General features: G+C 61.5%; 8 protein-coding genes across 10 annotated transcripts in view; 5 read left to right on the top strand and 3 right to left on the bottom strand.

The window, feature by feature from the left end:
- Positions 1-6819, top strand: part of EVI5L (ecotropic viral integration site 5-like) — a 27569-nt gene extending 20750 nt beyond the window's left edge. Inside the window, exons 12-19 of the mRNA XM_012641506.1 lie at positions 1325-1465; positions 2724-2852; positions 4194-4334; positions 4414-4569; positions 4669-4815; positions 4933-5028; positions 5103-5198; positions 5309-6819. Of these exons, the coding sequence (XP_012496960.1) occupies positions 1325-1465; positions 2724-2852; positions 4194-4334; positions 4414-4569; positions 4669-4815; positions 4933-5028; positions 5103-5198; positions 5309-5587 (1185 nt within the window). The 3' untranslated portion in view covers positions 5588-6819. The remainder of the gene's footprint in view (positions 1-1324; positions 1466-2723; positions 2853-4193; positions 4335-4413; positions 4570-4668; positions 4816-4932; positions 5029-5102; positions 5199-5308) is intronic.
- A 3067-nt stretch (positions 6820-9886) lies between these two features.
- PRR36 (proline rich 36) lies at positions 9887-13818 on the bottom strand. The gene is made up of 6 exons (XM_012641230.1): positions 13548-13818; positions 13339-13438; positions 12992-13104; positions 11064-12898; positions 10553-11015; positions 9887-10398 (listed from the first exon to the last, which is right to left on the bottom strand). Exons 1-6 carry the CDS (start codon positions 13813-13815, stop codon positions 9887-9889), a joined length of 3291 nt encoding a protein of 1096 aa, XP_012496684.1. The 5' UTR covers positions 13816-13818.
- A 5012-nt stretch (positions 13819-18830) lies between these two features.
- Positions 18831-27126, top strand: LRRC8E (leucine rich repeat containing 8 family, member E). Of its 2 annotated transcripts, XM_012641455.1 has the most exons (3): positions 18831-18928; positions 23536-23678; positions 24297-27126. In XM_012641455.1, exons 2-3 carry the CDS (start codon positions 23541-23543, stop codon positions 26544-26546), a joined length of 2388 nt encoding a protein of 795 aa, XP_012496909.1. In that variant the 5' UTR covers positions 18831-18928; positions 23536-23540; the 3' UTR covers positions 26547-27126. The 2 variants fall into 2 exon arrangements, with proteins under 2 accessions (XP_012496909.1, XP_012496910.1); XM_012641456.1 differs by lacking the exon at positions 23536-23678.
- Positions 27127-28865: 1739 nt separating this feature from the next.
- MAP2K7 (mitogen-activated protein kinase kinase 7) lies at positions 28866-38131 on the top strand. 2 transcript variants are annotated; one of them, XM_012641454.1, is made up of 11 exons: positions 28866-29058; positions 33776-33917; positions 34031-34097; positions 34209-34322; positions 34411-34530; positions 34641-34748; positions 34830-35009; positions 35088-35168; positions 35273-35415; positions 35896-35941; positions 36054-36312. In XM_012641454.1, exons 1-11 carry the CDS (start codon positions 28935-28937, stop codon positions 36186-36188), a joined length of 1260 nt encoding a protein of 419 aa, XP_012496908.1. In that variant the 5' UTR covers positions 28866-28934; the 3' UTR covers positions 36189-36312. The 2 variants fall into 2 exon arrangements, with proteins under 2 accessions (XP_012496908.1, XP_012496907.1); XM_012641453.1 differs by having other exon boundaries at positions 28935-29058; positions 34031-34322; positions 36054-38131.
- TGFBR3L (transforming growth factor, beta receptor III-like) lies at positions 36193-41309 on the top strand. The gene is given in 7 exon segments (XM_012641229.1): positions 36193-36310; positions 39225-39478; positions 39480-39653; positions 39731-40036; positions 40639-40765; positions 40875-41036; positions 41242-41309. Coding segments are annotated over 7 exon segments (1209 nt in total).
- A 1827-nt stretch (positions 41310-43136) lies between these two features.
- SNAPC2 (small nuclear RNA activating complex, polypeptide 2, 45kDa) lies at positions 43137-46031 on the top strand. Its single transcript, XM_012641452.1, has 6 exons — positions 43137-43329; positions 44164-44277; positions 44406-44474; positions 44708-44854; positions 44918-45083; positions 45174-46031. Exons 1-6 carry the CDS (start codon positions 43147-43149, stop codon positions 45503-45505), a joined length of 1011 nt encoding a protein of 336 aa, XP_012496906.1. The 5' UTR covers positions 43137-43146; the 3' UTR covers positions 45506-46031.
- A 1997-nt stretch (positions 46032-48028) lies between these two features.
- Positions 48029-48277, bottom strand: CTXN1 (cortexin 1). Its single transcript, XM_012641450.1, has one exon. The coding sequence runs from the start codon at positions 48275-48277 to the stop codon at positions 48029-48031; it is 249 nt and encodes an 82-aa protein (XP_012496904.1).
- Positions 48278-49397: 1120 nt separating this feature from the next.
- On the bottom strand, positions 49398-61052 carry TIMM44 (translocase of inner mitochondrial membrane 44 homolog (yeast)). The gene is made up of 13 exons (XM_012641449.1): positions 60832-61052; positions 58380-58475; positions 56841-57011; positions 55955-56035; positions 55331-55480; positions 55106-55245; positions 54700-54785; positions 53984-54076; positions 53774-53898; positions 52523-52573; positions 50672-50761; positions 50309-50419; positions 49398-49951 (listed from the first exon to the last, which is right to left on the bottom strand). Exons 1-13 carry the CDS (start codon positions 60874-60876, stop codon positions 49832-49834), a joined length of 1359 nt encoding a protein of 452 aa, XP_012496903.1. The 5' UTR covers positions 60877-61052; the 3' UTR covers positions 49398-49831.
- Between the last annotated feature and the right edge of the window lie 3608 nt (positions 61053-64660).

The following is a 64660-nucleotide window of genomic DNA, read 5'->3' as shown; positions in this document are numbered from 1 at the left end:
CTTCCCAGCCCTGCGGCGTCCCCCGCAGCCGTGGGCACCACCGACCCTCCCGCTCACACGCGAACCCCTCTCCAGGACGGAGCTGGCTCTGGCTTTGGTCTTCCTCCGGGTCTTCTCCTGCTGGTTTTCTCTGGTCTTCACTCCTCTCTCCCCCGCTTCTAGAGATAGTCCACTGCGTTAGTGACAAGTGGTTCTTGTCTGTCTCTCCCCCTCTCCTGTCCCCGCAACTTCCGCTCTGCCTCCTCCCCCTGTCGCTGGGAACCCCCTTCGCCTGGTAGGAGAGCGCTGCTCTGGCTGATAGGTTAATCCAGGTACTGTAGCTCTTCGTCGCCTCTCCGGGTTCCTTCCTGGCCCCTCCCCTGGTCCGTGCACACGACAGCCAGTAACCGCCTCTTCCCTGCCATTCTGGGGGCAGGCCTGGCCATGCATGGGGACAGCTGGGGACCGCTTCTGGGGGACACAGGCTTTCTGGGGGGGCATGTGCGTTGGGAGAAACGCGGTGTATGTGTGGGTGTGTGTCTGTGAGTGTGTCTGGGTGTGACTGTATACGTGCATGTACAGAAAGCTTCCTCCCTCCAGGGGACACGGGTAGGGACACAGGAGGGCCAGGGATCCTAAAGGCGTATCTGCTTCAGACCCTGGCGCGTGCACTGCGCTGAGCACACCCATGCACACACGCCCCTCTGGTCCCTCACGCTGCTGCTCTCTGCTCCTACCTGCAAAGCCTGCCACCTTCTCTCGCTCACCTGCTTTCTGCTGCCGCCTCATCTCGAATGGCTTTATCTGGAAGCTTCCACCCGCCACCTGGTGGCTCCGAGCCTGGAATGGGGGGCCCAAATTTGGGGGGAATGAGGTGAGGAGAGGGAGTGTCTTAGCCTCAGGCAGTTGGAGGCCCCAGAGGCCAGAACTGGAGAAGGCGCCCCTGCAGGAGGTGTACTCCAAGGCTGGCCCCGGGGAGCCACTCCCTGAGCACTGGGACCTCCGCTGTCCCCAGACCTCCATGCTCACGGGCAGAGCCCAACGTGAACGGGCAGAGGGGGCCTCTACTGTGCCCTTGGCCCTGGAGAAGGACTTGTTTCTCCTCTCCTGGGGCAGAGCTCGGCTGGGTCCGTTCCGCCCGGGCTCCTCTGGGTTTCCTGTTCCTGCCTGTCCCCTAGCCCCGTCCCCAGGCTCGGTGGGGCGCCCTATCCCAGGCTCTGAGTGCGGGAGGCCTCCCCCTCTCACTTCCACCCACCTCCGCCCTCTCTGGGCCTCCCCCTGTGGCGGGAGGCAGGGCCTGGGATGGGAGCCGCGGGTCACGGCCCGCCATCCTCGCTGTGCTCAGGGGCAGGTGACACGGGCGCAGGAGGCGGAGGAGAACTACGTTATCAAGCGGGAGCTGGCGGTGGTGCGGCAGCAGTGCAGCTCGGCAGCGGAGGACCTGCAGAAGGCGCAGAGCACCATCCGGCAGCTGCAGGAGCAGCAGGTACAGGGCGGGGGTGGAGTCACGCCCTATGGCCACGCCCCTAGCCCACGCCCCACGGCCTCCCGGGCTCAGATTGGCCCTGGCTCAGCGCATGGCCTTCCTGTTCCTTTCCCTGGTGGGGGCACCCAGAGACAAATGCGGACGCTGCCCCAGCAGCGAGAGGCCCCAGAGTCAAGGGGCATTCTGTGATTCCCAGTTCTCGCCACCCCGTGGGGTGTCCAGCTTCAGCACAGAGGCCCCTGAGAACCAGGCTGTCCCTGCAGGGCCCTAGCAAATGGGAGTGTCACTCTTTGGGGAGGCCTTGCATCTCCCCAGGGTCTGAAGGATTCTTGGGCTTCCCTGTGTGCCAGCAATGAAGGGAGGGAGATCCCTTCCCCAGTGGCCAAGACATTGTCCTCAGAAGAGAGTGGCAGAGCAGTCGGGGGCTGTTTGGGAGCTCTGAGCTGACAAAGTGGGGGGAGGAGGCACCCTGCATCGGTGGTGGGGCCTGAACTCTGGATCCAGTGGTGGGTGGGCCCATAAGCCGGAGTTCGGTGCAAAGAGTCCCCTTCTTGGGAGGTGGCTTTTAGGACTTCACCACAGCTGTACCCAGCAGGCAGCTGCAGCCCCCAAGTCTGCCATGTCCTTATACATGCCCTGGAAGGGCAGGGAGACATCCTGTAGGCCCTGTAGGCCCCGCTGGCACTGGCCTCCACCTCCTTCCCCATCGAGGGCCTCCTGCTCCCTGCCCTGGACAACTGTGGCCCTGCCTCCACCCAGATGGGCCCAGACCCGGTGCAGAGCCCCTGCCAGGCCGCGCCTCCTCTAGGCCACCTCTTCCTGCCTGCAGCAGCCTCCCTTTGGGCCTGAAGACGTGGCCCTGGGCCTCACCTATCTCTGCATCCTACCAATGCCAGAGCTCAGGGGCAGCTGGTAGAGTCTCTCTGACTGGCGTGCCACAGGCGGGACGAGCCCAGCCTCGGTTTCTCTAACAGCCCAGCTGGCCTCACACTGATGTGGCCCATGGGGGCAAGTGAGAAACAGTGCAGCTCCGCCTCCCCCTCCCCAGGAGCAGTGGATCAACTAGAATCCCTCTGCCAATGCCTGAGCCAAGGTCTCCAGGCCTGGGGTGGGGGGACTTCCTCAGTGGACGAGCACCCTGTGGTTTCTCCAAATCAAGGACCCACACCCCACTGCCGGGCCCTGGTGGGTCAGGCCTGGGCCCACAGCCACATGGCGTGGCAGCTGCCCATTCCTCAGCAGCCCCTGCCTCCCTCAGGAGAACCCGCGTCTCACCGAGGACTTCGTGGCCCACCTGGAGACAGAGCTGGAGCAGTCGAGGCTGCGGGAGACAGAGACGCTGGGGGCCCTGCGGGAGATGCAGGATAAGGTTCTAGACATGGAGAAGGTGCGACTGGGTGGGCAGGAGGGCAGGTATTGGGGGGCCCTGGGGAAGAGGAGGAGGTCCTGCGGAAGCTTTCGGGGGTGACCATGGGTCAGAAACCCCCACTCCTGCCCTGTCAGTCCCTGCTGTGGTGCCCAGGGTACCTCTCTGCCCCTCCCCCATGGTCTCACAACAGGGTCTGGGGGACAGGAAGTTGGACCCCTCACCCCCAGACCCTCCCAAGCCATGGAGGTACATGCACACACACACACTCAAATGTACATGCACAGGAGGACATGCTCATGCCTAGTCACCCACAAACACACTCAGCACACCCCCCTCACAAATGAGGCAAACACGTGAGCTTCCCGGGTACCCCGACCCACCTGTGTGTGTCTCCCCCAGGCCCTGAGTTCTGGGAAAGAGGGAGGGAGAGGGGGACCGGAAAGCCCAGGGCCCATCAGTGCCGCTCCCAACACACTCCCATGGAGACACCACCCAGGGGCAGACTGGGGTCCACCCTCTCCTGTCTTCAGCTCTGGAGAGAGTGCCAGGCCTCCTGGGTCCCTCCTCAACTGCTTTCTGACTCTGCATTGACTCAACTCCCCCACGGAGCTGCCAGAGCAAGGGAGGTGCCCGGAACCCACTCACACCATGCAGGAGCCATGTCCCCCTGCAGCCTGCACTATTTTGGGGCATCCCCCAAAATGGGGGACTGACAGACCATCATCCTCTCATCCCCCCCACCATCCAAGAGCTGGGCTTCCCTCCCCCCTCCCTCCACATCAGAGAGCAAGGTGCCTCCAGTACATCCTGCTAGATCTGTCCCTCCCCTAGATCCAAACAACAGTCACTGGGACCTGTCCAGCAAGCTGGCTTTTGGTCCAAGAGGCTGGAGCACGAATCCCCCATCACTGAGCTCTGGGATGCCAGGACAGGGCCTAGGCTGGCATTCAGCCTGTCCCCAAGGAGAGGGGCTTCTGGCCTGGCCTGGAGAGGATCTGCTGATGGGCCCCAAAGGGGGTGGATCTCAGACCCCCTGGGGGCATGAGCCCAGGCCTTGGCCCTCCCCAGGCCAGCCTGGCGTTCTTAGCAGTAACACTTATGGAGGACCCACGATTTATGGGGTTACCCTAGGACAGCCTGTGAGGGTCCGTGCTGTTATTGCACCCATTTTACAGCCGAAGTTCTCCACTGGGTTCCACAGGTGGGGTCTGCACCCCGGCGGCCTGGGCTGGGGTACTGCCCTCCCCCAGCTGAGCTGCCCAAGGCAGAGCGCAGAAGGGAACGTGGCGGGGGGTGGGTGGTGTCGGTCCTGCAGGAAGGAGCTCCCCCAGGCCCTGACCACCTCTCTGCCCCCCGCAGAGGAACAGCTCGCTGCCTGACGAGAACAATGTAGCGCGGCTGCAAGAAGAGCTGAAGGCGCTCAAGGTGCGGGAGGGCGAGGCGGTGTCCTCGGCGCGAGAGCTGAAGCTGCAGCTGCAGGAGCTCTCGGACACCTGGCAGGTGAGGGCCGGGTGGGCGCCTCTTCGGGCCACCCCTCTTCGGCAGAGGCTGACGGCCAGCCGCTCGGCCCCTCCCCCAGGCCCATCTGTCCCGCGGCGGCCGCTGGAAGGAGTCCCCGCGGAAGCTGGTCCTGGGCGAGCTGCAGGACGAGCTGATGAGCGTGCGTCTGCGCGAGGCCCAGGCCCTGGCCGAGGGCCGTGAGCTGCGGCAGCGCGTGGTGGAACTCGAGACGCAGGTGGGCTGGAGCATCAGCCTGTCAGGGGAGGGGGCTTGGTGTCAGTGGCCGGCCCCTGGGCTAGGCCGTGACCTCCACCGTCTGCCGTGCCTCGACCAGGACCACATCCACCGCAACCTGCTGAACCGCGTGGAGGCGGAGCGCGCGACGCTGCAGGAGAAGCTGCAGTACCTGGCGGCACAGAACAAGGGGCTGCAGACGCAGCTCAGCGAAAGCCGCCGCAAGCAGGCGGAGGCCGAGTGCAAGGTGCCGCCCCGCAGTGGCCCCGCCCCGCAGTGGCCCCGCCCCGCAGTGGCCCCGCCCCGCACTGGCCCCGCCCCGCACTGGCCCCACTTGACCCGCCCTCTCCCCTTGCACCTGCAGAGCAAGGAGGAGGTGATGGCCGTGCGCCTGCGGGAGGCGGACAGCATGGCCGCGGTGGCCGAGATGCGGCAGCGCATCGCCGAGCTGGAGATCCAGGTGAGCGGCAGGGTCCCGGGCGGGGGCGGGGGCAGGCCCTGCTCTGAGCCCGCGTGACCTGGCCCACCCCGCAGAGGGAGGAGGGCCGCATCCAGGGCCAGCTGAACCATTCGGACTCGTCGCAGTACATCCGCGAGCTCAAGGACCAGATCGAGGAGCTGAAGGCCGAGGTGAGCCGGCGGGGGATGCGGGGACCGGCCGGGCGTCGTGGAGGAGGCTGCCGCTGGGGACGCGGGGCCGGATGGTCGGGCCACGCCTCCAGCGCCGGTCCCCGCCCCAGGTGCGGCTGCTGAAGGGCCCGCCGCCGTTCGAGGACCCGCTGGCTTTCGACGGGTTGAGCCTGGCGCGGCACCTGGATGAGGACTCGCTGCCGTCATCGGACGAGGAGCTGCTCGGCGTAGGCGTGGGCGCCGCCCTGCAGGACGCGCTGTACCCTCTGTCCCCACGGGATGCGCGCTTCTTCCGCCGTCTCGAGCGGCCAGCCAAGGACAGCGAGGGTAGCTCAGACAGCGACGCCGACGAGCTGGCCGCGCCTTACAGCCAGGGCCTGGACAACTGAGGACGTGCCCGGCGCGCCCGGAGGCAGAAGGCCGCAGCCAGGGGGGGCGCCCGGAAAGTCCGCGGTTGCGCCCTCTGTGTGTGGCTCGGCCACCCCTAGGGCGAGGCCCGGCCAGACAGCGCAGAGGGTGGGGCCCGGCTTGGGGCTCCTCAGGACCCCCGGGCAGGCTCTCCCTCCCGGCAGTGTTGACCCATCTTGGGGGTTCCTGGAGGAGCTGCCCTCTTAACAGCGAGGGCAGAGGGCAGGGGACAGACGACTCAGAAGCCCCAGGACTGAACGAGCAGGAAGTTCCCTCTCCCAGCAGGCTCCCTTTGGGACAAGGGTGGCCCCGCTGGGAAGGGCCTAGGAGGTAGGGGAGGCCTGAGGACAGAGAGCCAGCTCTGGGCTGGACATTAAGCACCCCACAATGCTCCTCGGGACAGAGACCCTTGACCAGCCCCTGGCCACCTCCAAGGGAGTCTGGCTGCGGGGGGCAGAGAGCCAGGCTGGGCTTCCCTGCCTGGTGCAGACATCGTGGCCCCTGCAGCAGAAACCAAAGTCCCCAGTACTGTGTGCAGGGCCACGTGGGATGTGAGTGGCCAGCGGGAAGCAGCCCAGGCCCGGGCAGAGTCTCCTGCTTCTCTGAGGCCAGAGCAGCTGGAAGGAAGTGAAGAGATCCCTCTCCCTGGCGCACATCCTCCTGCGGGAGACACTTGCATCACCCGTCCTGGCCAGTGATGGAAGGGCACCTCTCCACGGGGGTCCTCGGCCTCCATCCACTTCCCTCTCTCCCTGTGTCCCCAGCCACCCCCTCCACCTCAGGCCAGGGCCAGGTCCCGGGGCAGGAGCTTCCCAGTGGAGTTTCCTCCCCTTCCCTCCTCCTGGTGGCCCTGTGGTCTCTGCTGAGTCAGAGCTGAGAATGGTGCCAAAGTCCAACGCTGCCCCCCAGACCCCTCCTCTCCCCCCACCCTGGGCCTGGTGATCCCCCGGGGCTGGCCCTCTCGGTGCTCGTGGAGCCTCGAGTAAAGTAGCGTCACAAGCAATCTCCCTGGCGCTTCCTGGGGTGGGGACTCCTGCTCAGTCCCCCCTTTCTGGTCGCCCACTCTTCAGTGTTACAAAGCCTGGGGACCAGGGCGGGCACCCGAGGGGCTCTCCCATGGGCTCCCCACACTGCCCCCCACCATTTTGCACACTGCCTGTTCACACTCCACATGTCGCCCAGGCGGGAAAGATGGAAAATAAAGTGTATTTACACAGTCTCGGACAAGGGACGCTGAGTGGGGCAGGCCTGGGGGTGCCCAGCGCCTGGTCCAGCAGAACAGTGCCAAGCGGGTGGGCTGTCCTTGCCCTCGGGAGCTCCCCACAGTGTGATAGAGGGGGGTTTGGAGAGGAAAGGGGGGCAGTCACTATTGGGGCAGGGTATGATTTCCCACCTGGGTGACTCAGCTTGGGCCCCCTGAGAGACACGGAGGCACACCGAGGTGCTGGCTTCAGGAAGAGCAGGACCTGGTCGCATTCATTCGTTCATTCATTCATTCAGCACACACTTCCGGAGGTCTCCCGGGGCGCTTTGCCCTGTGCCTGGCTCTGAGGCGTCCCCAGTGTAGTGGAGGAGACCGGCACAGGGCTGGGGGCTCCTGCCTGTCACTAACGTATAGACAGATGTGCAGGGAGGTCAGGAAGGCTACCTGCAGCCTTTTCCAGGGGCAAAAGCATAAAGGCCAGTCCAGCAAGAGGCATGCGATGTCCAGGAAGGAGGAACAGGGGAGGCTGGGCATGGCCAGACCAGGAAGGGGCTCTCACCTCAAGGGAGAGTTTGGGCTTTGAACTGAGGGTCACTGAGAGCCCCTGGAGGGCTTAGGTGAGGGGGCACTGTCAGGTGAACCACGGTGTTGGGAGGCTGGTGTGGAGACCAAGCTGCCAAGCTGAGTCAGGCAGTGGGGACAGTAAGTGGGAAAAGAGGATGGAAAGAGACAGAGTCCTTTGTGGGGTTCCCCACAGAGCAGAGACAGAGTCCCCACTGGTGTGGTGGGTGGGGCAGGACAGAACCGGGGGTGACAAAGGAAGGCTTCCTAGAGGCAGGAACTTAATTGGGTCCAGGCAGATGTCAGGCAGGCCCTGCCCCCTGCACCCAGTGTGGACCCACACAGCACCCTGGGAGCCACTGCCCAGCAGGGCGTGACACTGGGTATGAACCAGGACAGCCAAGTCCCATGTATTGTCCCATCTCATTCGACAGCTCCTGCCGCCATATGCATCATTCCCATCACATGACTTAACTCTGAGACCCCCAACAGTGACAGTCGCTGTCTGTGCCTCCTGCTCCCACAGGGTAATTCCACCCCAGCTGGCTCCCCAGGACAGAGCAGTGTCCCCAGAGGAACACTGAGGTTCTGCACTATCCTTCCTGGGGGCTGGCCTTGGGGTCCTGTCTGTCTGGCATGTCAGGAGTCAGCCCCCCACCTTGGGCTTGTCTCAGAGGGGAAAAAAGGGCACCTGCGTCCCCCTCCCGCTCGCCCAGCGGGAAGGACACGCCTGTGATTTGCCACCGAACTCCAAGCTGGAGTGAGGGAGTCTGCCCACCTCCTTCCCCTCCATTGCCTCCGAGGGGATGGAGATGGCAGTGCCCCTCTGGGACAGAGCCCATTCCTCCTCAGATCCCAGGCTGGGAGGTGGCCACATCTGGGGTGGGGACAGACAGGAGTTGGTGGCCTGTGCCTGACAGGAACCTGGCCACAGGGTAGAGTAGGAGGACCAGGTCTAGGGGCAGAGACAGGGCTTAGGACTAACACTGGGTCTCACTCCTTCCTTTACCCACCTGGGGTTGCTCTCTGTCATTCTTGGTGCCAAGCAGGAGACCTTGGGGAGAAAAGGCCTGGGAGAATTCTAGGCAGGGTGCGATGGCTCACACCTGTAATCCTAGCACTCTGGGAGGCCGAGGCAGGAGGATCACTTGAACTCAGGAGTTCGAGGCCGGCCTGAGCAAGTGCAAGACCAGGTCTCTACCAAAAATAGAAAAATTAGCCAGGCATGTTGGCATGTGCCCGTAGTCCCAGCTACTCCGGAGGCTGAGGCAAGAGGATCCCTTGAGTGTGAGGTTGCAGTGAGCTACCATGACGCCACTGCAGTCTAGCTGGGGGACAGAGCAAGACTCTGTCTCAAAAAAAAGAAAAAGATTTCTGATTGGAGGGGGCGACTGAAGACGCGGCGGGGGGGCCTGATGAGGACGCCTGGCGTAGGGGACATGGCAAGAATGCCCGTGGGGGTGGGATACACAGTGACACGGTGAGGGTCCCTGGAGAGGACAGTGCAGCGTTAGGACAGCGGGTCTCCCCCCACCCCCCAGTCCTGGGAGAGGCCACTTCTTCCTGCAGACCCCTAGGGGGCAGTTGCCCACGACCCTACACCCGCCGAAGGTCCTCTTGAGTAGCTCCTGTCCGAGTCTCAGGCCTGCCATGTGCACCTCAGCCTCTTTGGTGAGCAGAGAGCGGTGCGCCCCGGGCTTGGGATGGAGCCGGAGGAACAGAGGACGCCAAGGATCCCTTCATCGGTCTCGGCCTGCAGAGTTCCCACCTCCAGGCCCCCTCGAGGGGGTCCCTGCCCACAGCAGAGCAGTGCTCCAGGACGAACAAGGTAAGGGGTCGTGCTACGAAGAGAGGCCACGGGAAGGGGTCCCCGTCCCCACCCCGGCGCGGGGCAAGCCATTCCCGCTTGGTCCCCAGGAACGCCAGTTCCTCCGCCCGGAGTGCGGGAAGAGCTTCGGTCGCTCCTTCTTCTCAGCCATGCACCGGCTCGTCCACTGGGGCTCGCGGCCCAGCTGGGCCCCTCCTGCGCCTAACGTTCCCCCAGAAGTCGGACAGGAAGAAGCAAAGCCACGCAGTTCAGCCAGAGTATCAACCTGCTCACGCACAGCCGCCCCCAGCCCCGGGCGCCGCCGCAACAGCGAAGGTGCGCAAGCTCCGGTGTCCCAGTTTTATTGCAAACTCGGGCCGCGCGTGGTGGACAATACACGGGACACGGGGCGGGGCCTAGTCAGGGGAGTGGGGCCGGAATGGAGGGGAGCAGGGGCGTGTCCTAGGGCAAAGGGGCGGGGCCCGAGGGGAGGGCCTAGGCGAAAGGTGTGGGTGGGTCCCGAGCCTCCTTGGCCAAAGGCAAGGTTGGAGCCTGGGCCTAAAGACTCAGCCTCTCGGGAGCTGAGACCAATCCCCTGACGGCGACGGCGGGGCTCCAGGGAAGTAGGGGCGTCTAAGACAGAGGCGTAACCAGAGGGGCGGATCCTAAGGCAGGGACAGGGTGTCGTAGGCGGGGCTGGAGGCTGGCTCAGTGGAAGGTCTCCACCTCCACTACGGTCCAGTCACCCTGCGGGGAGGCCACGTCGTCCGGTGAGAAGCTGGTGACCGAGGTGATGCTGGCACGGGACTCGTCCAGAGGAGAGAGGAGTTCGGCCCAGCGGCCCAGTTCGGCGTCGCTGAGAGCAGTCCGGGCGCCACCTGTGACGCCACCAACCCCCGGTCCCCCTGAGCCACCGCCGCTGCCGCCCGCGGCACCCTCCGCCGCAGCCAGCAGCAGCGTCCGGCTCAGCAGGTGCTGCACGACGCTCGCCTGCAGCGCCCCCAGAGGCAGCTCGCCCAGGCGCGTTGACTTCGGGCTCCGGGAGGGCGCGCCCGCCCCCGCCCCGGCCGCTGCCTTCCCGTCGCCCGCGCCGGGTACGGGCCCCTCATCCAGATCGCCTGGGGCGGGGGTCGCCGACTCGGGCCCTTCGGCCTCGTAGATGGTGCAGAGGCCGTCAGCAGAGCCCGGCCCGGTAGCTGGAGGCCACTGCAAGGGCGCCCCTGTGGGGAGAGACGCGGGGTGGGCCGAGGGAGATAAGCCCCGCTCCCGGGCAAGCCCCGCCCTCTTGCCTCAGCCCCCACCCCCGGACCCGACTGTCACGCCCCCGAGCTGCAAAGACCCGCCCACAGCCTTGCAGTCCAGAGCGCCTCTCACCTGGGACGCCGCGAAGGGCCAGCGGCGGAGCGGGTCCTCGGCTCCAAGAGGCAGGGTGGCAGGCGGCCAGCTCCGCGTCGGCTGGCGGGGAGGCCGCAGCGCCGCCCTCGGGCCCGCTGTCGTAGCCGCGCAGCTCCTCGGGCGTGCTGGTGGCGCTGCTGCTGTGGCCGGCCAGGTCGGGGCCGCTCAGCGTACTGGACGGGCTGCGCGACGGCGGCGGCGGCGGCGCCGGAGCCAGCGCCAGGGTCAGCCGCGGACCCGAGATGGAGGCGTCCGGACCCGGGGTCGGGGGACGGCGTGGGGCCTGCAGAGGTGGTGAGGCAGGGGGAGAGGGAGGGGCCTGCAGAGGGGGCAAAACCAGAGAAGGCGGGGCCTGTGGAGGGGGCGTGGTCAGGGGAGAGGGCGGGGCCTGCAGAGTGGGCAAGGCCAGAGCAGGTGGAGTCTGTGGAGGGGGCGTGGCCAAAGGAGACTGAGGGGGTGAGGCAGAGGGAGACAGAAGCGCCTGCAGAGGTGGTGAGGCAGGGGGAGAGAAAGGGGCCTGCAGAGGCGGCAAGGCCAGAGCAGGTGGGCTCTGTGGAGGGGGCGTGGCCAAAGGAGACAGAGCCGGTGAAGCAGGGGGAGAGGAAGGGGCCTGCAGAGGCGGCAAGGTCAGAGCAGGTGGGGCCGGATTAGGGGGCGTGGTCAGGCGAGAGGGCGAGGCCTGCAGAGAGGGCAAAATCAGGGCAGGTGGGGCCTGTGGAGGGGGTGTGGCCAAAGGAGACCTAAGGGCCTGCAGCAGATGGGGTGAGGCAGGGGGAGAGGGAGGAGCCTGCAGAGGGGGCGTGGGCAGAAAAGAGGGTGGGGCCTGCAGAGGAGACGAGGCCAGAGAAGGTAGAGCCTGCAGAGGGGATGTGGTCAAGGGTGATTTTGGGGGTGAGGCAGGGGGAGAGAGAGGGGCCTGCGGAGAGGTTGAGACAGAGGGAGGAAGGGCCGGCAGAGAGAACAAGGTCAGAGAAGGTTGGATTTGCATAGGGGGCGTTGGCAGGAAAGAAGCTGTGGCCTGCTGAGCAGGTGACCCCAAAGAAAGTGAGGCCTGCAGAGAGGACAAGGCCACAGGAGAGGGAGGGGCCGACACAGGGGGCGTGGTCGGTATCGGGGGCGTGTCTAGTGGAGAAGGCGGGGCCTGCAGTGAGGCTGAGAGAGAGGGAGAAATTAGAGGAGGTACCTGCAGAGATAGTGTGGTCAGAGGAGAGGGAGAGGCCTGCAGAGGGGATGTGGCCACAAGAGGAAGGTCCTGTGAGGGAGGCATGGCCATTGATGGGGGCGTGGCCTGGGGAAGGGGCGGAGACAGGGAAGGACTGGCCCGTGGAGGGGGCGTGGTCAGAGCAGGAAGGGCTGGCAGAGGGGGCGAAGCTGGAGAAGAGGGCGGGTTCAGCAGAGACCTTGCGGGAGAAAGAGGTGCTTGTAGAGGAGGCGTGACAGGTGGCAGAGGAGCCGACAGAGGAGGTGTGGCCACGGGAGAGGGGAGAGTCGGAAGAGAGGGCACAGCCGGAGAAGCCTGGGTAGGGGGCGTGCTCTGCAGAGGGGGTGAAACTGATGGAGAGAATGGAGCCAGAAAAGTGGCTGTGGCCAGGGGACAGACGGATGCCTCCGGAAAGGCTGTACCCAGGTGTGTGGGTGGAGCTTGCAAAGGGGGCGTGGCCGGCGGAGAGGGGAGGGTCTGCAGAGAGACTGAAGCAGAGGGAGAAGGCGGGGCTAGAGGACCGGGGAGGTCCTGTGAGTGGGGCGTGGCCGGCGGGGAGGGCGGGGCCCGAAGATGGAGCAAGGCTGGCGGAGGGGGCGTGGTCGGTGGCGAGGGCGGAAGCGTGGCTGGCAGGAGAGTGGATGGGATGTGGGGAGAAGGTGCCTGTCCTGCCACAGGACCCTGTGGAGAGGGTGTGGCCCGAGGAGAAGAAGAAAGCAGGCCCTGTGTTGGGGCTGCATCCTTCTTTGCGGCTGCGGCCTGCGGGGGGCGCAGAGCCTGCAGCCCTTTCGGCTTGGGCTGCAAGGGATTCGTAGGAGCCCGGGGTGTTCCACGGGGTGAGGCCCCAGTACGGGCTGGGGAGGACAGAGGGGTGGCGCTGGAGCCCAGGGGGCGCGAGGCCGGCTTCTGGAGGCCCCCGCCCGCACTGGGCCGCCTCCTGGCAGCTGGGCTCTGCTCCGTGGTACTGTGCTCCGAGGCGCTGCTCGCTGATTTCCTGGAGGCCTCGGACGGGGGCCGCGGCCGTGCACTCGGAGCTGGCCTGGGGAGTCCCACCTCCGTGCCCCCAGCCCGGGACCTACGGGCCATGGCTGGGGAAGAAGTGCCTGGGGTAGGCCCGGAAGAATCTGGAGACAGAGAAGAAAGCCAGAGGATCACCAATACCTCTGAGCCAGTCCCCCTCGCTGCCCAGCAACCCCACTCCTCTCCAGGTCACATACCTCTCCGTGCCCCAGCGCTCAGGATGCTCTTTCTGGGAGCCTCTGGGGCTTTTCCTTTGGCCACAGGTTCCTCTGCTGTGGGCCGGGGTCCCTTCTGGACAAGAGGACCTGGCCTGGAGACAGAAGGGGCCACACTCAGGGCAGAGCCTGAGGTCCTTGTTTCGCTTCCCAGGTCTCTATTTTTCCATCTGTGAAATGGGCCATGTACCCTCTCTGAGGAACATTAACAGCTTTCCCCCAATTTGCACCCAGTGATCTGAAAGAGCTCCCATGCCCCAACTCATGTAAATTTAAAGATTGTGACGCTAACCCTTGCTTAGGAGACTAGGGGAGAAGAAGCTTGTTACCTGGTGGTCCCGCTGGCACGCCCCGGGCTAGAGAGAGAGGCCAGGCTGGGAGTCTTGGCTGGGGCCCGCTCCCCTCTCCCAGCTGCTGGAGGCCTGGTGGCTGCGGGGAGAAGGCTGAGTCAACTATGACCCAGAGAGGGGTAGGGGGATGTTTCAGAAGAAGGAGGGCAGGAAGATGGGGTTGGAACTGAGGAATGAGGTTAGGGTACCTGGATTCCGGGGACTTGTCCCAGTGCTCCGCGGTGGTCCTCCTCGGGGTGCAGCCTCCGAAATAGTGGCTCCCCCGATGCCCCCGGCCCGCTCCGCCAGAGGCCTTCGCCCCGCAGCTCCCACTGCTCCCAGAACTCGGAGGGCTGCAGGAGTTACTGGGGGAAGGGGTCGTGGAGCCCCAGGGGGCCTGGGAGTCGGAAGTCCAGGAGGGCGAGACGCGGGCGTCCGCGCGACGGCCCCTGCCTTGGCCTTGTCCCTCTTGTCCATCCTGCACCTGATGAGACAGGCAGATCAGCATCCCAGGCCTTGGACAGCTACGCGGCGGGTGGGGACCTGGATCCCAGCATCGCCGCCCACGGGCGCCCAAACCTCGGCCTCCGCTTCGATCCGCTCCCCTGCCACCCACCCACGCCCACTTACCAGCCCGGCGGCTCCCCGTTGTCCCCAAGTCCCACCCCCACCGCTCTGCCCCAAAGCTGAGAGGCCTTGCCTGCCCCAGCCCACCCCCTCCCCTGCCTCGGCTCCCTTTCAGGACAAGATCCACGCCCCTACCCGTCGCCCCCTCGGGCTCCAGGCGACCAGCCTCAGGAACAGCGGGCTGCCGCGGGCTCCAGATGCGGGGACCCGAGCGAACGCCCGAGGCTCCCCGCTGGCCTCCAGGGCCCTCCCCGGGCCTCCCCCGAGGGATGCCGGCACCTGCCGGGAGGAAGAGCCACCCGGCTGCTGCGATCGGGCTCCGGGAGACAAAGAGCCGAGTCCCAGGCCCGCCCCCTCCCCCAGCCGGGCCCTGGCCCGCTCGCGGCCGCTCCACCTGCTCGCGGCGCGCTCACCTCGGCTCCGGCCTCCCGCCGCTCCACGCAGGGTCGCCTGGGGTGGGGCCCGGCGCAGCGCCGCGGCGGTCGCGGGCGGCGAGCAGGCGAGGGAAGGGGGCTGCGGGCGGCGGCTTCGGAGGAGCAGGGCGGCCCCGCCCCTCGGCCGCGGGCGGGGGAGCCGGGGGCGCGCTCTCGAGCCAAACCCGGGATCGCGGCTGCGGGAGCGCGCGGAGGGATCGGGGGGAGACGCACGTTGGAGAGAGGGGCGGCTTCTCCGCGGTCCACGAGAGGCCTGTTTTCCCGGCTGCTCCTGAGGACACCAGAGACAGACACGACGGGCGGGACTGAGGGCAAATCCCTGGGGTCCCCCACCTGTCCCCCCAACACATACACCTGCCCCGACCCCCACCCCAAATGCCCGGCGAGCAAACACCGCCTGGACTCGCATAGGCTGGGCCCTGGCAACCAGGAGGCGGGACCACCGCGCCTCCGGCCCACCGACCAATCCGGCCGCTTGGTGTCCTTGGTCCCTGTCCTCGCCTTCGCGTCTGCGGAGCCCGGGCCGCCCAGGGGCCCTGGGGCCATCCGCCTCCCTCATACCCGAAGGTTTTTCCCAGACCCCAGAAAAACCCCTAATCGGGTGGAGGGGAGTTGGGAGGGGGATACTGGGGGAATGCAGCCCCGGGAATTTCGGGGATGCCAGATCGACCCCAAATTTTTGGGAAGAGAGGAAGAAGGAAAGGAGAGAAAGGGAAGGCGACGGGAGACACAGAGAATGGTGAGAGGTGACCCATCTTTCTGCAGGGCAGAGCACCCCGACCCTCCACACCCTCCTAGCTCTCAGGAGGTCCTGCAGAGTCCAGCTTCCTGGGGACAAGGTTATGTCAGGCTGGGAGGGGTCATGAAGGAGCAGAGAAGATCCTCAAAGGGGATGGCCATCCTCACTGCCCTGTGCTGGCCACCTGATGAGCCCCCCTGTACTTCGCCTCATACCTGAGGATCTGGCCTTGTCACCTCTGTTGGCCAAGTCCCCACCTCAGGCTACCTCAGTGTGCCAGAGTCAGCCACTCCTTACCCCATCCCAAAGAACCAGCTCCCTCTGCATCACCGCTGCTCCAGGACGCACACATGCATGCAGCTCATCCCCTCCTAGAACTCAGGGGGCCTCCATGCACAGGAGACAGAAAGATGGACTTGTCATCTAGGGGTGATGAGGGGGGACATTGTGCCCATGTGAGGTTCTGGAAATGGAGAACGGAGAACAGAGAAAGATGGCAGACTCCAGACTGAATGCCCTGCTTTCACCTCCGGATTGGATCATTTATTCTAGGTCTCATCTCCACCAATCCTCACCTGGTGAGCCCCTTGTGGCATGACACCAGCCTGGGGGCCCTGCCCACCCACCAACCAACAGGGCCCTCCTGCCAAGTCACATCCTCACACCCACCTGCCCAGAGGCCTGTCTTCTTGCCTTCTATGGTGCAAGGGCTCCTCCAAGGCTACCTGAAGCCATCCTGCGTTTAATTAGGATCTGGATCTGCCCTCTCATAAAAACACTCCCCAAACCTCCATCAACAGGGGGACAAATAATGCAAATCAAAGTTGGCAGGCGCGGTGGCTCATGCCTGTAGTCCTAGCACTCTGGGAGGCCGAGGAAGGAGGATCGCTTGAGGTCAGGAGTTCAAGATCAGCCTGAGCAAGAGTGAGACCCTATCTCTGCAAAAATTAGAAAAAATAACTAGGCATGGTGGCCCACGTCTGTAATCCCAGCTACTCGGGAGGCTGAGATAAGAGGATCGCTTGAGCTCAGGAGTTTGAGGTTGCTGTGAGTTAGGCTGACACCACGGCACTCTAGCTGGGGCAACAGAATGAGACTCTGTCTCAACAAAAAAAATAAAATAAAAAATAAAAATGGTTAAGATGGTAAATTTTATGTAATGGGTATTTAACCACAACTTTTGTTTAAGCTGGACATTGTCATGTGGAAAGGCTTACACACTAGCAATGGGAGAGGAAGTGGGCAGCCTCTTTGGAGAACAGTTGAAAAGCACGTTGAATATGTTTGTCCTGTGACTTCGTCATTCCACTCAAGCATCTATACCTGCAGCAGGTGCATCTATACCTGCAGCAGGTGCCATACCGCCCCCTCTGCATTCCTGAGCATACACAGTCCCGTGGATGAGGAAGCCAGAAGTGCCAGGGAATTAACACCCCTCCACCCACCCCCTTCTCCAGAGCAGCCCTCACACAATCACAGACAGGGACCTCAAGTCCCTTGCCCCTTGGGGGGGACAACTTGGGGGTGTGACCTACACCATCTCTGACATCTCCAGCAGAATTAAGCCCTGGTCGCCCACAGTAGCAACCGGCTCGATCACCCTCATGAACGCTTGCTTAGTGGCTTCTTTCTCCCTCCTTCCTGTGTCACTTCCTCATTGCCCTAGTGGTGCCTCCCGGGATAATTTTCTAGGTAAACTATTTACATCCAATACCTCATCTCAAGGTCTGAGCCCAGAGGGGCCCAAACCAAGACAATACCTGATCAATCACACATCAGCATTTATTGAATTGTCCACTGTGTACCGGTGACAAGTGTGCAGCTACAGGGCTTATAGGCTAGTGACGTCAGACTCTTCTTGCACAAGCAAAGCAATATGTATCGAGATGCTTCTTTCAGCATATAATTCAAACAAACCTCCAGGGTGTGGATTCCTGGGATAGAAAAATTCAGTAGAAAGAAAACAACCTTTCTCGAATGTCTCCTCCCTAAAAAGGTCTTCAGGAACGCCTTGTCCCTTGCTACCACATCACCCTGCATGTCACAAACCAACATTACCCTGTCCCTTCATCTGTTTGTGTGCTTCGTGTATGTCTCTCTCGCCCACCAGGACAGAAGCTCTCAGAAAGTAGGGGCCTTCCTTATTTTATCCTGCAAGGAAGCTTCTTCAGGGGCTGGCACACAGTAGGTGCTCTTAAAGATCTGTAATCCCAGCACTTTGGGAAGCCGAGGTGGGAGGATCGCTTGAGGGCAGGAGTTGGAGACCAGCCTGAGTGACGTGACAAGACCCCATCTCTACAAAAAGTTGTTTTAAGGCCAGGCACGGTGGCTTACACCTGTAATCCTAGCACTCTGGGAGGCTGAGGTGGGAGGATTGCTCGAGGTCAGGAGTTCAAGACCAGCCTGAGCAAGAGTGAGATCCCATCTCTACTAAAAATAGAAAAGAAATTAGCTGGACAACTAAAAATATATAGAAAAAATTAGCCAGGCATGGTGGCGCATGCCTTTAGTCCCAGCTATTTGGGAGGCTGAGGCAGGAGGATCGCTTGAGCCCTGGAGTTTGAGGTTGCTGTGAGCTAGGCTAATGCCATGGCACTCTAGCCCGGGCAACGGAGTGAGACTCTGTCTCAAAAAAATAATAATAATAATTGTTTTAAAAATTAGTCAGGTGTGATGGGACATACCGTAGTCCCAGCAACTCAGGAGGCTGAGGCAGGAGGCTCGCTTGAGCCCAGGAGTTCAAAGTCACAGTGAGCTGTGGTCATGCCACCGCACTCCAACCTCGGTGACAGACAGAGTGAGACCCTGTCAAAAAATAAAAATAATAAAGATCTACTAACTACACAAGGAAAGTTTGTCTTCGGACTGCCTGGGGTCAGCATGCCCACTGAGTCCCTGGCTTAAGGGGTTCCAACTGGGGCGTCTTTTTCCCTGGGGGGGAAGGGTCTCACTCTCCCACCCTACCCCAGGTGGGAAGTTTCCACTGAGGCCTTCCAGACCGAGAGTGATCAATGTTCAACTGCACACGTTTGCTCCCCTGAGATTAGGCCCAGGACTTCCTAGGTGGGGAGAAGAAAGTGGGGGCGGGGAGGAGTTTCCTTTAGAGAACTTCATCTCCAGCTCCCTAAATCCTCCAGGCCCTGGGACCCTCAGGACCGGGGAGCAGCTTGCCCCTCTCTTTGAGGGCAGGCCACAAGGCTGGGCAGGGACAGACAGGAGAGCCCCCTCACTCTGCTCAGCCCAGCTCCTGCGCCTTGGCCAGAGCAGGAAGGGAGAAGCTGTCCACTTTCCTCTCCCCCCTACTCTCGCCCCAGGGCACCTGAAGACTTTGGTCACCTGTGCCTTGGTTGGCCTTTGAGGCCAGGTGTCTGGGCCTTGGGGAAGTTGGAGGAGGCCCTTCCACACCTTCCTGACCAGGTAGGTGTATGCAGCCTGGCTTTCCGAAGGGCGGCCACAGGATGGTTTCGGGAGCCCAGGGCCTCCAGCTCGCTCCTGTTGCCCCCGGCGGCCGGGGTCTAGCTGGATCGCAGCGTTCCGAGACCCTTGTCCCCGTCTGCCCAGCGGGATTGAGATCCCTGCCTGCCCGGGACCCGCCAGGAGCGGGGTCGACCTGAGAGCTCCCGCCACCAGGCGGGGCGACAGTCCCGGGGGCGGGGCGGCTCTCGGGCTCCTGTCCCGCCCGCGCTGACTCACCCGCGCCCGCCGGCCCGCCCGGGAACTCTGCGGGAGTCCCGGCCGCCCAGCTCCCAGGGACCCAGGAGTTGTCGGGCCCAGCGTGCGTCCGGGAGCGGTGAGTTAGGCGGTTCTCCGCCGCTGGGGACGCCACGGAGGTGGCGGGGTGGGGGTCCGGCTGGGAGCCCGGGTCTGGCCGAGGGGAGGACGCGCCCCAGGTGCGCGGGTGCTGTGGCCTGGGCGGGCCGTCCCGGGCGGGAGCAGGGGTGGGGGTGGAGGGCGCCGGCAAACGGAGGCCCGCCCAGCCCCAGGGGTGCCCGTCCTGGGAGCGCAGGGTGGGGGCGGGTGTCTGCGAAAGTAACAAAGTGAAGATCAACAGTCTGGGGTCGACCTTGGTCGGGGAGTGGTCTTGACAACTTTCCCTTCTCCTTGGCCTCTGGGGAGACATCGACAACTCATCCCTGAGAGCCCCTCAAAGCCCCACAATCGTTAACACTGGGGTCCTCCCCAGTCTGTTCTCTGGAGCTCTTGATCTTGAAGACTGTGGACTTTTAAGTCTGCTATCAGGGGCTGCTGGGAAAAGTACTAGGCTGGGAGTCCACAGGCCTGGGGCCCTGTCCAGGATCAGCTACTAAGGGGCAGTGATCCTTCCGCCACCCTAGACCTCAGTTTCCCCGTTGTGTAAAAGACAGAGGTCGGACCTTGTGTTCTCCAAGACCCCTCTCAGGGCTGTGGGTGGAGAAGGTGCTGGGCAGCCAGGAGCAGCCACCACCGCACCCACCACCGCCATCACCTGGTACCACCCAGCAGCAAAAAATCCTCCACCAGACTTTTGGAGGCAAGTGGCTTGAGATTAGGGGAGAGGCAGTGCACCCAGTGATGGGTGGGGGGGCGTGTGGTCCTAGGTTACAAGATGTCCCCTTCGTGGCCTGCTGGAAACACCACTCTCAGTTCCTTTTTCTTTTTCTTTTTTTTTTTCTTTTTTCCTTTTTGAGACAGGGTCTCGCTCTGTCCCTCAGTCTGGAGTGCAGTTGCATGATCATAGCTCACTGCAGCCTCTAACTCCTGGGCTCAAGCGATCTTCCTGCCTCAGCTTCCTGAGTAGCTAAGACTACAGGTGTGCACCACCACATCTGGCTAATTATTTTTTTTATTTTATTCTCCCAAAGGAGGAATTTTTTTAAAAAATTTTGTTAGAGATGGGGTCTTGCTATATTGCCCAGACTGGTCTCAAACTTCTGGCCTCAAGTGATCCTCCCACCTTGGTCTCCCAAAGTACTGGGATTACAGGCATGAGCCACCACATCTTTTGGCAAAGACACTGCATCTGAACAAAGTGGATGCAATCCCACCGCTGGGACTTGTGGGTCAGAGGGTCTAGCTCTCAAATGTCACTTGTAACTGTGAAAGCTGGAGCAAGTTATTTCTTTCCCCTGAATATGGAAAGCAACATCACCGACACCCACGCTCCCAGAGCTGGGACAAAATGAGGCATCAAGAAGATCTGGTGGCGTAAGTTGAGTGTGGTTCTTGTTGTTGTTTTTCCCTGCCCCTCCTCCAATTTTATAAGCCCCTCTTTCCGGGCCTTCCTTCTGTGCGAATTTAATGGCAGGTTTGGGATGATCAAGTTTGAGTCACAGAGACAGATAATGATAACCCCCGTGTCTGCCTCTGATTCTGTCTGTATCCACCTTGTTCCGTGGGAGCCACTGGGGGCTCTGGGCCCTTTTGCGTTTGTTTCCACCTTCTTGCCTCTGACTGTGCACCGGGGAAGGCAGGTGGCAGAGCTTACACCAGGCATGCAAGCGTGGGAAGTTGACCGCTGCCCCTGTGGGTGGCATTTCTGCCCCAGCCCCCGGAGTTACTGTTCTTAGGTAAAGCAACTGAGAACTGAAAGAAGATGTTAGGGCTGGGCATGGTGGCTCACGCCTGTAATCCTAGCACTCTGGGAGGCCGAGGCAGGAGGATCGCTCGAGGTCAGGAGTTCGAGACCAGCCTGTGCAAGAGCGAGACCCCGTCTCTACTAAAAATAGAAAGAAATTAATTGGACAACTAAGAATATATAGAAAAAATTAGCCGAGTATGGTGGCGCATACCTGTAGTCCCAGCTACTCTGGAGGCTGAGGCAGGAGGATCACTTGAGCCCAGGAGTTTGAGGTTGCTGTGAGCTAGGCTGACACCATGGCACTCTAGCCCAGGCAACAGAGTGAGACGCTGTCTCAAAAAAAAAAAAAAAGAAGAAAGAAAGAAAGAAGATGTTAGGACCCCCGAGTTCTGGGTCTCCTCTCAGCTCAATGTGTGTGTTTGGACTTTGTACCCTTGTGCACAATTGTACACACTCAGGCCCGGTGCGGTGGCTCACACCTGTAATCCCAGCACTTTGGGAGGCCGAGGCTGGAGGATCCCTTGAGGCCAGGATTTTGAGACCAGCCTGGACAGCATAGCAAGACCTCATTTCACAAAACTAAGATGTGCATGCCCCACAATGCCCCCAGGTGTCCCTCCTGATGGCTGCAGTGTACAAATTCATTCCCTGGGGATTGCTGTGCTGCCCTAGGCATGTTTCTCCCAGATAAGATACTGGTGTCTGAGGCTGTCTAATACCCTGGGGCATTTTTACTTGGCTTTTTGCTTACAACGGGGAGTGCTTAGGTAGCGATGGGGCCACTGTATGAGGGATCCTGTGCTCTGGACACCCCCTGGCATGTCTGGTTCTGGGTGAGTCACACGGCCTGAGTCAGGGGACCCACGGCATTTCAGGCTTACATGGAGAGTCCCTATGTGGGCACGCTTGTGCCTGCCCCTGTAACTGCAGATCCCCCAGATTAAGGTGGGCGCCATCGAGGGGATTAACAGGCGTGGTTGATGTGGACAGCCTGGCCCTCAGCCTGGTGGGCGGGGCCTATGTCTTGTATCACCACTGCCACCCCTACCATGTCTCCATCCAGTGTCCCCTCAAAGCCTTTGGAGGACACAGGGACCGAAAAGGGTGGCATGGAGGTATCAGAGTGGAGGCAGAGGTGTGGGTCAGGGGTCAGGATTGCCCTAGGTTCTCCCTGGAGAGATGAGTGGAAGGCCAGAGAGGACAGGCTGGCAGCCCAGATGCCTCCCTTCCTGGCCCAGCTTGTGCCCAGCTAACAGGTTAACTGGATAAGGACAGGAGGTTCCCAGGAATCTGTATAAGAAGACAGGGGATGGCCAGGCTTAGTGGCTCATGCCTGTCATCCCAGTGGGCTTCGGGAGGCTGAGGCAGGAGGATCACTTGAGTCCAGGAGTTTGAGACCAGCCTGGGCAACCTTGCAAGACCCTGTCTATACTACAAAAAATTTTAAAAATTAGCCAGGTGTGGTGTGGTGGTGCACACCGGTAGTCTCAGCTACTCGGGAGGCTGAGGCAGGAGGATCGCTCGAGCCCTGAAGTTTGAGGCTGCAGTGAGCTATGATCACATCACTGTACTCCAGCATGAGGGGCAGAGCGAGACCCTGTCTCTAAAAGAATATAAAAAAAAAGAAGAAGACATGGCTGGGCGCGGTGGCTCATGCCTGTAATCCTAGCACTCTGGGAGGCCGAGGTGGGAGGAACGCTTGAGCTCAGGAGTTCGAGACCAGCCTGAGCAAGAGCAAGACCCTGTCTCTATAAATATGGAAAAATCAGCTGGGCATGGTGGCCCAAGCCTGTAATCCCAGCTACTTGGGAAGCTGAGGCAGGAGGATCCCTTGGGCCCAGGAGTTTGAGGTTGCTGTGAGCTAGGATGACATCACTGCACTCTAGCCTGGGTGACAGAGTGAGACTCTGTCTCAAAAAAAAAAAAAGAAGGAGGAGATATAGACTGGGGGAGCTTGGATGGCACAGAAGTGGGCCCCACCTTCTCCTTCCGCCTCCAACCTGGGAAAGTGGCTGCCTGCCTGGGAGATTGTCCCACGCTTCCATGTGACTCGTGCCTGGCCCATCTATATCTACAATAATGATACCTTGGTCTCAAAGGAAACCCAGGGACAGACAGAGTGGCTGGCCAGCCGGGAGCTTGGCAGCCTCACCCATCCAAGTCCCCGTGGTAGGTGTCACCCCAAGAGCTTTTCGTTTGTAGATCGTCCACCCCTTGGACATGCGTCTTGGAGACCAGGTCTCTGGCTTCTACCTCTGGGCCTGCCCCCACCCCCCAGGGCTGAAGAGTCCAGAATGGCCACTCCCTGCCCCTGAGGCCCTGGTAACCAGAGCCTGGCTCCAGCCGGCTTTTCCAGTTGCAGGTTGGAGGTGGTGCCCGGAGCGCCCCTGGAGCGGGTGGGGAGGCCCACGCCCCGGAAGTCCTGAGCCTTGGGCCACTCTCAAGTCTGGTGGCGTGACAGCAGGCCCAGACACTGAGTGCCTGGAGTTGGGAAGCACCAGAGCCGGTGTTTACAGGAGACGGACACACGGGGAGGCCAGGGGACAGTGGTCCCAGGGACTGCCCTTCCTGAGCTCTGAGAGGGCAGATAGAGTCAGACCAGGGTGCAGGGGGCGAGGGGGAGGGTGGCTGGGGAGAATGGTGGCCGCTTAGCTCTGGAAAGGAGGTGATGTCTGGTGGTGGGGAAAACAAGGCAGGCTAAGAGGGAGGTCGGGGCGCAGAGCTCGGGGGTTCTGCCAGGATGTGGCACGGCTGGGAGCGGATGGGGATGCAGGCCTGCCTGGGACGGACCGTCCGGTGCCCCTTCCTGACCGTCTCTGTGCACCCCCGTCTTCCTACAGGCAGGATGATCCCGGTGGCCGAATTCAAGCAGTTCACGGAACAGCAGCCCGCGTTGAAGGTGCTCAAACCCTGGTGGGACGTGCTGGCTGAGTACCTCACCGTGGCCATGCTCATGATTGGGGTCTTCGGCTGCACCCTCCAGGTGACAGGCGGGGCCAGAAAATGGGGCGGGGCCAGCACCTGGGGAAGTACCAAAGTTTTCCCATCATTCACGAAAGGGGAGAGAGGAAGATGAAACCAGAGCCTACCACCTGCAGACCGATTCTGACCTCCTTTTATTTTGAGACAGAGTCTCGCTCTGTCGTCTTGGGTGGAGTGCAGTGGCATCATGGTAGCTCACTGCAACCTCAAACTCCTGGGCTGAAGCGATCCTCCTGCCTCAGCCTCCCCAGTAGCTGGGACTACAGGCTTCAGCCACTGTACCCTGCAATGTCCCCTTTCTATAAGGACACAGTCATATTGGGCCCAAACTAATGGCCTAGGCTTACCTTGACTACCTCTGCGATGATCCTATTTCCAAATAAGGCCACGTTCACAAGGATTGGGAGTTGGGACTTCAACATATTTTGCAGGGGAGACAAGTAAGCCCAGTTCTTTTTTTCAGACAAAGACCAATGCTCAGAGATTCAGTAACTCTTCTGGAGTCATAGCTGGCTGGTGACAGTCAGGGATTGGGGTCTCCCACCTTTGGCCTGTTTCTTCCCATCCCCCGACTCCCCAGACCCCTCACTCTCTTCTGCCATCTCTCCCATCTGCATAGGTGACACAGGACAAGATCATCTGTCTGCCCAGTCACGAGCCCCGGGAGAACGTATCAGAGGCCCCGTGCCAGCAACTATTGCCACGGGGGGTCTCTGAGCAGATGGGGGGCCTGCGGGAGGTTCATGGCCTCAAGAACAACTTGGACTTGCAGCAGTACAGCTTCATTAACCAGCTCTGCTACGAGACGGCCCTCCACTGGTACGCCAAGTACTTCCCCTACCTCGTGATCATTCACACGCTCATCTTCATGGTTTGCACCAGTTTTTGGTTCAAGTTCCCCGGCACCAGCTCCAAGATCGAACACTTCATCTCCATCCTGGGCAAGTGTTTTGACTCGCCCTGGACCACGCGGGCTCTGTCTGAGGTTTCCGGGGAGAACCAGAAAGGCCCGGCTGCTGGACGGGCGACAGCCATCGTGGCGGCCACAGCAGGGGCCGGGCCAGGGAAGGCAGGGGAGGGTGAGAAGGAGAAGGTGCTGGCGGAGCCGGAGAAAGTGGTGACTGAGCCCCCGGTTGTCACCCTGCTTGACAAGAAGGAGGGTGAGCAGGCCAAAGCCCTGTTTGAGAAGGTCAGGAAGTTCCGTGTGCACGTGGAAGAAGGGGACATCCTCTATACGATGTACATCCGGCAGACGGTGCTCAAAGTGTGCAAGTTCTTGGCCATTTTGGTCTACAACCTGGTCTACGTGGAGAAGATCAGCTTCCTGGTGGCCTGCAGGGTGGAGACCTCCGAGGTCACGGGCTATGCCAGTTTCTGCTGCAACCACACCAAGGCCCACCTCTTCTCCAAGCTGGCATTCTGCTACATCTCCTTCGTGTGCGTCTACGGGCTCACCTGCCTCTACACGCTCTACTGGCTGTTCCACCGGCCTCTCAAGGAGTACTCCTTCCGTTCCGTGAGGGAGGAGACTGGCATGGGGGACATTCCTGACGTCAAGAACGACTTTGCCTTCATGCTGCATCTCATTGACCAATATGACTCGCTCTACTCCAAGCGCTTTGCTGTCTTCCTCTCCGAGGTCAGTGAAAGCCGCCTGAAGCAGCTCAACCTCAACCACGAGTGGACGCCCGAGAAACTTCGGCAGAAGCTGCAGCGCAACGCCCGGGGCCGGCTGGAGCTGGCCCTCTGCATGCTCCCCGGCCTGCCGGACACTGTCTTCGAGCTCAGTGAGGTGGAGGCGCTGAGGCTGGAGGCCATCTGTGATGTCACCTTCCCCCCGGGGCTCTCGCAGCTGGTGCAGTTGCAGGAGCTGAGCTTGCTGCACTCGCCCGCGAGGTTGCCCTTCTCCTTGCAGATCTTCCTGAGGGACCGCCTGAAGGTCATCCGGGTCAAGTGCGAGGAACTCCGGGAGGTGCCCCTCTGGGTGTTCGGGCTGCGAGGCTTGGAGGAGCTGCACCTGGAGGGGCTCTTCCCCCCAGAGCTGGCTCGGGCGGCCACCCTCGAGAGCCTCCGGGAGTTGAAGCAGCTCAAGGTGTTGTCCCTGCGGAGCAACGCGGGGAAGGTGCCAGCCAGCGTGACTGACGTGGCCGGACACCTACAGCGGCTCAGCCTGCACAACGATGGGGCCCGTCTGCTGGCCCTCAACAGCCTCAAGAAGCTGGCGGCGTTGCGGGAGCTGGAGCTGGTGGCCTGTGGGCTGGAGCGCATCCCCCACGCAGTGTTCAGCCTCGGGGCGCTGCAGGAACTTGACCTCAAGGACAACCACCTGCGGTCCATAGAGGAGATCCTCAGCTTCCAGCACTGCCGAAAGCTGGTCACACTCAGGCTGTGGCACAATCAGATCGCCTACGTCCCCGAGCACGTGCGGAAGCTCAGGGGCCTGGAGCAGCTCTACCTCAGCCACAACAAGCTCGAGACGCTGCCCACTCAGCTCGGCCTGTGCTCCGGCCTCCGCCTGCTGGACGTGTCCCACAACGGGCTGCACTCCTTGCCGCCAGAGGTGGGCCTCCTCCAGAGCCTGCAGCACCTGGCTTTGTCCTACAATGCCCTTGAGGCCCTGCCGGATGAGCTTTTTTTCTGCCGAAAGCTGCGGACGTTGCTTCTGGGCTACAACCACCTGAGCCAGCTCTCGCCCCACGTGGGGGCCCTCAGGGCCCTCATCCGCTTGGAGCTCAAGGGCAATCGGTTGGAGGCGCTGCCAGAAGAACTTGGCCACTGTGGGGGGCTGAAGAAGGCGGGGCTCCTGGTGGAAGACACCCTGTATGAGGGCCTGCCCGCAGAGGTACGAGAGAAGATGGAGGAGGAATGAGGCCAGGGTGGGCACAGCGGGTTGAGGTAGGGCCCCAAGGATGCCACTAGGCAGGAATCTCTACCATTGTCTTCTAAGGGAGGTGGCCACGTGAGCCCAGGAGAGGAGGGGCAGATTTGTGTCAGCCTGGTGGGGCCCAGGCAAGATCTGGGACTGGTTTGTCTAGGGGAGGTTGTGGATTCAGTGTAGAACTCCAAATGGAGGGATTAACTCAGTCCTGGAGTTCTCAGACCAAAACCACACCTGTGTCTGTGGCTGGCTGGCTGGCCCCATCCCTAGACCAGAACTGGATAATCCGGCTCAATGAGTGCCACCTATAGGGGTGGGGGCACATCCCACTGGGATTTCCAGCCCTCCTCCACCGAAAAAAGCAGCTTACATCTGGGATTCTCTCCCAAGGAGGGGACACAGACCCAAGGGACCAGCCCCACACCCCAATTTTGATGCTAATCCCTTATTTATAAGTTGTTTGCTATGGACATGTGAACTCAGAACAATATAGCTCATATCTGGCCATGCATCAAAATCAACAGTGGAGTGAGTTAGTACCGAACAAAACATCCAAGTCCCTACCCCTGAGAGACCGATGCAGGAGGTTTGGGTAGGGGCTGGGAACCTGCAGCTATATAAGCATCCCAGGCAATTCCGATGCAGGTGGTCCTAGGACGGCATGTTGGGAGATGTTGACCTAAAAAATAGGTATCCAAATGTCTAGTTTCTGACCCCTTTTTAGATCCTAGACCCTTTGAGAAACCAATGAAAGCTGGGCACCTCCTTCCTCAGGAAAATGCTTGTGTACACTTACACATAAAACTCTGCAAACAACTTTGGGCAGTCAACAGATTCATGGACTTTCTAACGTTGGCAGACTCCAGGGTAAGAACACTTGCCATGGAGGCTGTGTTTTTCTGAGGACAGGCAGGGACTTTGTCTTTCGAATGTTCCATCCATGGGTGCTTAATAAATAATACTCCTTGTCAGAACTCTAATTCTTATCTCTTATGTCCACTCCTGTCACTGTTCTATTTCACGAAGCCAAGTGACACCTGTGGGCCAGAATCAAGGGTGTGAGCCTCTTGTCTGGGGGACGGAGGCACAGAAGGCCACCTGGAAGAAGGGAAGGTAGCGATCTCAGCTAATCCGAAGGAGAAATGAGATGGCGTCATCTGCTTAGCTTTTGTCTGGAGAATCGCTTTTCCCCACCTTCCCTTTTTATCCTCTTAGCTCCATGCTTTTGTGTCTGCTCCACCCACAAGCTTTCAACTCTCATCCCAAAGTGTTCCCTCGTTGGACTTGGAGCTGGCAGGGCACTTGGCATAGCCTGCCCAATCGACCCTAGGCTTGGCCACCTCCCAAGTGTCCTTGCAAAATTGGAGACTCCTGGCACCTAAGAGCAAAGGCAAGCTGCTTTCAGGGGACCTGGGGTTCCAGATGGGGCATTTCCCCCAACACCCTTCAGACCACTACAAGGAGTGGTTTAGGATGCAGGGGTGCCGCGCAAAGATGCCTAAACCCAGGATCCATCTTCAGATAGGAATTCAGTGTGTCCAGGAGCTGAGCCCACACCCCGGGGGCGGGGCAGGTAACGGGGGGGGGGGGGCGTCTTGAGGTCCCAAGACGGTCTGTGCAGGAACTCTGGCCTTGACCTTGGGCCCGTTGTTGAGGTCAGGGGTCACGCCGCTGGGCTCCCAGGGCCCTCCCCTCCCGCCTGGCTTCCACCAACCCTGAGCTTGCTGGGACTGGCTGAAATGGACCGGGCTCCCCACGGAGCCGAATTACTTGAGCAGGTGGCACCGCGCTGCCAGCAGCAGGCCCCGCAGCAGTTAAGCATAACAGGGATCTTAATGAAGCACTGCCCGAGGCAAGGAAGGAGGTATAGAGAGGGCGCAGCTGTCAGAGAGGACCGAGCCGGAAAGAGCGAGCAGCAGGCTGAGGCTGCACCGCCGTGGGAACCACAGGTGACGGCTGCAGAGCAAAAAGGGTACACGGGCGCGCATGCGCAACAGAAGCCTCGCGCGTGGCCGCGTCTCTCCCTCCGTGCGCATGCGCGCCGCTTTCCCCGCCCACAGCTCTGAAAAAACCGTGGGTTTCCTCGCAGCGCCTGTGTGGCGCGCCCTGGGGTTCGCACATGCGCGTCACGGCGGGGGCGGGGGTTTCGCACGTTGCCAGCCGCGAGCTCTAGGTGGCGTCATCCCTCGGGCTGGGACGAAGCACGCACGCGCGGAGGTTCGCACGCGGGACAGGACGGGTGCGCGCCGCGGGCATGCGCCCTGCGGGGCGAGACGGCGGCTCGGCGGGGTCATCCGGGCGCAGGCGCAGTGCGGTGTTTGTCTGCCGGACTGACGGGCGACCGGGCGGTGCGCGGCGGCGGCGGCGGCGGCGGGGAAGATGGCGGCGTCCTCCCTGGAGCAGAAGCTGTCCCGCCTGGAAGCAAAGCTGAAGCAGGAGAACCGCGAGGCCCGGCGGAGGATCGACCTCAACCTGGATATCAGCCCCCAGCGGCCCAGGCCCAGTAAGCACGGCGGCGTGGGGGAGGGGGCGGGCGGGGCGGGGCGCGCGCCGCGGGAGGCCCCGCCCCCGCCGTCGGGCCCCGCCCCCGCTTCCGGGGCGCTCGCGCTCCTCCCCTCCGCCCCTCCCGCCGTCGGCTCGCGGGGAGAGGGTCACGGTGACCCGGGGGGCGTGGGGCCGGGGAGCTCCCGGGCGGCCTAGGGGTTCGCACCCTCGGGGCCTGGGAGCCCGGTGACCCGGCCCGGGCGAGGCCTCCGCCCTCTGGCCCGCCCCCATCGCCGAGATCCTCGGAGGCTCTGTCACCTGCGGCGAGCCGGGCTGCCCCCTACTCCACGCGACCGTGGCCCCATCCAGGTCGCCCCGCACACACAAACACATCCCCTTCGACCCGGGCCTTCCACTCCCGTCATTTTCAGTGACTGTCAAGATCACCCCCCTCCCCCAGCCTGGGAGCTTGTCCCAGTTCAGCGGATGATCTGCTCACAAGCACAGGCACACACCAGGGCTGGGGACACCTGAGGTCACTTGACCACATACAACAGCCCCTCCGTCACTTCCGAACTGAGGTTTCTCCCATTTGGTCTCCCTATGACTGTGTCTGAAGGTCCCTTCCCCACTTTGGGATGAGCTTGTCATTGGGCTCAGCAGACCCCGTCCCCCAATGCACCAGGCCCCCTCAAAACCCTGTGACTAGTGTCAGTACCACCCTCTCGGTGAGCATTTTGGTCTCTCCAGGAATACCCACCCAACCCCCAGACTGGTGACTTTGTCAAGTGGCTCAAGTGACTGTTCCCATTCCTTTAACACCCATACCCACCTGGCCTGGGGACACCTGCGGTTAGTGTGACTATACCTAGGCTCCCCAGCACACATCCACTTCCTTTCTGCCGGTTCCCACAATCTCAGCACCTATTTCCCTGACGTCTTGTCATCCTGCGTCAACACCTCCCCCGACACACACACACCCACACCCCTGGCCTGGGATCACCACGGCCACAGGAAACCTCCTCGCTATGTCTCACAGGACCCCATCCCTAAATCCCCTCAGGCAGAGGGAATCAGATTTCCCCCTCCCCACAAACTCTCAACAGCACCCACCACCCATGTTCCTTTCTGTGTCTCTCTCGACCCAGCGAAATGCTACCTTTTATGTCTCCTCTGATGGGGCTCTCATAGTTCATATAGCTCCCTGTGGAGTCATCTTGCCAGGAGGGCGGAGGCACTCCCCCCCCATATCTGGGTACCCCAACCACGCCCTTGGTTAGCCTGACTTTTACAGCCTGACACCCCTCATCCCCCAACCCTCCCTCTTCTGGGAGGGGGTCAGCCGAACCTGGGTCCGCCTGGGTTCCTGCCTGGGGAGTCTCTTGGGGTACAGAGAAATCCTGGAGGTGGACATGCTGGCTTTGGACACTGCCTGGGACAGGAAGCCTGGCCCAGACATGGAGGGTCCCTGCTGGGCTCTGCAGGGCTGCCCTTCTCAGCCCCTGTGTGGATGAGAAAGGTCTGGGTATGGGGCCCGGGTGCCTTAGGGGGTGGCTGTCCCCATGCAGAGCGAGGCCCATGGCGGGCAGGCCCCCAGGGAGCCCCCTTCAGGCGTGTGTGTCTGTCAGCTCCATCCCATCCTCCCCGTTCTGCCATCTCTGTCGGTTTCTACCCATCTCTGCAGTTTGGTGCCTCGCGCCTCCCCCTCCTCCTCGTTATGATTTGATTTTCTTTTCTTTTGGACGAATCGGTCGTTTCTGTTGTGATTTATCGTGGTGTTGTTTTTTTTCTTCCTTTTCCCCATCCAGTTATTGTGATCACTCTAAGCCCTGCTCCTGCCCCGTCCCAACGAGCAGGTACCAGCCTTTTTATCATCGCCGCTTGGACATCTGCACCATTGACCTAACCGCTGCCCCGGCCGCAGAAAGCCATCCCCATCCCCCTGTGTGTGTGTGTGTGTGTGTGTGCGTGTCCATGTCTCCTCCTGTCACCCTCACTCTCGCGCCACTCGTGCAACGTGGCCCAGACCGGCCTCCTCTGTGCCCTCTCACCTCCTCCTACCCCCTTCCTCTTGGGCTCTAGTTTGGACTCCCTGGAGGAGGAAATGGCCCCCGCAGAGCAGGAGTCTGTGGCCTGCAAGGGGACACGTGTGCAACGTGTCATGAGTGTGCGTGAGCGAGAGAGAGAGAGAGAGAGAGAGAGAGAGAGAGTGAGAGAGAGAGAGAGAGAAGTCTGGGCCAGGTGGGTGGACCCTCCCTGTTTGATCTGTGTGTAGCGCCCCCCCCCACCCCCCCGGGCGTGGGCCATCCTGGGTACTAGGGACACGGCAGTCATCACAACAGACCGAGCCCCGCTCCTTGAGGAGCTGAGGCTATGCCAGAGGAGACTGCCTGGGGACAGTGAGCACAGTCTCTGCCAGGGAGAACATTCTAGCAGGGTGAGGGGCTTTGCAGGGGGTCCGGGAAAGCCTCTGGAGAAGGTGGAGTTCAAGCACAGTGTCCCTGGAGGTGGCGTGGGGTGGGGCAAGGACACAGCCAGCTGAGGCCCTGAACACAGGCGCCAGTGTGTTTGGGAGCAGTTGGGCCGCACGCCCGAGCCCGTGCTGGGAGGGAGACTGGGTGGGGGTCTGGCCCAGGGGTAGTTGTGTGTGAGTGTGGCAGGGTTGCCCGTGTGTGTGCCTGACTGTGTGTGTGTGCCAGGTGAGCAAGGATGTCTGTCCCCGGCTGCATGTGTGTAGGGGTCTGTGCCATGCCCTGGGAGTGTGTGTTTGCACAAGTGTGTGCATGCGTGTGGGGCTGGCAGCCTGCGTGTCCATGGCTCCTGTCCGCATCAGCGGGCACCTGCCCTCCAGCCCTCTCTTGCTGTCCCTCATTCATTCATTCATTCATTCATTCTCTGTCTGTCTGTCACACACTCTTGGTCTCACTCCGCTCTCCTGACGTGCTGTGTGGCCTGTCACCACCTCCGTGACCTTTGTGATCTCTGTTCTCAGGGCTTCGTGTGTCTCCTTCCTGCCCCCCTACCTGAGCACCCTTCCTATCCCCACAGCGCCCCCGTCTGCAGACCGGCGGCCGCCTCCCTGGGCTCTGGGTAGCCCTCAGAGGGCCAGGTGGACTGTGCCAGGGAGGGGACCAATAGGACACTTTGAGGTGTGGCCCTCACCCCCAGAGAGCTGGCAGTGCAGGGTAGGAAACCCCCAGGGATGAGATTCAGTGACTCAAGAAAGTCCAGGTGCAGAGGGCCTGGGGCTGGATTGGGGGGACAGGGGCCGAGGAGGGGTTGGGACTGTGATTCAGGCCAGAGCAGAGGCACAGGGACACACTGAGCAGGGGGAGGCAGTGCTGTGGCCGGGGGCAGCGGGAGGGGAGGCCTCCCAGTTGGTCCCGACTCCCCAGGCCCCAGAGCCCTTCCTTTGCTCCTGGCAGGCCCTGTACCCCCAAGGACTGCAGGTCGGAGCCCTCTACCTGCCCCCTCTCAGTGGCTGAGGCCAAGGTCCCGGCCCACAGGGCAAGGCTAGGGCCCGGCTGCTGGCAGCTGGAGCAGGTTGTCTCTCCCGATTTGTCACTAGGCAGAGATGGTGGGAGCCTGTGGGACTGTGGGCAGGAAAGGGGGCTGAGGCCAGAGGGAGGGCGTCTGAGGAGGCTGCAGGAGCAGGGCAGGTCCCAGGGAGAGGGGCGCCTCGGAGGCTGCTGTAGCCGGTGCCCCGAGGTGAGCACACCATTGGCCTTCCCGGGTCAGGGCCTCTGGGGCGCAAGGGGTCAAGGGAGGGTCGACTCCTCAGGGACCCACACCCTGTTGCCAGCCCAGCCAGGGAGACACCTAATCCTGCAGTGAGCCTGCTCTCCTGTCCCAGGCCCCTCTCTGGCCTGTCTCTGCAGCGCCCCCTCTGGGCAGCTGGTCCCTGAGTCTTGGCTCCTGTCTGTCTGTCTGTCTCTTGCCCTCCCACCCCCTAATGCCTCCTGCCCGTCCCAGGGTGTCCGCTGCCTGCCCGCTGCCTGCCCGCCCGCTGTCGCATGCCCGAGCTGTCCGCATGCAGGCTGCTGGAAAGAACCCACCCCCTGGCCCGGCACGGCCCCCTGCCCAGTCCTGCCAGCCCCTGCAGGGGCTGCACCCCCCACATGTCCCCCCAGAGGACGCAGGCCCAACCTGGAGTCCTGCCCCTGCCCTCATCTGCCCCTGCTCAGCCCGCTGACCCGAGGGGGTCCTCCCTCATCCCGGAGCAGAATGTGGGGGCAGGGCAGCTGGAAGCTGGGGTCCCATGCCCACTGTCTCCCCAGGGTGGCCCGCCCAGCTCTTGTTGGGGGCCAGGTTCACTGCTGCCAGCAGGGCCAGAGCCCAGGCCTATCCTGGCGGGCATTCCGTCCTCGCGTGTTCCAGAATAGGGGTGCTGTGGCCCTTGGCCTGCGTCCTGGTTAGAGGTGGGGAGGAAAGGGACACGCCAGGAAAACTGCCTGGCTGAGGGACACCGTGAGGTCCCTGCCTCGTTTCTCTGTCAGTGTAGATTGGGGTCCACTCGCTCCCCACCAGCCCACTCAGTCTCCTTCCAGGTCAGGGGTGGGAGAAGGTACCCTGAGGACGGCCCACTGAGTGGGTTGGGAGACCCCAGCTCCTCCACCCAGCAGCTGGGGAGGCCAGGGAGGGGAAGGTGAGGGTCCCGGCCCCTCCCCGAGTGCCAGGCCTGGAGCGGAGGCCAGCCGGGCACTGACCCCTCCCCGCCACTGGTTCTCACCCCCCAGCCCTGCAGCTCCCGCTGGCCAACGATGGGGGCAGCCGCTCACCGTCCTCAGAGAGCTCCCCGCAGCACCCCACGCCCCCCGCCCGGCCCCGCCACATGCTGGGGCTCCCGGCAACTCTGTTCACGCCCCGCAGCATGGAGAGGTGAGCCGCGGGCTGCTGGGGCTGGGCAGAGCTGTAGGGAGCCCCGTGGGGACTGCAGCGGGGCTGGTTGCTCAGGAGCCCCCTCCACCGGCACCTGCTCCCTGTCCCCCCAGCATCGAGATTGACCAGAAGCTGCAGGAGATCATGAAGCAGACGGGCTACCTGACCATCGGGGGCCAGGTACCACCCTTCGCTCGGTGCCCCTGGGGTGGGGGGTGCGCAGGCAGGCCGGGCCCATGCCAGGGCACAGCCGAGGCCCCGGGGACCCTCCAGCCCCTGTTGTCCTCCCAGCGCTACCAGGCAGAAATCAACGACCTAGAGAACTTGGGTGAGATGGGCAGCGGCACATGCGGCCAGGTGTGGAAGATGCGCTTCCGGAAGACGGGCCACGTCATCGCAGTCAAGGTGAGTCTCAGCCCTCGCCCCAAGCTGGCCCACACCTCGTCCCGGCTGGCGCTGAGGTCCCTGCCCACCTCTCATCCCTGTCGTGCAGCAAATGCGGCGCTCAGGGAACAAGGAGGAGAACAAGCGCATCCTCATGGACCTGGACGTGGTGCTCAAGAGCCACGACTGCCCATACATCGTGCAGTGCTTCGGGACCTTCATCACCAACGTGAGCACCCCTGCCCCGCTGGGTGCCCCCGCCCCTGCCCCGGGGCCAGGGCTGCTCTGGGGTGGACAGGAACGCGCTGCCACCCCAAGCCCGGTGTGTTTCCCCCGCAGACCGACGTCTTCATTGCCATGGAGCTCATGGGCACGTGCGCCGAGAAGCTCAAGAAGCGGATGCAGGGCCCCATCCCTGAGCGCATCCTGGGCAAGATGACGGTGGCGGTGAGTGGCTGGGCTGGCGGCCAGGCGGGCGGGCGGGCCCGGGCCCACGGTCACGGGCACCCGCCCCTGTACACGCCGCAGATCGTGAAGGCGCTGTACTACCTGAAGGAGAAGCACGGCGTGATCCACCGCGACGTCAAGCCCTCCAACATCCTGCTGGACGAGCGGGGCCAGATCAAGCTCTGCGACTTCGGCATCAGCGGCCGCCTGGTCGACTCTAAGGCCAAGACGCGGAGCGCCGGCTGCGCCGCCTACATGGCGGTGAGTGGGGGTCCGGCATGTGGGGGGCGGCGGGCCCAGGCGGCCTCCGGGGTATAGCCTCCCCTTCTCTCCTGGCAGCCTGAGCGCATCGACCCCCCAGACCCCACCAAGCCCGACTACGACATCCGGGCCGACGTGTGGAGCCTGGGCATCTCGCTGGTGAGTGGGGTCCCGCCCCGTCCTCAGGCTGGGGGTGAGGTCCTCTGGGGGGTGGCCCCCGACCCCGTGCCCGCTAGGTCCAGGCCTGCCCGTCTCCCTCCCAGGTGGAGCTGGCGACGGGACAGTTTCCCTACAAGAACTGCAAGACGGACTTTGAGGTCCTCACCAAAGTCCTCCAGGAAGAGCCCCCGCTCCTGCCCGGTCACATGGGCTTCTCGGGGGACTTCCAGTCCTTCGTCAAAGACTGGTGAGAGCCCCTGCCCTGCCTGCCCTACTCTCAGGGATGTCAGGGGAGGCCCCTTACTCGGGGCAGGAGGGGGTGGGGGGCCGCCCTGGGTTGGGTGGGGGCAGCTGTGCGTGGGCTCCTGGCTCAGGGCATGGACAGGAGCTGATGCCCTGGGAGCCACGAGTTGGGTTTGGACCCAGCCTGAGAGGACAGCTGGCCCCGTGGGCGTTTGGCAAGGTGGCCGTGGGAGGCTGTGAGTGCCCAGCCACAGCAAGCTGCGCCGTGGGTGCAGGAGGTCCACATCTGGTCTCCCAGGGCCGGAGCGGCAGGGCGCACACCAAGGCGGATGCCAGCTGTCACCAGGGCCCAGACCATCAGCAGCTCCTTCCCCTGCGGACCTTAACAACCCCCAGCTCACCGGGGGCCTGAACACTGGGGGGCAGCCGGGCCCCTCCGGCTGGCTCTCACCTCCCTCCCTCCCTCCCTTCCTCCTTCCTGCAGCCTTACTAAAGATCACAGGAAGAGACCAAAGTATAATAAGCTACTTGTGAGTACCCGGGGCCCCTCCCCATGTCCCCGTCCCTGCGGAACATCCCCACAGGAGCCCCAGGCCCTGAGCATGAGGCCCCCGCCTCCTAAGCCCCTGCCTCGGCCCGCAGGAACACAGCTTCATCAGGCGCTACGAGACGCTCGAGGTGGACGTGGCGTCCTGGTTCAAGGATGTCATGGCAAAGACCGAGTCGCCGCGGACTAGCGGGGTCCTGAGCCAACACCACCTGCCCTTCTTCAGGTAGCTGCATGGCGGCGGCCAGCCCCACGGGGGCCAGGGGCATGGCCACAGGCCCCCCTTCCCCACCCAGCCGCCCGCCAGGGGAGACCTGGGACCCGGACGGCCGCCGAGGGCTGAGGACAGAAAGTAGGGGGCACCCACCCACCCCCGACTCCCTGCCCGCCAGCCGTGGACAGACGGGCCCGCCAGGCCCAGCCCTTCCCGCCCCGGGGTCAGCCGGCCGCGCGCGTCCCCCCGACAGACACTGTGAACGGACGACAGCAGGCCGCGAGCAGACTCGCTATTTATTCAGTCGTAACCTCTGGGCTGGGGTGGCCCCCAGGGGCCAGGAGAGACCCCTGAGTCCCCAGCCCCGCTCCGAGCGTGCCGTCCTCGCCGCTCCCCATGCACCCGTTCCTTTTCCGTCACCCCCTCTACCTCTGTCCTTGTCACCCTCCCTGCCTCTGCCTCCCTCCTGGCCCGAGCCTGGGCTCAGCCACCCCTGGCAGGACCCCTGGGTCTACTTAGTTCTCCATGGGGTGATGAGTTGGTGGCCCCCAGAAGGGACTGCGGGCATTGCGACTGCAGCTGGCCGGGCTGGTCTCTCTCTCTCTTTCTTTCTCTCTCTCTTTGATCTCAGGGGGTCCTTTTTGGAGTTTATTGTATTTTATTGTACTTGGTGGGGGGCGGGGGGTGGAGGAGAGCTTGTTCTCACGGGGTTCGTCGGTACCTTCAGAAACTTTTACCAAAGTCACGTTTAGCTGCTTGTGGAGGGGCCCCCACCGCCCACGGGCTCCAGGGGCTGGGCCGGGTGCTGCAGCTCCGGCTACGGGGCCAGCCCTGGGCGGGGAGACTGGTCCCAGCTTGGGGGCGAGTTGAAGACCTCAGGGGGTGTGGAGGGGGCCCAGGGGGCTGTGGCCACACACAGGGTGGCCTTCAGGGAAGGTAGACGTGGGGCGTGGCGGGAGCAGGCGGCCAGAGGGAATTGAAGATGAGAAGGAGTGTGGCGGGAGTCGGATTGAGGGGGAAGGGAGTGGATGTGGGGGTTCAGGGACATGTGACAGGCTCCAGCGGGGGCGTGGGGGGCACCAGGCTGTGGGCGGGAGTTCAAGGTGGTCACCCCCAGGGTGCCACTGTGCTGCACCACAGCTGGCCAGGTGTCCCCCCAGCACCCGCTGCTGCTGCAGGCAGAGCAGGAGGGGTGTGTTTCCTTTTTGTTGGTGATGCATGCAAATCATGTGGACGAGAAATAGCAAAACACAAAAAAGAAAAAAAAAAAAGAAAACCCCATAAAACCACAAACAAAAACCAACCAACACCAAAGGTGAGGAGCCTCGCTGGACGTAGCTGAAGCAGCATAGACATAGGGTTGCTGTGTCCTCTCATCTGTGGTCTGGACTCTCCTTATCATAGTCACAACATGCCGCATGTTTAAAAGTAGTAGAAGTCATCTTCTCTGCCCCGGGGGGAAGGCCGCCTTCTCTTGCCTCTGGTCTCCTTTGTGAGGGGACAGGGGCCAGGTGGGGGTGCCGACAGGCCTGACCCCCACCCTCCCTCCCTGGGGCCAGCCGCGGGGGCCTCTGCAGGTAGCTGGAAGGTTGCTTGGCTGGCTCCAGGCCAGCACAGGCCCGAGACTGGGCTACCTGGTTTTATTTTTATTTAACTCGATTTTCCGTTTTTGTGTGTGTGTGTCTGCCTGCCCTCCCAACCCCTTCAGTGTTACAGGGGAGCTCTGGGGGAGCCTCTCCTACCTCCCCACCTCTCCCCAGACCTCCCCCTCGTCACCAGCCATCCCTCTGGACCAGACAGAGGGCAGACCGGGCGGGCAGGAGCCTGGGGTGGCCTGGCCCAGCCCACCGGCCCCGACCCCTTCTCAGGCTGCCAGTATTGCCCTGTCCCTTTTTAAAACAAAATGCCCTCATTTGTAAATCCTTAGACGCTTGATAATAAACCCCTCCCTTTTCTTCCTCGAGTCTGTGGTGTGTCCAGAGCCTGGCAGGGAGGTGGGGAGGGGGCACAATTCTGGTGGTTGAGGCATCTGCATTGAGGGGAAACTGAGGCAGAGTGGGGGGTGGTGCTGGGAGGGAGGTATTTAGAGTGGCTTGCCCAGTATTGGGCAGCCAGTGTGGGGGACTCCCTGCCCCCGGCAGCCACAAGTCCGGCAGGAGAGAAGTCCTTAATTCCCTGCAGGCCTTGGGCCCCGGCTCTGATGTCAGCCTCTGTTGGCCACCCCCGCTCCCTGCCTCCCAGGGTAGCTGCCCAGCCAAGGACAGGGCCACCTGCCCACCTGCCAGGCCTCGGTGCAGCCAGGCTGGTGCCTCTGCTCTGGCCCCCAGACACCCCGACCTCGGCCAGTGCAGTATGCTGGGCTCTGCACTCCTGCTGCTGGCCCTGCTCTTGGGGACCACGGCGTCACCCACTGGGCCACCTGGTATGTACAGGCAGAGGGGGACACTGGGTCTGTCCCACTGCCATCCCTCCCTGTGTGGTCCTTCCTCAGCTTGACCTCTTGTCCACCCTACCTGGGGGAAAGCGGGTCGGGTGGGGTCTGCCTCTGTCTACTGTCCTCAGGTGGGCCCGCATCGTGGACTTCCTTAAAGCCCCCAGCAGCCGCAGAGAGGCCCAGGACTGGGAGGAGTGGTCTGTGCAGGTGCCCCTCAGAGTGGGTGTGTGGGCAGTCCCCGGCGTTTGACAAGGACCCTAGTTGAGCGCCTCCGGGAAGCAGAGGTCCCTGTGTACGGCGGGGCCCGTGTGTGCGCGAGTGCGCGGGTGCGCGGTCACGGACGGGCGACCCCCAACCTTTGCTGCCGCTGCCTTCAGCCTGGGAGTGTGAACCCTGGACGGGCAGAAACGTCCCAGATCCTGGTGGCCTGACTAGGCTTTGGCTGTACCCAGAAGGGCCTCCGGGGAGAGCACCCTCACCCTCCAATCTCCCCCACCCCCCGTTGATGACGCACCTACCTGCCCTTAGAAAGGGGAGCAGCCTGTGGGGAGGGGACAGAGCTCTGACTTGCAGCCTGACCCTCCACCCCAGTGTGCGCCTCAGCCCTCTCTGCCCCAGGGTTTCCTCGCCTGCTCTGGAGGCTCGTCCCCAGGGGCGCCCAGCTTTGCACCCGGCCTCAGCTGCTGGGCTGCGCTGGTCCCCGGGGTCGCCAGGGGGCACAGCACAGTAACTGTCCCGCTCGCGGAGAACGTGGCGCAGTGCGGAGCCTGGGGGAATCCGCCACCGCCACCGCATCCCTTGTCCGAAGGTTGCGGCGGGGGCGAGGTGGTCGGGTCACTTTTCCTGAGAGCCTAAGGGGCGGCGCGGCCTCCCTTGTCAGGGTCGCCCTCCCCCTCCCCCGCCCCGCCAGCACCCCGGTTCCCCGCCGCGCCAGGGCCCTGGCTGCGCAGACCTCTCTTCAGCCTGGAGCTGTCGGACGTGGAGGACGTCTTCCCGCGCCGCGCGGGGCCGCTGGAGGTCCCAGCGGACAGCCGCGTGTTCGTGCAGGTGGGGACACCGGGAGCACCGCGGGCCGGTGGCGGCAGGTGGGGGCGGGCGATCCTGATGTCGCCTCCGTCCCCTAGGCAGCCCTGGCCCGTCCCTCCCCGCGCTGGGGCCTGGCCCTGCACCGCTGCTCCGTGACGCCGTCCTCACGCCCGGCCCTGGGTCCCGCCCTGGCGCTGCTGCGCGGGGGCTGCCCCGCCGACGCCTCGGTCGCCTTCCCGCCACAGCCGCCGCACCGGGGTGCCATCAGCCCCGCGCGCTTCAGCTTCCGCCTGCGCCCGGTGTTCAACGCCTCGGTGCAGTTCCTGCACTGCCAGCTGAGCCGCTGCCGCCGCCGCCGGGGAGTCCGCCGGGCTGTGCCTCTGACGCCGCCACCGCTATCGCGGGTGCGCGAATGCAGCCCTTCGGGGGCTGGGCACAGGCATCTCTGGCGGCTGAGAGAGGATACCCCGGAGTTTGGGGATCTGAGCATCTGGGCCCTTTGGGTCTGGGGTCACTTGGGGCTGGGGGGGGTACACTGTGTCTCTCCCAGGCTGGGGGCTGGGCGCAAGGACCCCAGGGGCCCATGGGACTCTGCACAAGAGTTCCTCGGAGGACAAAGGGTGGACATTGGGTTCCCTCATGGACAGCTCCGGGACTCTGGGCGGGGCTCTGGCTGGGAAACTGGGTGAAGAAGGCCATCGAGGGTCGAATCTCTGAGCACCTGATGTTAGCTTCACAGTTAGGTACTGAGAGCCGGATCGTGTGATCTCCTTGAGGGGCTGGAATTTGGGGTCCCCAAGGGCCGAGCAGCTAGCTGCTCGTGTACACTTAGGGGCTGGGCTCATGGACCCTAAGGGACTGGATTTCCAAGGGGCCTTCTGGTTATGGGGGAGAGCTGGCCTCTTAGGTCTCTCTTGGGAGCCCTGGGGACCTGAGCTAGGGCTCTGGGGACCTGAGACCGGGCCCTGACTTCCCGGTCTCTTCCCCCCGCACCACCTGCCCCCAGTGCCTGCCTCAGGATGAGGCGTGCGCGGGCGCCATCAGTGGCAGCGGCGAGAGCCTGGGTGCTGACAGTCCCCACCTGCACACGCTGACGCAGCCCATCGTGGTCACCGTGCCGCGGCCGCCCCCCAGTGAGCGCGCAGTTCCCCCCGCCCCGCGCAGGGGGCCGTGGGGCGGGAGCGGGGGTGGGCAGGACTTCCGGGTGCTGGGCCCAGTCTCAGCGCTGCCGACTCCCCACAGGGCCCCCCAAGGTCGTCCCGGGCCACGCCCCCGTGCGCCCCGAGCCGCCCGCGCCGGCCCCCGCGGCCCTGGAGCCCGCGCCGGTGGTGGCGCTGGTGTTGGCAGCCTTCGTGCTGGGCGCCGCCCTGGCCGCCGGGCTCGGCCTCGTCTGCGCGCACTCAGGTACAGACCTCCGCCACGCCGGGACCTCTGCCCATCCCCCAGACTATTCCTGAGCGTCCAGACCTGGGGTCGCGGTGATCCCGCCTACGCGGAGCCTGAGCCGCTATAGCCCTGACTCCGCTATGCCCGCAGCAGCCCCCAGGGGGCGCCCTTACCCTGGAGCTGCGCGCAGCCACCCCAACTGCAGCCTGCCTCTCCCTTGCAGCGCCCCCGCCCCCTGGCCCGCCCCCGAGAGCCTCGCCCGGCGGCACCCAGCCCATGAGGCCCCAGTGAGGCAGGTAAACGCGGAGGTGGGGGAGCTGGAGGAAGGAGGGGCTGACAATGACTTCGTAGCTCTTACTCTGTGCCAGGCACTCTTCTGTTTTACGCATATGAACTAATTTAATCCTCATAACCAGCTGGGCGCGGTGGCTCACGCCTGTAATCCCAGCACTTTGGGAGGCTGAGGTGGGAGGATGGCTTGAGGACAGGAGTTTGAGACCAGCCTGGGCAACATAGCGAGACCCCCGTCTCTATAAAAAATAGCTGGCCATGGTGGTGTGCACCTGTATAGTCCCAGCTACTCCGGAGGCTGAGGCAGAAGGATGGAATTCCTTCAGCAGAGGAGTTCGAGGCTGCAGTGCACTATGATGATGCCACTGCAACCCAGCCTGGGCTACAGAGTGGAGACCCGATTTCTAAAAAATACATAAATAAATAATGCTCATAACAACCTTCAGGTAGATACTATTACAGTCCCCATTTTACAGAGGAGAAAAATGAGGCACTCTCTTAAGTTAAATAACGTGTCAAAGGTCACAGTATTTGGTGGAGGGATTCCAACTCAGGCAGTGAGTCATCAGCGGTGCGCTTTGGGCCCTGGGTCGAGCCAGGGGTCCTCAAATTTTGGACAGGCATTAGGCGAGGAGAATTTGGGATTCAGACGCAGTTCCCACTCTCACCCCAGCATATAGGCTGATGGGAGAGGCCACTGGTCTGCTGGGAAGGGGGTGGCCGACATAATGTCCCCTCCCTTGCTCAGCCTCCGCCGCCTCTCCCACCGCATGATCCTGAGAAGCACTCAGCCGCGGCTTTGGGACCAGGCTCGCCAGGACTGGACCCGCTGCCCCGGATCTCCCACCCAATGGGACCGCTACCCCTACGCTTCTCCCCTCCTCCACTTCCTCCTACCTGGGTTCAAAATAAACCTCTGAACTGACGGTCTGAGTTTTGGTGGAGTCGATGTGTGCGCAAGGCGCGGAGTGGCAGACAGGAGGAGGGGGCTCCAGGCTCTAGAAGGGGCCTAGGACCAAGACTGGAGGGCTGGGGCGGGGTGGAAATCCAGGCTGGGTGAAGTCCTGACTTGGGGGCGGGGCCCACACGCGCATATACACGTGTGCACACACCCGCCAGGGGAGACTCAAGGGCGTTTTGTCCCAAACAGAAAGCAACACCTAACCCCACCAGCTTAAATTTAAAATAAGCCCCGCCTCCTACCCCTGCAGTAGCCCACCTGCCCCCTGCGATCTTCCTCCAGCCAGGCCTTCTCTGCTTTCCACTCCCACCGCCCGACCCTGCCCTCGCTCGGGTCTCCTCGCTGGTTTGGACTTCACCCTCTTAAGTTTGGAGCTCCTTAAATCTCTCCTACCCGAGCTCCTCCCTCCCTTGCGCCTAGACAAGAATGGGACTACTAGCTCAGTTTACAGATGAAGAAACTGAGACTCGACAAGGCTAAATCACCAGCCCAAGGTCCCCAGGGCTGTCCAACCTCACAACCAGGCTCTGGACTCCGACTGAACAGCTGCCTTTTGGGCAGGAACCAGCCCTCTGCGAGAAGCAAAGCACGCAGTAAGCGTTTCATGAATTAGCTCATGAACGGAAGGCAGGCACGAGATCCAGGGTGTCAGCTCCGCTCCCCGAATGAGGTAAAATGCGGGCTGAGGTCTCGTTCGTCCATGCCTCGGATCCGGTGCCAGAGTCTCCCCATAGAGACGGTTCTGTTCGTCCTGCGAACGCAGAGCCACGTCCCCACCCACTTCCGCCTCCGCGCGAGGCTTTCTGGCTTCAGCGGCCTCCGTAGCTCCACCCACTAGGGAAGTGGCTCCAGAGTACGGGCGCCTCTCCGTCCGGCATGAAGCCGCCGCAGAGGCGGCGAACCGTCCCGGCGCGCTATCTGGGCGAGGTGACCGGCCCCGCGGCCTGGAGCGCCCGTGAGAAGCGACAGCTACTGCGACTGCTGCAGGCGCGGCGGGGCCAGCCGGAGCCGGACGCCGCAGAGCTCGCCCGGGAGCTGCCCGGCCGGAGCAAGGTTGAGGTGAGGTGCGCGTCCCTGGACGAGAGCGAGGCTGGGGGCAGGGTTAGCGTGTGTCTGGGCGGGGCCGAGGAGTGGGCGGGGCGACGACGAAGCTTAGGGGCTGGGCTGCGGCAGGAAGGGGCTGCAGTGGACTGGCCAGGGGTGGGGGCAGGGTGAGAAGGAGGGTGAGGGGCGGGCCGTAGGTGTGGCTGAGGGCGTGAGTGGTTGCGCCCGAAAGGCGGGGCGTGAGTGAGTCTGAAGGCGGGGCGAGAGCAAGATTTAGGGGCAGGGCGAGCTTGGGAGTAAGGCGTGGGCGGTGGAGTGGGCGGGGCGTAAGGAAGGCTGAGGGGCGGGCCGATGCTGGGGGCGGGCCGTGCGTGCCGCGGAGGGGTGGGGCGTGAGCGGGCCAGCCTGAGGAGCGGGGCGGGCTTGGCTGTAAATCCTGGGCGGGGCTTAAGTGGGGTTGAGGGGCGGGGCGAGGGCGAAACTTAGGGGCGGGGCGAATTCGGAGACGGAGGCTGTGGAGGCCGGTCGGAAAGCGCGCAGTTGGACCAGGCCCAATGAGGTTGAAGTGAGAGTCAAGAAATGGGGCGGAGTAGACGAAGAAGGGAGATGAATTGCGTATGGAGGAGCCAAAGCAGGCCTGGGACTTATATCTTCATTAGGTAGCTGGTCATACTCTGGGGCGCTGGCCCGACGCCCAGCAGATTCTCTGGGATCCTTTGCACGAGGCTAGTGGGAGGCTAGGGCGCAGCGGCCCGCCCTGGAGCAGGCAAGCAAGGCGGCGGGCTTTGCCTTCTCTCCTGCAGCCCTGAGCTTGTAGGCCCATTCAGCCACCTCCTCTCTCTTCCCCAGATCCGGGACTTCCTCCAGCAGCTCAAGGGTCGTGTGGCCCGGGAGGCCATTCGCAGGGTGCATCCAGGTGGTGGTCCGAGGCGCCAGGAGGCACAGACCCCAGCCCCCATAGAGGTGAGGCAGGAAGGCAGGGCGAGGCTTCCAGGGCCAGCCTTCAGGGGGGTCCCCAGGTGGGGCAGGGCTTGGGGGGATCCCTCCAGGCTGATCCCAGGGCTGACCCCGTACCTTCTGATGTCCCTCAGGTATGGATGGATCTGGCTGAGAAGATAACAGGCCCGCTGGAGGAAGCCTTGACAGTGGCTTTTTCGCAGGTACAGCCATCTCTCGGCAGGTGGGGGGTGGGTCCCAGGGGACAAGGTCATACATATGAGTCCAAATAAGGTGTATGGCATCTTAGGCCCTGCCCCTGCAGCCATCTCCCGTCTGAGCTCAGGGTGACAGGGAGAATTTGGTGACTGGGTGGAGATGGAGGGCTCAGCCTCTGCACAGCAGGAGTGGAAGATGAGGCTTCCTCCATCCCCTCCTCCATCGTTCTGCCTGTCAGGTGCTCACCATCGCGGCCACGGAACCACTCAGCCTCCTGCACTCCAAGCCCCCCAAGCCCACGCGGGCCCGAGGAAAACCACTACTCCTGAGCGTCCCGGGAGTGCAGGAAGACCCCACCTCTGAGGCTCCTGTCCCTGCCCCTGAGGCATCTGGCCCTACCCCTGGGGCTTCTGGCCCCACCCCTGAGGCTCCTGGCCCCACCCCTGAGGCTCCTGGCCCCGCCCCTGAGGCTCCTGGCCCCGCCCCTGAGTCATCTTCTGGGTCCCTGGCTGGCCCGTCCACTGAGGGAGACTTCACTGTGGACTTTGAGAAGATATACAAGTACCTGTCCTCCTTCTCTCGCAGTGGTCACGGCCCTGAGCTCTCAGCAGCTGGTAAGAGGAGTGAGGGGGTGGGGGTGTTGGGGGTGCCCCGGGTGGCAGGCCCCGGTCTCCCCTCACCCCTCCCTCTCCGTCCATCACTAGAGTCGGCTGTGGTCCTTGACCTGCTCATGTCGCTTCCCGAGGAGCTGCCCCACCTGCCCTGCACAGCCCTGGTGGAACATATGGCAGAAACATACCGACACCTGACAGCCCCTGAGCCCAGCCCCGCTGGAGGGAACCCCGGGCCTGGGGCTGAGGGTGATGGGACTGTTGCCAGGGGGCCAGAGGAGCCTGGCCAGGCCACTGCCCACTCCCCTGACAAGGCAGGGCCCAGCAAACTGGGATCACCCTGGCAAGCAGCTGGGATCTGCCCCCTGAACCCGTTCCTGGTGCCCCTGGAACTCCTGGGCAGGGCGGCCACCCCTGCTAGGTGAGGGGCAGTGGCCACACCAGACATTCCAATGGGGCCCTCAGTCCTGCTCGGCTGACACTGGCTCATCCTGAAGATCCGGTCATGGTCCCTGAGACGGTACTCAGACGTGTGGGGTGACCCTCGAAGATGTTCCATACGTCAGGGGTCTCCAAAATGGAACCCCAGTTTTATAGGGGTTTGGTGGGGGCAGCTAGGTGGCTGGGTTAATGGAGAATGGGGGACAGGGGACTCCATCCACAAGCACCCTGACCTCCTGGACAGGTGGACAGGCAGACAGACAGGTGGGGCTGGCCTCCGAGTTCCCCAAGCCCAGCTGTGCCTTGTTCTCTGCCGGGGGGGCCATGGCTGGCACCACACACCATAACCCCCCTTGCACAGGCCCCCCTTTGCCTGGGCTTCTGTGTTTTCTGCTGCCCCTCTCTTGCACCTCAGGGACCTGCATTGCCTGGCTCTCTGCAACGGACCTGTCCCCAATCCCCTCACCCCCGCCGCCAGCTCCCTGCCCCTTCTTGGGGGTATCCCATGACTGTGAATAAAAGTCTCGCCAACCTGCCTTGCTTTCTTTTTCCTGTCACTTAAAGGTGGGAGTAGGGGCCCTGAAGTATCAGAGCTTGGGGTCATGGGGGAAGGGGGTGCCAGGGAGGAAAGCTGCCGCCACTGTGATGCCTGGGGTAAGAAGCTCCTTGTTGACTGGAAGTGACCAGTGTGGACGGCAAGAGGATAGCCGGGCAGTATTCATGGGGACAGGTGTCAGGGACCGGCTTTCAGAGTGGGGCAGAGTCACGTCAACAGATGAAAGGGAGAAGCCAGCAGAGAGTGAAGATGGCCGAGCCAGAGGAGCAAGGCTCTAGGCCGGGGGGCCCCAGGCTAAGTTAGGGGTGTGCTGTCCCAAGCAGGAGGCTGGAGGGAGAGGCACATGTCCCTGAGGTGGCCTTGGGGCCTCAACGATCCCTAGAAGGGGAGGAGGAAGGGGCATTGGAGTCCTGGCCCATCTCCAAGATCCCAAACCCTTGGGGGTGCTTCTGGGCCCTCCGTGGGGGTACCCCCCTCTCAGCTCCACCTGCCCTGTGTGTATGGATTCAGGGGCAGGGCTGGGGGAACCAGATGTCCTCCCACGGCACCACCCCCTGCCACACGCCTAGCTAGTCTGAGTCGGTAAATTCTCTGTGCACGGAGCCTGTGCCCTCACCCAGCCTGCCTTTTATAGAAACGCTCATTTCTCCCCACACACGTTGCACACGGCTCCCCCGAGGCGCACAACACATCTCCCCGGGTGGGCCATGGAGCGGAGCCAGCCCACTCCGTGTCACCGCCCCACAGCGCCAGACCTATGGCTTGGTTCCAAGGTGCGCGCTATGATGGTGGGCAGGAGGGACAAGGCTCGAGGCTCGGGAAGATTGGGCTGCAGGTGCCGTCCCTGGAGCCCCCCTCCAGGGCTGGCTGAGTGCGCCCCTCTCAGCTCCCCACCGGGCTGAGTCCAGCCCAGGGCCCCGGTGCCTTCCCGGGTCAAGGGAAAGAAGTTTGTGTGGGGTCTTGGCTGTGGCTGGAGCTGGGGGGGTTGAGATGGTCACATATCGCACATTCCCCCTCAAAGCTGGTGAAGGGCCCAAGAGTGGATCTTTGCAGAACTGGGCAGTCCTAGAAGCATGCAGGAGCCAGTCTCCCTAGCCACGTGGCTGTGAACAAGTCACTCCAGCCACCTGGCCTTCAGTGGCCTGGCCTGTAGAATGGGGATGCTAAGGGAGCGTGTGGCTCATTCTCACCATCCCGAAGAGGAACTAGGCTACGAACAGGAGGCGCCAACTCAGCAGGCTGCTTGGCATGCAGTAAGCGCTCAATAACAGCTTTTATTATTATCATCATCGGCTCAGAGGCAGGGATGCATGAAAAGGCATGGCAGGGGCTTGTGGGGGCATGGCAGGGGGCGCAGGGGGAGGGCACGCTGACCTGTGCTGGGGCCGGGCTGGGGGCGGGAAGGAGCCTGCCCGCGCTCCCCTCCCATGGAAGGCGTCACGCATCCTGGACACCGCAGCCGCGGCAGGTCCTCAGGCTCCGTCTCCGGGACAGGCTGTGCAGCGCACATTGGTATGCAGCGTCCGCCCCGTGGGCCGGAGCCCAAGGACGGGCTCAGTGCTCACTCAGTCACGGTGGGATTCACGATGGCCAGACGACAGGGGAGAGAATGGGGACGAGGGAGTCTCCACTCCCAGGAACGGACAATAGCAGAGCCACTTACACGCTGGGGAGGGGGTGGCGCGGGGGTCCTCCTCCCACTCAGGATCCCGGGTGACTTGTGCAGAGAGGAAAGGGACAGGGCTGAGAAAGGCACGAGGTAGGGCTCGGGCCAGGAGGGGGGATGGGAGGGGTCTAAAGGGAGAGGGGCCGAGCTTCTCCGAACGCCCCCCTCCACCGGGCTGGGGGCTCTGGGGCGGGATCCCGAGCGCAGTCCGGGCCCAGCGGCGCCCCCGGGCCGGGCCGGCCCTCGGAGACCCCCGCGGAGGGCCGGCCCGGGGCGCCGCGCCCCTCACACCAGCGCGTAGTCGAACTGCCCGCGCTCGAGCGCCTCCTTGTGGTCGGTCCAGGACGAGGCGGGCATGCGGCTGTAGGGGTCGAGCAGGATGCGCACGCAGCGCACCATCAGCAGCACCAGCACCACGAGCAGGCAAAGCACGAAGGCGAACACCGTGCGCTGCTCTGCGTCCAGACCCGCGCCCACCGGGGGCCCCGTCGACGGCGGCAGCGGCTCCGGCGACAGCGTCCACGTCGCGCTCATGGCTCACATCGCCGCGCGCCCTGCGGAGGAGGGGACCCGCCCGGGGTGCGGGGATGAGGCTGCGCCGTCCCGCGCCTCCGCGTCGCCACCCCCCACCCACCGCGCCACCGCCCCCTTACCGTGTCCGGCCCCATCCCCCGCTCGCGCCTTGGTCCCCGGGCTACGCCCATGCCCGGCTCGCGGGCTCGCAGCCACCGCCACGCGGGGACCCAGCTGCGGCAGTGCCCGGGGAGAGGGAGCCCCGACCGGCCCGGGCCGTGCACAACAGGTGCGAACGCTCGGCCGCGGCCCGGGCGGCGCGGCGGGGGACGGTTCTCGCTGCCACCGCCCTGCTCCCTTTGTTCTTGGCGGCCCGAGGACCCCCTCCCCCACCGCCGCCGCCCCCGCCCCAGCGCGCCCCTCACCCTAGCCTGGACCCGGACCGGGACTGACCGCCCGGCGGCCGCGCTGTCTCCGGAACCCGCGCTGGCTCCGCGTTCGGCCTCTCCCCGGCGGCGGCGGAGGTGGCGGCCCGGGCTCCGGCGCCGGCTCAGCCCACCCCACCCGCCCCTGGAGCGGCAGAGACCGAGGCAGGCGAGCCGCGCGCGAGCCGGGCCGCCGCGGCTGTTCCCATGGCGACGGGGGCGGGGCCGCCGCGGGGGGCGGGGCCGCGGGGGGCGGAGGCTGCGCGGGCAGCGGCGCGCGGGCCCGCGACCCCGCCCCGGTCTGCGGGGGGACCCAGCCCCCATCACGGGGCCCCGCGCGCACCCTGGAGCTGCCACTCGCACCCGCCAGCACGTCGGACCCCCAGCCTGACCCCAGCACCCGCCCCGCGCTCTCCTCTGCCACAGACCGCCACCCACCGGCTCCGTTTGGGGGTTCTTATGGTCCCCAAACATCACTCCTGTGGGCACGGAACCTCCGCCAGCCCTGGGGACCCCAACCCTCCGAAAGCCCAGGCAGGTCCCTAGGATGTGTCACTGGCCGCCCCCGCTCCCTGCCCCAGGGGTAATGTCCTGACCAGGGCAAGCCACCCGCTTTGGTGCCCTTTGGTGCCGCAGTCATTGACCTTGACCACCTCTGTGACCCACCCAGTCCCGGTCACTGTCACACACAGAGATAACGCCTCAGACCACTCAAGTTGCTCTTCTGCACTTTGGTGTTTTATTATTTCCAAATCTCAGGCTATGTACAGGAAACGGGAGCATTGTTAAAATAAAAAAAAGACCTAAAATGGCCTGGCTGGCATGGCCAGCCGTGCGGAGCAGCAAGGCCTGGGCCCCACCACCTGGCCACTGTGCCCCAGAGCCTCTTGGCACTGTGTGGCCTGTACAGCACCCCGGCGTGGCAGAGGGACAGTGCGGGGGCTGGCACTGCAGTGCGTGTCCAGAGGCTGGGCACCCTCAGTAGCCCTCGGCCCCTTTCCCAGCCAGCCGGTTTTGTAGTTGTCCTGGCAGAGCTGGGAGGGCAGAGCCGGCAGTCTTGTCCCCAGAGGTCTGGAGTTGCTGCAGGTGTCCCTGGTCATCCACGCCTCATGATCCAGCCCGGGGGGCTCCCTGGCTGTGGTGGCCACGCTCAGAGGATCTGCTCCGTGCTGGAGGCAGAGATGTCCAGGAGCCGCCAGGCCGCGTAGGGGTTGAGCTCGTCCTGGTCGCGGCAGAGCGCCCACACGTACAGCATGCGCAGCACCTTGTCCTGCAGGGAGGGCGGAGGGGCTGTTGGGAGAGGTGGCTCTGGGGGGTGGGGGGCAGGGCGAGGGTCCCGGTGCCAACTCAGGTCTGGGTTCTATGGGGGGGGGACCACCAGGAACACCCCCAGGAGCTGGGAGCAGAGGCTGGGAAAGGGCCTATGACTCAGAAGCCGCCCAGCACTTGGGAAAATTGGACGGGCCAGTCCGCCCTCTGACCTCCCCCAGCCCGGGAGTTTCTCTCCATCCCCTCCTGGTCCCAGAAGCTCTGGGCTCTGAGCTGGCATCTGTGCCGAGTGGCCTCAGGCAGAGTGCTGGGGGTGGGAGGTGCCCGACGCGCCCCAGCCTGTGCGCCCCTCACTCACCGGGTCGCCCTCGACCACCTGGCCTTTGGGGTCCTTGATCACCATGACCAGCTGGGCCTGGAAGGTGATGATTAGCACGGGCCCCTGCTCCATCATCTTGCCCATGGCCAGCTGTGGGGAGCACAGAGGGGGCCCTCAGAGAGCAGCCCGGGCACCTCGTCCCGCTGAGGGCACCGTGCCCAGCACCGCCCCCGCTCCGGTGGAGCAGGCCTCCCGCCAGCGGGCATTTCCCATGACACCTTTCCCAAGGACAAGTTCAAGGCCTCAGATCAGCGCAGCCCCAGGCGAGGCTGTCTCCCGGGCTCTGTCTGGGCCACAGTTCCCACCCCCGGGGTCGATCGGGCCCCAGCAGGAGGCACTCACGTCGACGTTGTCGATGTCCAGGATGCGGGAGTGGAACTGCAGGCCCAGGGCCTTGGCCTGCTGGATCGGGTGGGCCAGCTGGCTGTACGTCTGCAATGAGAGGCCGACATGCTCGTGTGACGGCCATCGAGGGCGGTCTCGCCGAGGCGCCACGCCGCACGGAGCCAATGCCTGCGCACCCTGGCGCTGGGGGCCCTGCGTCCAGGCAGCTGCCACCCACTTGCTGGCCCGATCACACGCTTCCCTCTCCTGAGAACAGGGTCAGATCAAGGCTGCCCAATGAAAGCGGCGTTCATCAGCAAAGTGGGTGATTCTCTTGGGACACAACCCAAAACGCGCTCCCCAGGGATGAGCTGGCAGCTCCCTGGCCGAATTCACCTCACCCTGAGTCTTGGCCTGGAATCAAACACCGTTTCTAGGATTTGTCCCTAACCCGTGGGCCGCCCATCCCTCGGACCAGCCCCCAACAGCACCTGCCACCCCCCTGCTCCCAGGCACAGGAAGACAGCCCCCAAGACACATTTCCACTGCAGGCTTCTCCAGGCTTGGCAGGCGACCATGACGGAAGATGCTCCAATACCGTCTACTTTTTATGGAAACCGCTGATCCTCGGGGGGTGGGGAATTGGAGCCAATCCTACTTGTTTGGTTTCTTAAAGATGACATTTTAAAAGCACCTCTGTGGAAGTGGCTGGAGCTTCAGCCGTGTTTCCAGGGCCACCGGCAGCTCTCTCGCAAAAACAATCAGCTGCTGCTTCATGGTCCCAAGGTTAAAAAAAAAAAAAAAAATCAAAACCAAAAATCCCCCAAAAAAACCACCACACCAAAACTCATAAATGCCTGTTGGATTAGTCACCGTGCAGGGGAGTGTTTAAAAAGAAGATCTGACATCTTCTCCTCTGCTTTTCCCAAGTTGTTTGTGAGCTGGGTGCAGAATAGAATTAGCCAAAGAAGATTCTGGATGGCTTGAGACGGAGTGGCAGGAAAAAAACAAAACAAAACACACAGCTCATGACGGCGCAGGTCAGGGAGCGCACAGGGTGAGGTGAGGCGGCCTGGCAAGACGGGGGCCGGGAGCCCCAGGGGACGGGGATGGGCAGACAGCCTGTGCTCCCGGGGATGCCACACTGGCCTCCGTGCACCCGGCACCGCCCTGGGACTGAGCCTTAACTCTGGGAAGCAGCTGTCAGCACACGCTGTTCCTCGCGGCGTTTGTTTTGGTCTGTGTTTCGGATGGTGTCTTGAGGACAGCTAATGCATCTGTCCTGGAGGCCCCTTCTGTGCTTGGGTTTCCCACTCCCGACCCCTGGGAGGTGGGCACAGGGACACAGCTCTGGCCCAGGCACAGGGGTGCCCACAAGGCCCCTGTGATCACATACGGGACCTGCGCCTTCCCTGGCCCCAGCCCGTACCCCAGGCCACCTCGGCCACCTGGAATGGAGCAGTCCGACACGAGCCAAAGGCCACACCAGAGACCTCATCTTACTCCAATCACCTCTCCTGGGACTTGTCCTTAGACAAAATTATTTTAAGATGGCAGCTTCGTGACATCCCATGGGGGAAGGATGCCACAGGCCTTCTCTCAGGCATGGAGGGGAGAGATTATCCCTGACCAGGAGTTTAGTCTGGAAGCAGGGGACCAGCAGGTGACACAGTGCCCAGCCCATGGGCCCAGACGTGCCACCCACAGAGGATCAGAAGGTGGCGGGGGACTGTTGGGCTCTGTGACGTCCAGCAGACACAAGGACCCCCCCGCCGGGTCCTGTCGTGTGCTTCCCTAACGGAGCCGTCCGAGCAGACGTCCTTTTCCACATTGATTTTTTTTTTAGGCTTTAAAAGACAAAGTACTCACAGCTTCATAGCACCAGTCTTTGAGAATGTCAAGTTCTCCTGAAATCATGGCCTAAAAAGGGAAAGGAAAACATCAGTGAGAGAACAAGGGAGCGTGTGTGGCAGGAGAACTCTCGAGAAGTCTCCAGTGAGGGGGCCCCGCCTCAGAGACCCCCAGCCCCCAGCCCCTGAGGCCCTGGGGAGGAGACTTTGACACCAGTGGCCCTGGCCACCTCCTAACCTCTGGGGACAACAGCTGGAGGAGGGGCCAGCTGCAGGAACCTGGGATGGGGCCAGATCTGGCGGAGGTGGGAGGCACTAGAGCAGGGAGAGGAGCGGGAAGGAGCCAGGTGCCCTGGGGGACAGCTGCGGGCAAGGCCAGGGGCCCAGAACATCCCTTGTCTGCCACGGAAGGAGCTGCCTGGCCTCCAGCTGCTGCTTTTGGGACTCGCTCCTATTGCCACCTCCTCCCAGCCCAGCCCAAAGTGGCACGAAGGACCCGGGCACTGGGGGAGGAAGAGGAGGCCTCGAGGAGGCTAGCGGAGCAGAGGGGACAAGGACGGAGGGGCTTTCTGTGGCCCCTTAGGAAGGCCTGGCCTGACTGTGTCCTGGGGGCCTCGCAGAGGCAGAGACGTGGCAGGCAGAGGCAAGCGACCTTGGGGAGGAGCCTCGTGGGGGTGGGCTGCAGCATGACCTTGAGGAAGAGACCCCCACACACACACAAGCCAAAGGGCAGTTTGGGTGCCTGAGACGGCGCAGCAAGGAAGACGCCCTGGGCTGTGGGTCTCGGTGCTCTGCCTGAGGGTGGCCGCCCACTTCTCCCCCGATGCCCGAGAGGCCCCCCGGCAGCTGCTCCTGGGGCAACCTCGAGGGAACAGCTTCAGGTGGGAAGTGACACCCGGAGGCGCTGGGCTGAGTTTCAGGCAGTGAGGGGGAGAGAAACTCATTCCCCGGAGCAGTCATACCCCGTGGGCGAGGCATGAAGTGACAACAGAGTGCCAGCCAGGACCACAGGGGACTGTCAACCCCTGCTCAGAGACACGGGCCTGGGGGGCCTGGGCGTGGGGTGTGGTCAGGCCGAAGAAACCTAGGACAGGCCCTGGGCACAGTCCGTGGGGCGGCTGCAGCCAGGTAGGAGCCCGAGTGCAAGGTGTCTGCTCAGAAAACAGCCTCGGCAGGAGAACTCTGGGCTCAGACCCAGGGTGCCAGCTGGGGATGGGGCGGGGGCGGGGTGAGGGGACGCAGAGCAGCTGGGGAGGGCTCCTGCACCCACCTCCAGGACGTTGGGGATGATGTCATTCTCGCACTGCTGCAGAAACCGGTCCTTGTCGAAGGCCGGGTCCACCCGGAGGATCTCCGTGAGCACCTCCGACATCTCCGTCTTGGAGAACAGGCCCCCTGCAGGGAGCGCAGCCCGGAGTGGGTCGAAGGCCTGGGACGCTCCCTGTGGCCGGCATGGGAAGTCCGGGGGCGGCTCACTCACCCAGCACGTCGGTGACCTTGTCTGTCAGGGCCCGGGAGGCCCGGATGAGCACGTTGTCGCTCTCGTCGTACCTCATCTTCATCTCGAAGAACCCTGGAGGGGAGGGGCGGGGGCTGGAGGAGGGGCCCCTCCGGAAAGTCACCCCTCTGCCACAGCTCTCGGGGGCTCCCTGAGGGTCCCGCCCTTGACGTGGGTCGGGGCGGGGAGGGGATCTCTGTGAGCCTGCGTCCGCCGCCGCCTGCCCACCTACCTGGTGAGGCTATGGAGACCCCTCAGCCGCGGCCCTAGCGGGGCTGTGTAAATTACGGGGCGCCACCCCCGCTGGCTGTTGCTTCCACTACAAAGGAAACACAGGCCTCTAGCGGTCCTCACGGGACAAGGGACGGGGGCATGCGGCACGACGGCTCTCCTTGCTAGCACCTGGGATACCCCACGCCCAGCCCCAGCACCTGCACCTGCCATGGGACCCGGGGCTGGCCACGGCCTCTGTCAGCACCAGGGTTCCTGGGTCCTGACTGTTCTTACGAGGGAGCCATCATCTAGGGTCTCGTGGCAGAATGTACAGCTTTGTGATTAGGGGACCACTCTGACCCCCGTCCCCTCTTCTGTAAAACGGGGATCTGTCTTGTGCCCAGTGTGGGGGCAATGCCCTGTAGTCAGTTGACTCCCTGGGACCCAGGCGGGTGGTCGTGGGCCCTGGAGACATCCCCACTCACGATTGAACACCACGTTGTTTTCCTTGAAGTCCTTCCACTGCTGGTACCACTTGGAGTCCTTGTGTAGCACGACCCCCAGGGCCTCCCTGGGGAAGAGGGTGGGTGGCTGGTATGAGCGGCAGCTCCAGAGCCCCCTGGCCAAGAGCCCCGCACCCTCCCATGGCCGTGGGGAGGGTTGTGGGGGATGGACAGGGAGGCGACCCCAAGCTTAGGGGCCATAATGACTCCACCCCTGTCTCGGCCTGCTGCCTTCTCTCCTCCCCATTCCCTCAAATTCTCTGGAGCAAGCCAGGAACGTCAAGAAGAGAGCAGACTCGAGAAGCAGACTTGGGTGGGAGCCTTGGGTGGGCCCCTGCAGACAGACAGCAGTGCCGGGTACCGCAGAGGAAGGCAGGCCGGGACCTACTCGTTGGGCTCAAACACTTTCTCTTCCTTGAATTTCTCTCCTGCAAACTCTGTTCTCTTCCGGAGTCGCTGGGGCCTGCGGTAGGGCCCGATCTGCCCCAGGACGCTGTGGTCTATCTCCTTCTTCACGGACTCCACGCCCTGCCGGGGAAGCACAGGGGCCTCGAGTGGGCGCTGGGGTCTGGGCACCTGGGGGCCGCACACCCTGGGCCAGACGTGGGCTCACCTGGGAAAGGGCTTTGAAGGCCGCCGTTCTGCCCAGCTTCTCGCCGCCCCTGGACACCGACTCGGCAGACTGCTTGGCCGTTTTGGCCGCCTCCTCCACGCCCTCCTTGATTTTCTGGGCAAGATCACTTTTACTGACTTCGTCAAGGCTCTGAGACAGAGAGACACAGAGGGAGAGGGGGTGATGGCGCAGCACCCCCGGGCGGTGGTCTGGAGTCCTCTGGGGACTCAGGAACTGCCCTGCGACAGGGAGTCGGTCCAAGGGAGCACAGCCCGGGGTGACGCGGAGGGTGCCCAACACCCTGCAAAGCTGGACAAAAACAGAGGGGACAAGAAGGTGCGCTGAGAAGGTCTCGCTCGCACCTGCACCCTCGCTGTGGGTGAACGTGACCCTCCCCCTCTGTTTAAAGAAAAACATTCTCCTCTTCTTCTCTAGGCCATGCTGGTGTCACAGGCTTCCGCCAACTTAAGGGGTCGACTGTCATGCAGGCGGGTGGTGGTCTGACTTCACCCTCCTTGCTGCCTTAGAACTCCGGGAGGCTCCGGAGGGCGTCCTCAGGGTGGGCCTCCCCCGACGCCCGCTCCACCCGCTGTGGCCCCAGAGGCTCCCGCGGGCGACCGTCACCTCCTTCATCGTGCCCGTGAACTCCCCCAGCTTCTTCCGTATCACTTCGCTGGTCCGCACGGTTTCCGACTCGATGGTTTTCTAAGGCAGAGAATGTTATTTTTTTTTTTTTGAGATTTCTCTTACAACCAAAGGTTCCCAGGAGCATTTTCTCAGCAGTCCCCTTCTCCCCTTGCCTGCCACCGAATCCCCCACGGCAGGGCCCATGCACCACTTCCAGGCAAGGGACTACTCTGGGGACATTCAGAGGGACAAGGCCTTGTCCATGGCCGGGTAGGGGCCAACAGAACAAAAACCGCAAGGACCTGGGGCAGGTGCCCGCATCTCTGAGCCTCAGCCACTCGTCGCTGAGACGACAAGTGGGCACGGTACCTGCCTGGCAGGGCCGTTACAAATACAGCGTGCTCAGCGCATTCCCATTGCCTGGCGCCGGACAGCTGCGTAAGATGACACAGCAGCGGCAAATTAATAATGACACCTACACGGGCACCTGGTTTCCACTGCTCTTCATTCAGAGGGCCACAACCAGGGGCTGTCAGGAGCAGCGCATCTCAAAGCTGGTGCGGACGGGTCACCCGGGGACCCGTGAAAATGCAGGTGCGGAGGGCGTGAGACCCTGCATTTCCCACAGCTCCAGGGAGAAGCCAGGGCGCTGGCCTGAGCACCGCACTTTGAGCCGCAGAGAATGCTGGTCTCATGGCAGAACTGAGGGGCCTGGTGACTGACCCTGTCCCCAAGTTCCCTCTCATCAGTGCAGTGACCTCACCTCCTCCAAGCCACCCCCGCCCCCAAGTCCCCTGGCACCGATCCCCCCTGGCTGCCCCTGGCTCTGGAAACAAGCACGTCGGTCGAGACGGATCCGGGGCAAAGGGACAAAGGGACTCACGTATTTCCTTCTGGCTTCCTGGAGCGCATCTGACTCTTCCAGCTTCCTGGCCTCGTCTCGGAATTTTTTTATACTTTCTTTCATTTCTTTGTTTTTGGCTAATTCTTGTTTGATATTATCTAGCAAGCCAGACAGAAAGCCTTTTCTGTTTCCAGAAGAATATGCTTTGAACTAGAAAGAACATAAAAAGAAAAAATTAGAGAACAGACTGGAAGAGCATATGCCAAAATGTCCCACAGACAGATGTGGCATTTTTTAAAATTTTTTCCTTTCTGTTGATATAGGTATAGGAAAATCATTTGTTAAAAGCTATCTCTTTTATAACAGGCTGGGTATGGTGGCTCATGCCTTGAATCCCAGCACTTTGTGAGGCCGGGGCAGGAGTAGTGCTTGAAACCAGGAGTTTGAGATCAGCCTGGACAACAGAGCGAGACCCCATCTCTACAAAAAACTTAAAAACTAGCTAGGTATAATGGTGCACCCCCACAGTCCCAGCTACTTGGAGGCTGAGGCAGGAGTTTGAGGCTGCAGTGAGCTATGACCCCACCACTGCACTCTAGCCTGGGCAAGCGAGCAAGATCCTATCTCCGAAAAAAAAGAAAAAATTCGCACCCTTGGGAAAACCCAACACACCCAGAGGTAAACCCTAGGCCAGCCGGGGAAAAAACCTCAGCCAGACAGATACAAGAGCCACTGTTGTACGTGGCTCCAAGACAGGGGTTCCAGGTCAAGCAGAGGTAGATGTAAACCCCTACTCTGCCATGTGCATAGCTAAGAGTGGGCTCAAAGAAAGAGAAACAGCTTAAGGGGCCATTGTAACAGAGTCAAGTTAGGGAAAAGTGGCCACCTATGGTCAACTTTTCCATAGCTATGTTGGGTATGCCAGACTGGGGACAACTGCCTCCCTGGCCCCTGACGAGCCACAAGGGAAAGCCATGCCAAACCCGGAGGGGTGGCTAGGCTTCCTGCCGGCAGGCTGTGGTCCCATTCGGATGCCACCCTTACTCTGGGGGAAGCCCAGGTTCTAAGACCATCTGGGATCATGCCACCTTACAGCAGCCCAGCCACACCCCCCAGGGCCGCCCACCATGGGCACAGGTGACTGGACGACTAAGGGAAAGAGTCACAGAGCCTGTTCCACGCCCACAGCGGCCCCAGGACGGGATCGGGGAGGTCATTAGCCGCCTGTGAGAAGGCAGCTGAGCTGAGGCTCCGGGTGCAGAAGCGAGGGCGTGGGGGTGGCCCAAGCACCCAGGTTTGGAGCCTCCCTCCTCACGGTGGTGAGGCACCAACAGAAGCATGGTTGAAGGGCAGTGACCAGGAGAAACTGAGGCAAGGGCACAACCGGGTGACTCTGTTCCAATGCCTACACGGCTATCTCCCGAAAAAGGGAACAGCCATGCTCGGCGAGGGCCACGGGCAGAAGCCACAGGGAGGCAGAATTCAACCGTCACAGCCCTATCCCTCTCTCCTGCCAATAAGGGCTGACTTTTCTGAACTCCCTCGTGTGTACTTGCCTGAGTGTCCTTTGTCACTTACCAGTGGCAGCTTTCCGCTTGGCTGGTACATCTGATAGGTGGAACCACGGGATAGGTTGTGGCTGGAAAGAAACTGGACTCCACTGCCGAGGCATCTCTAATTAGGGCAAAAAAGAGGAAAATCGATTCAAACAAGAGGTTGACCAAGAAGGAAGCAGATCACACACAAAAAGCAGGGGTCGGCTGGGCACAAGTGGCTCACACCTATAATCCCATCACTTTGGGAAGCCAAGGCAGGAGAATCACTTGAGGCCAGAAGTTTGAGACCAGCCTGGGGAACACAGTAGGACCCCATCTCTCCAAAAATTAACCGGGCATGGTAGTAAATATCTGTATTCAGCTATTCAAGAGGCTGAGGAGGGAGGATCACTTGAGCCCAAGAGTTTGAAGCTGCAGGGAGCTATGATTGTGCCACTGCACTCTAGCATGGGTGACAGAGTGAGACCCTGTCTCTAAAAGAGAAAAAAAAAAAAGCAAGGATCACCTGCAACTTATTCATTAATTTTTATCCCATGCCTGCTGCAAGCTGTGCACTCTGCAATCTTCCTAAAGTCTGAGACGCCAGTAGAATCTGGCAGAAAAGAGAAAATGCTGTGCAGCACCTCTAGAACCTGTATCTAACCCTCCTGCCTCTGAAACTAGGGGAAAACCAACAGGTCCTAGGAGATGCCACCGTACAGGGGAAGAAGACTAAATGTACCAGTACAATTTACTCCCTGAATCTAAAAGCCTCCCAAGACTAGAGACCTGGACTTTCAGAGGCAAACACTGATAACTTATTGCCCCAGCAACACCCTTAGAGTAAACCCACAATGTCTTGTTAAAGGTTGGGCTGCCAACAGAGCAATTTAGGAGAGACGCTCTGGGCAAAGACACAGCTAACCTCACGTGAGAGGCAATTTTTTCTCCTACCAAATGATGAACTTTAAGCTCCACGTAGGTCCTGTTCAACTCTGTACCCAAGCATCCAGCACAGAGCCTGCCACTTTGATGTCAAATGACCCAGCAGAACCATTCTTCCATTTCCACATTTCCTGGGCCTTTCCTCTCTGTTCCTTGCCTCCTAGGCTCTGGGATCCCTAGGCAACATCCCAAACTCATACAGGTGCCACTATCTTTTATAGTTACTCAAGGATAACTCTGGGGAGTGTAAATAAATTTTTTTTTTTTTTTTTTTTTTGAGATAGAGTCTCGCTTTGTTGCCCGGGCTAGAGTGAGTGCCGTGGTGTCAGCCTAGCTCACAGAAACCTCAGACTCCTGGGCTCAAGCAATCCTTCTGCCTCAGCCTCCCGAGTAGCTGAGACTACAGGCATGTGCCACCATGCCCAGCTAATTTTTTCTGTATATATACATATATTTTTAGTTGTCCAGATCATTTCTTTCTATTTTTTAGTAGAGACGGGGTCTCGCTCTTGCTCAGGCTGGTCTCGAACTCCTGACCTTGAGTATTCCACCCGCCTCGGCCTCCCAGCGTGCTAGGATTACAGGCGTGAGCCACCACGCCCGGCCAGTAAATTTGTTTTATTTCTCTATATGCCTATATCCATGGATTCCAGAAGCACTGACTTCAGCAACCATCTGAAATAGAAGTGGACGCCTGTCTAACCTGGGAGAGAAATCTCAACCTGAGGTCGGTTCTCTCTCAGTCTTGTGCCCAAATCTAAACGTATAAATTCAGCCTCTAAACTCTGACTCAAAAGACAAGCTGCCGAATAACAAAACAAAAAACTCAATCCTAAGTCAAAGACATCTTCTTGGTCCCGTTAGTCTGCTTCCTATGAGGTATCTTCCTTCCTCTTAACAATTTGGCTCTGGAGTCAGACTGACCTAGGCACTGGGCAGGCTCTGGGACTGCGTGCAGGCTGCTTAACCTGTCTGAGTTTCCGGTTTCCTAATCTAATGAAATAGGGACAAGGAGCAGCGGTATGAAGTACTGATTTCTGGGTACGGGTTAAACGGCCCTGACTCCTACCGCCCTATAAACCCAAGAGCCCCTAGCTCTTAGCCAGGGCGAGAACCACCTCTCGCACACTGAACGTTGTAAGAAGCGATACAGGAAATGTTCTCGATAGAGGACCTGGCATTTAAACGCGAGCTGGGAATGTCACAAATTTTTGCCTTCCCCTCGCCACTTTTCTTCCACCGGGTGCCGCCGCCCCGGCCACCATGCACTCCCCAGAGCACGTGGGGCCTGATCAGGAGGCGAGGAGTGATCAGTTCCCCGCCAGGCCCCGCGCATCGCCGCCCCCTGCCCGGCGCGCTAGGTCCCCGCCCTCAGGCCTCGCTCCGTGGCCCCTGTTCCGGCCTCGGCTGACCCAACAACGCAACCCCAAGCCTCCCGAGGAACCCAGGGAGGGGCCGCGGGCGCCAAAGGCCTGAGGAGAAGGAGACCCTGGAAGCCGCAGGCTCCGATCCCGCTAAACTGGCCCTGCCAGCTCGCCACGTCCGCTCACCCGCGGACAGCGGCACCAGCCACCCCACAGCGCCGCCGCCGCCATGTTGGAGGATCCCGTGTGACCTTCTCGCGGCGCAGGCCGATTGCATCATCCACCGCGTCTGCCGGGCGCAACTCCGGCCTGGGAAAAGCAGACCCAGGAGGGCGGTGTTTCGGGGAGGGAGAGGTCTCTGATTGGGTCGGTCACCGGGGCGGGGCCTTAGGGGGCGTGGAATTCCTAGACAGCTTGGCCTCTGATAGGGCTGGGTTTTGGAAGAACGGTGCCTGTGACTGGATGTGGCCGGCGAGGGTAGGCACTCCTGTGACGCTCAGATCTGTGATTGGGCGAGACTATGAAGGGGCGGAGCCTGACGGCGTGAATTCACCCGGCAGCAGTAATTCTCCCTACAGATCCAGCAGGTGACGGGAGGGACAGGCACGTAGATTGAGCGACCACAGGACAGATTCAGTTGGATTTTGATTGACTGGGGAACCAGCCCAAGAGTGATTGACTCTGGCATTCCCTGACAGTGACTGACTGATTGACAGTGACTGACAGACCAGCAAGTGAGCCGCTCCAAGAGCAAGAGAGCAGGAACCCGCTTTGGGAAGACGCCTGTTGGTTTTGGCCCAGAACAGGAAGGGGGGAGCCGAGACCAGGCTGGTTTGGGTCCAGTCCCCCATCGATTTAGTGTGAATTGACACACCTTGACCTGAAGAAGCCCAGGTCTTCGTCTTTTCAGCACCCCAGATGCTATTTTCTATTTGGAGAATGCCGCCACCAAGTGGCGGTACTTTATATGACCGTACAATCTGAGACGGGAGTGGAGGAAGGCTGGTCCCATGGGGGAGTTAACGTATGTTGCTGTTGGTCCTGTTGAACCCTTTTGCATTATTGACCTGTGATACGGGTTTATGGGACTTCATTCCTTGAAAGGGAGGCATCTTGGCACTGGGGAACATGCATTCCCTGGCTTCAGGGCTAGACAGACCTATGTTTTCGGTCCCTGAGGCACTCCACCTCGAGGTGGGAGTAAGGGATGAGAGCTTCCACTCCAGCTTCAGTCGAGATGTCTTTATTGCAAGAGGAGCAAACTAGTTAAGCAGCTGAAGTACACAGGTTTATTGCTGAGAAGAAGATCTGGGCTAGAAATCCGGATTCTTAATTGTAGTTGAAACCGCGGGGTTGGACAAGGTCACCCAGGAACATTGTGTCATATAGGCATGTCAAAGGCCCAAAGAAAAAGTGGGGGAGGAAGAGCCCTTTGAGGAGCCTGGGCAAGACTGTCCAACAGATAGGACCTGGAAGGCCTTGGAGAAAGCAGGTGGAATTACCACAGTGGGATGTTACAGCAGTCAGGCAAGGCAAGGACAGAACTGCATCCACTGTCCTTTGCATTGTGGAGGTCGTTGGCGAGATGAGCAGGGAGGGTTTTGGTGGAACGGTGGAGTTGGCAGCCAGATTTCAGTGAGTTGAGATTTTTTTTTTTTTACCGAGGTGTGCCAGAGGCAGCTTGTACTGTTTTGCCAGAGCCAGCTGGTAAATTTTCAAGAATTTTGAAGCCAGTTGTTAGACACAGCCAATATGTAACAATTAGTTGTATAAATTTATGATCAAATGGATTATATTAAAAGTAATAAATACTTAAAATTCATCACTTCGTAATTATTTTACTACACTACTATGATCTGTGCTCTTGAAGTTATTTACATATACAGTATCTTTATGCTGGAAATACTATATTATGTGTGCCCCTGCATTGCTTACGTATTCCATGTTTGTTGATGCCACAGTAGTAGCTGGATATCAGCCACAGCGGGAGTATTTACATCAAAGGAATTGGCAAACAGTTTATGTTAGGAGCTTTGGTGCTTGTTTGTTTGTTGAGCCAGTTATTAAACATTTAACCAGCACAGCAGTGGTTGAGAACATAGGGACAGTGAACATAGTCTCTTCCAAGGAATCTTTGCTGTGCACAGAAGGTGAAATGGTGACAGCTGGAAGAACATACGGGAAGGAGTGAGGGTGCTTTGTTTGTTTTCCCCAACTTTTTATTTTGTACAATTTCAAAGCTACAAAAAAAATTGTAAGAATAATACAATGAACACTCACCCTCCACCTAGATTCATTTAACCACGCTTGCTTTAACATTTTCTTTCTCGACCTGTATATATAGTCACGTGTCACTTAACGATAGGAATATTTTCTGAGAAATGCTTCCCTAGGTGATTTTGTCATTGTGTGACCGTCATTTAAACCTAGATGGTACAGCCCGCTACACACCTAGGCTATGTGGTCTAGCCTGTGGAACCCCCATCATATATGCCCTCAGTAGTTAACAAAAATGTCATTATGAGCTGGGTGTGGTGGCTCATGCCTATAATCCCAGCACTTTGGGAGGCTGAGGCAGGAGGATCACTTGATCCAGGAGTTTGAGACTAGCCTGGGCAACACAGTAAGACCTTGTCTTTATAAAAACTTTTTTTGTTTTGTTTTGTTGTTTTTGTTTGTTTTTCGTTTTTTTGAGACAGAGTCTCACTCTATTGCCCAGGCTAGAGTGAAGTGGCATCAGCCTAACTCACAGCAACCTCAAACTCCTGGGCTCAAGTGATCCTCTCCTGTCTCAGACTCCCAAGTAGCTGGGATTACAGGCATGCACTGCCACGCCCAGCTAATTTTTTCTATATTTAATTCCCTGGCTAACTTTTTTTTCTATTTTTTAGTAGAGATGAGGTCTCACTCTTGCTCATGCTAGTCTTGAACTCCTGACCTCAAGCGATCTTACCACCTCTGCCTCCCAGAGTGCTAGGATTACAGGCGTGAGCCACCGCGCCCAGACTTTTCTTGTTTTCTGAGACAGGGTCTCTCTCTGTCACCCAGGCTAGAGTGCATAGCTCATTGCAACCTCAAACTCCTGGGCTCAAGGAATCCTCCTGACTCAGTCTCTCAAGTAGTAGCGACTAAAGGTGTGTGCCACCATAGCTAATTTTTAAATTTTTTTTAGACACAGGGTCTTGCTATGTTGTCCAGGCTGGTCTCAAACTCCTGGGCTCAAGCGATCCTCCCACCTTAGCCTCCCAAAGTGCTGGGATTACAGGCATGAGCCGCTGCACCTGGCTCTGTTTTCGCTTTACATCCTTTAAAAAAACCTAGACCCCAACCACTTATTGCATTTGGTTGTCACGTCTCTTGTAGTCAGCTTTAGTTTGGAAAAGTCTCGATTTTTTTTGTCTTTTATGAGTGTGACTTTAAAAGCCTGTCGTTCTTGTAAAACTGTCCCAGTATCTGAATTTGACTGACTGATTCATCGTGATGAGGTTCCAATTTTGTTAAGAACGTTCCATGGGTGGTGATGTGTATTTTCCAATATGTCCCAACTGGAGGTCCAGAACAGAAGCTTGTTCCACTGTTGGAGGATGCTAAGTCTGACAGCTTGGTTAAGGGTTGGATTGTTTTTAGCGGGAGAAGCCCGAGTGTGTTTACATGAGGGGGCAGAGTATCTGAGAAGGGGTTAGCCCTGCACCTAGGAGAGATGTCTCTTTCTCTCGGCGGGCAGGGGAAAGGAGAGGGCAATGGTCAGGGAGGACGTGGAAGGAATGTCCACTTGGGCATTGCTCCATTCTGGAAGGAAAGAGTGGGTAGAGAACCTCTGCTCTGCATTCCCAGCCTGGTCCCCCCCCCGTGGGAAGAGGCAGGGCAGGGGGCTAGTGCAGGCAGGAGGATGCTCTTCCTGGAGCTGGAGGCAATCATTTCCAGGTCTCCACCTCCCTTCCCCATTTGTAAGCCCCTTGGGGACCCGACAACTGTCATGTCCTGATGCATAGGCCAGTGCCTGGCACATAGGTGC

The sequence above is a fragment of the Propithecus coquereli genome, unplaced genomic scaffold (assembly GCF_000956105.1).
Source record: "Propithecus coquereli isolate 6110/MARCELLA unplaced genomic scaffold, Pcoq_1.0 Scaffold164, whole genome shotgun sequence".
NCBI classification, from domain to species: Eukaryota; Metazoa; Chordata; class Mammalia; order Primates; family Indriidae; genus Propithecus; species Propithecus coquereli.
The sequence above is the reverse complement of the archived record's forward strand: the minus strand, read 5'-3'. Positions and strand labels throughout refer to the sequence as shown.

Coding starts and splice junctions, on each gene's coding strand:
- CTXN1 (XM_012641450.1), bottom strand. CDS start 48,277: ATGAGCGCGACGTGGACGCTGTCGCCGGAGCCGCTGCCGCCGTCGACG.
- SNAPC2 (XM_012641452.1), top strand. CDS start 43,147: ATGAAGCCGCCGCAGAGGCGGCGAACCGTCCCGGCGCGCTATCTGGGC. Junction 43,330..44,163: donor CCGGCCGGAGCAAGGTTGAG/GTGAGGTGCGCG, acceptor TCTCTTCCCCAG/ATCCGGGACTTCCTCCAGCA. Junction 44,278..44,405: donor AGACCCCAGCCCCCATAGAG/GTGAGGCAGGAA, acceptor GATGTCCCTCAG/GTATGGATGGATCTGGCTGA.
- MAP2K7 (XM_012641453.1), top strand. CDS start 28,935: ATGGCGGCGTCCTCCCTGGAGCAGAAGCTGTCCCGCCTGGAAGCAAAG. Junction 34,531..34,640: donor TCGGGACCTTCATCACCAAC/GTGAGCACCCCT, acceptor TTTCCCCCGCAG/ACCGACGTCTTCATTGCCAT. Junction 35,942..36,053: donor CAAAGTATAATAAGCTACTT/GTGAGTACCCGG, acceptor CTCGGCCCGCAG/GAACACAGCTTCATCAGGCG.
- PRR36 (XM_012641230.1), bottom strand. CDS start 13,815: ATGGACAAGAGGGACAAGGCCAAGGCAGGGGCCGTCGCGCGGACGCCC. Junction 13,439..13,547: donor GACAAGTCCCCGGAATCCAG/GTACCCTAACCT, acceptor TTCTCCCCGCAG/CCACCAGGCCTCCAGCAGCT. Junction 10,399..10,552: donor GGCCCTTCGCGGCGTCCCAG/GTGAGAGGCGCT, acceptor CTCTCCCCACAG/GGGCGCCCTTGCAGTGGCCT.
- TIMM44 (XM_012641449.1), bottom strand. CDS start 60,876: ATGGCGGCGGCGGCGCTGTGGGGTGGCTGGTGCCGCTGTCCGCGG. Junction 55,481..55,954: donor TCACGGGCACGATGAAGGAG/GTGACGGTCGCC, acceptor TCTCTGTCTCAG/AGCCTTGACGAAGTCAGTAA. Junction 54,077..54,699: donor AAACAACGTGGTGTTCAATC/GTGAGTGGGGAT, acceptor CCTCCCCTCCAG/GGTTCTTCGAGATGAAGATG.
- LRRC8E (XM_012641455.1), top strand. CDS start 23,541: ATGATCCCGGTGGCCGAATTCAAGCAGTTCACGGAACAGCAGCCCGCG. Junction 23,679..24,296: donor TCTTCGGCTGCACCCTCCAG/GTGACAGGCGGG, acceptor CCATCTGCATAG/GTGACACAGGACAAGATCAT.